This window comes from Pongo abelii, chromosome 21, assembly GCF_028885655.2.
Source record: "Pongo abelii isolate AG06213 chromosome 21, NHGRI_mPonAbe1-v2.0_pri, whole genome shotgun sequence".
In the NCBI taxonomy this organism is placed as follows: Eukaryota; Metazoa; Chordata; class Mammalia; order Primates; family Hominidae; genus Pongo; species Pongo abelii.
Genome location: NC_072006.2, coordinates 58,716,387 through 58,788,475, shown reverse-complemented (window position 1 = coordinate 58,788,475; position 72,089 = coordinate 58,716,387).

The window sequence follows — 72,089 nt, the reverse complement described above, 5'->3', positions numbered from 1 at the left end:
ATTTTTGTGACAGGTTCCAGGCACACAAACAGCTTTCGCTCCACTACCTTCTACTTTCTACCCATTGACAGCATATGCCACGAGAACCTTCTCCCTGCTCTGTTCAGTGACTCAGGAACACGCCAGGCTTGAGTCAGATTGCAGAGTCATTCCCACTTGTCTGTCCTCTTTTGTGCTCTTTATTTAAAGTTCACTGAAGTAGAGCTGTTTGCCAAATTAATTGGCAGGCTCTGTATCCATCTTCAACCAGGCTGCTGTAAACGACAGAATCCTTTTCATTGTTATCCCTGGATAACAACCTAGGAAGTCACCACTTGCTTTAGCGACGATGGTAAGCCGGATCATCCTGCTTCCTCAATGCCCTTGTCTAAACACCAGAGAGAAACTAGGGTAGAAGGAGGCCAACCCAAAAGCCAGCAACTTTTTTCCTACGTCACATTATGCTGTGGTCTGGCTGTTCGTTCATGTATTCATAGTCACATATTCATATATTCATATTCAAAATTCCTAAGTTGAAACCAAATCACTAATGGGATGGTAGAAGGAGATGCGGCCTTTAGGAGGTGAGTAGGTCGTGACGGTGGGAACCTCATGAGTTAGATGAATGTCTTTATGTAAGGGGCCCCAGAGACTCCCTCGCTCCTTCCATGAAGTGAAGACACAGCGAGAAGATTGTGCCTATGAACCGGGAAACGGGACTTCATCAGACGCGACGTCAGCCAGTGCCTTGATCTAAGACTTGTTAGTCTCCAGATCCGTGAGAAATAAGTTTGTTGTTTATAGCCGCCCAGTTTATGGTATATTTTTACAACAGCCTGTAAGAACTAAGACATAGAACCTCAATTTTATTCAACTGTCTGGCAGAGATTCCTCAGGAAAGAGAGAAGCAGACCCCAATCTAAGGGTGATCATGTGACCCAGGTGTGACAGAAGAGAAATAAAAGCAAAAATCTCAGTGGGGGCGCTGGGAGAATGAGTTTCCCACCAGATAAGAGGATGGAGTTGGAAAAGAAATACTCTGCACCACTCCTCCTTGCTTTCAAAATTTTTGGTTAAAGACACCGTGTTAAGAAGTGTCAGGACTATCTTGTAACTGTGAGTGGAGGATTTAGAGAATTACAGGAAGCTGACCTGGAGCCTAAGGTTGAACTACTGAACCATCACCAGCAAACCACCTTTCTCTAAAACTCTTTTTTATGTGAGAAAGTAAAATACTCCTTTTAAGAGCCCAGCAGGTGAATATGCTTACTTGTAGCCAAAATAATTCATACTCTTTTTTTTTTTTTTTTTTTTTTGAGATGGAGTCTCGCACTGTCACACAGGCTGGAGTGCACAGTGGTGTAATCTCGGCTCACTGCAACCTCTGCCTCCCAGGTTCAAGTGATTCTTCTGCCTCGGCCTCCTGAGTAGCTAGGACTACAGGCGTGCACCGCCACACCTGGCTAATTTTTGTATTTTTGGTAGAGACATGGTTTCACCATATTGGCCAGGCTGGTCTCGAATTCCTGACCTTGTGATCTGCCCACCTCGGCCTCCCAAAGTGCTGGGATTACAGGCATGAGCCACCGCACCCAGCTAGAATTCATACTCTTATACCAGTAGAGTTGACCCTTGAACAACACAGCTTGAACAGTGCAGGTCTACTTATTCGTGAAACGTCTTCTGCCTCTGGCACCCTTGAGACAGCAAAACCAACCCCTTTTCTTCCTCCTCCTACTCAGCCTACTCAGCATGAAGATGATGAGGATGAAGATCTTTATGATGATTTACTTCCCTGTGACGAATCGTCAATTTATTTTCCTTATAAATTTCTTAATAACATTTTTCTCCAGTTAGCTTTATTGTAAGAATACAGTATGTCATCCATATAACATACAAAATACATGTTCACAGACTGTGTATGTTATTAGTAAGGCTCCAGTCAACAGTAGGCTATCAATAGTTAAGCTTTCAGGGGATCAAAGTTATACCTGGATTTGCAGCTGCACAGGGGGTCAGCACTCCTTACCCCCTTGTTGTCCAAGGGTCAACTGTACTCTGATTTCCTGTTGCTTCCTGCCCTTTTCTAAAACGGTGTGAGATTCAATTTGCTGCAATTTCTGGTATCAATCCCGAGGAAGGGGCTCTTCCAAAGATGGCTCTTTTCTCTCTGAGGTGAACTGAAAGTCTGAGCAGGAAGGAGCAGTGGCCATGGGCTCTGAACACTCCTGCACCTTCCTGCCGGCCATGCCAAGAATGCAAGGCCCTGACTGCCCTTGACCCAGGCGGCTTTTGAGGGTTCTGTTTGCAGTCAGAAACTTGGAGGGATGAGGTAATCTTTCCTCCTAGACAACAAGTAGGCTTACTTACTGCTCACTATTGTAACAGCAGTGAATTCCTCAAGCTCAATATTTCTCAGTTGCAATGCAAACCTGCTTGGTCCCCTCTATACAGAGAACCCTGGTCCTCCCAACCATGAGACTTGGAGAGCAGTAGGAGCCAACACAAACATGAGGCTCATGATATTTGCGGGGCATAATACAGTCTTTTGTTTCTGACCCAAAAGCATCATGTCTTCTGCCAGCTGTATCAGACTTTGTCTACAAGTAGGATACAACCTCAAACCCTTTATAGTCTTGACAGGCCTGTGGAGCAAAATTTCTTCCTTAGATGAGAGTCAGATGCTTTCATACCCTGAGCCTGTGGTCTTCATTCCCATCATCCCGTCTGTGAAAATCTACAGTATCTGTTTCCTTGAAGTCATGGTAATGGGCCACTTAACAGCATATTCTTTGAAGGTTCACTGAGTTAGTGTAGGATCTGCCACTTACTAACTAGACGACTATGTGAAACTTTTTAAATATCTCTCAGCTCTAATTTCCTCATCTGAAACATGGGAATAATAATAGTACCTTTTCAAAATATCATTGTGAGTTTTAATATTCTTCATGCACGAGTGCAACATCTAATGAATTGTAGGCAATCTCTATGGCTTCCCTTAGGTCTAAACCACTGCAATCTCCTTTCTATCTGATGGCCACAGTCACCTGACCAGTCTCCCTGGTTCCCTCTTGCCCTATATTGATTCATTTTTCACACAGCAGCCAGAATAACATTTTAGAAATTAGATTGTGTCTTCTCGCCCCTCATCCCTCCAACAGAATAGAATCACATGGCAACTCCTAACTGTGGCCTTTGAAACCCTACATGTTTCCCCTGTGTATCTTTCCAGCCTGATCCAAAAATCTCCCCATTTTTATTCTGCTCCATGAACAGCTCAAATTCATTCTTGCCTCTGGGCACCTACAATTTTTTTTTTTTTTGAGACAGAGTCTCACTCCATCACCCAGGCTGGAGTGTAGTGGTGTGATCTCAGCTCACTGCAACCTCCATCTCCCGGGTTCAAACGATTCTACTGCCTCAGCCTCCTGAGCAGCTGGGAATACAGGTGTGCACCACCATGCCCAGCTAATTTTTTTTTTTTTTTTTTGTATTTTTACTAGAGATGAGGTTTTGCCATGTTGGCCAGGCTGGTCTTGAACTCCTGACCTCAAGTGATCTGCCCGCTTTGGCCTCCCAAAGTGCTGGGATTACAGGTGTGAGCCATTGTGCCTGGCCTTGCACCTACTATTACTGCTATACAGAAGGCTCTCTCTGTGGATCTTTGCATAATTCACTATTGTTCATAATTCCGGTCTATGATAAGATGCATTCCTTTGAAAAGACTTCATCTTATTGCTCTATCAAGATTTGTCCCTACCATTTATTTTATATCTTTGTTTTTTACAGAATTACCCAAAATTATTATGTTGTGTTTACTTAGAAATTTTTATTTTTGTTTTTCTCCTTCCAATTAGGATGTGAGTTCTTTTTCTTGTTAATTGCTATAACTTTTGCACTAAGAAGGGTGCCTGGAATAGCTATATTGCTAAATGAATAAATGAATGAATGAATGAGTTATGCTTATGTCATGAGGATATTAAAGAAGCAAATGTTTATACTCATTAAAGAAGCAACAGTTTATGATCATTAGACGTCTCAAGGCAGGACTTTGCTACAAAAACTGATAATCCCCAGGTCTTTCCCAGATCCACGTTTATTTGTAGAAATCCAGTGGTTTATGAACAATACTATATCTTAACTTTTTTTGCAATGTTTAAACTACATATATACAGTATTGGAGGAATTCTTACACCTTAAAAGATGACCCTTGTGAATTTAGCCAAAAATTCCCTGGAGATGGGATTGTTTTTAATCATACACATGCCTCTGACATCTGTGCCCACAAGGACTCAGGCTCTGTGGATTGCAGAACACTCTGATAGACTCAGAAAGCCCACAAAACATCTAGAGAAATAAACACGTTGTTGACCTAAATACAAATAGTTTTTTTTAGAATATGGGCTTTTCACAGGCATTTATGGCTCAAAATGACATTTCCTATGTATAGTAATGTATTTCACAGGAAATGCCTAGTTTTAGGACTGTCATCTAAAATGCACTTTCCTTGTCATTGGAAAATAGCTTAATGTGTAGGGGAGGGGTTTAAAAAGTCATGTCACCCTGCAAGATGCAGTTTTTAGTCTTGATTCTTATGAAATATTAAGTGCCCAAAATATATTGTTTTAATATCCTAGGGGAAATCTGGTTAGATATTTCCTATTACAACTTTTCTGCAATATCCAGGCTTTGGATGCTAATGTATTAATGTAATGAAACTACACACTGGTTTGTAAATGTTCAGTCTATAAGCAGCTTATTACCAGTTCATACGAAATCTGAAAGAATCATTGCATTCTTCACAATGTCTATCACAGTTATTGGCCAAGCGTGTGTGTTTCTTAACACAAATTTATTAATGTATTGGTTATAAGAATAAGAAAAATATTTTTGTTATGAAAAAGCAATATGTTAGCATTAACCTATCATATAGAAATGAAGGCGAATTTGTATAGTCTATTTTAGTAAGTGTATCATATTGAAAAGAATAAGAGAGGCAAGAAGAACTACGTAGGTTAAAAATAGGGGTTTATTTTTCTTTTTTCTTATTTCAATAGATTTTAGGGGAACAGGTGGTGTTTAGTTACATGGATAAGTTATTTAGAGGTGATTTCTCAGATTTTCGTGCACCCACCACCTGAACAGTACACCTGTACCCAGTGTGTAGTCTTTTAACCCTCACCCCCTCCCACCCTTCCCCCCAAGTCCCCAAAGTCCATTGCATCATTCTTATGCCTTTGCGTCCTCATAGCTTAGCTCCCACTTATAAGTGAGAACATACAATGTTTGGTCTTCCATCCCTGAGTTACCTCACTTAAAATAATGGTCTCCAACTCCATCCAGGTTGCTGCAAATGCCCTTATTTTGTTCCTTTTTATGGCTGAGTAGTATTCTATGGAGTGTGTATGTGTGAGTGTGTGCATGTGTGTGTGTGTGTATATATATATCTATAATCACATCATATTTTCTTTATCCACTCATTGATTGATGGGCATTTGGGCTGGTTCTATATTTTTGCAATTGCAAATTGTGCTGCTATAAACATGTATGTGCAAGTGTCTTTTTCATATAATGACTTATTTTCCTCTGGGTAGATACCCAGTAGTGGGATTGCTGGATCAAATGGTAGATCTACTTTTAGTTCTTTAAGAAATCTCTGACTGGGTGTGGTGGCTAATGCCTATAATCCCAGTACTTTGGGAGGCCGAGGCAGGCAGATCACCTGAGGTCGGGAGTTGGAGACCAGCCTGACCAACATGGAGAAACCCCATCTCTATGAAAAATACAAAATTAGCCAGGCGTGGTGGTGCATACCTGTAATCCCAGCTACTCGGGAGCCTGAGGCAGAAGAATCACTTGAACCCGGAAAGCAGAGATTGCGGTGAGCCGAGATCGTGCCATTGCACTCCAGCCTGGGCAATAAGAGCAGAACTCCGTCTCAAAAAAAAAAAAAAATCTCTATACTGTTTTCCATAGTGGTTGTACTAGTTTACATTTCAACCAGCAGTGTAAAAGTGTTCCCTTTTCTCCAAATCCATGCCAACCTCTATTCATCTATTTTTTAAAAATTTTAAATTATGGCCATTCTTGCAAGAGTAAAGTGGTATTTCATTGTGGTTTTGATTTGCATTTCCATGATAATTAGCGATATTTAGCATTTTTTCACGTGTTTGGCCATTTGTATGTCTTCTTTTGACAATTGTCTTTTCATACTCTTAGCCCGCTTTTTGATGGGATTATTTGACTTTTTAGTTGCTGATTTCTTTGAGTTCCTTGTAGATTCTGAACATTAGTCCTTTGTCGATGCATAGTTTGCTAATATTTTCTCCCACTTTGTGAGTTGTCTGTTTACTCTGCTGATTATTTCTTTTGCTATGCAGAAGCTTTTTAGTTAAATTAAGTCCCATCTATTTCCTTTGTTTTTGTTGCATTTGGTTTTGGGTTGTTGGCCATGAAGTCTTTGCCTAAGCCAATGTCTAAAAGGGTCTTAGATTGAAGTCTTTGATCCGTCTTGAGTTGATTTTTGTATAAGGTGAGAGATGTGAATCCAGTTTCATTCTTCTGCATGTGGCTTGTCAATCATCTCAGCACCATTGTTGAATAGTGTGTCCTTTCTCCACTTTAAGTTATTGTTTGCTTTGTCAAACATCAGTTGGCTGTGAGTATTTGTCTTTATTTCTGGGTTCTCTGGTTCTCTATTTTGTTCCATTGGCCTATGTGCCTATTTTTATACCAGTGCCATGCTGATTTGGTGACTGTAGCTTTATATTATAGTTTGAAGTCAGGTAATGTGATGCCTCCAGATTTGTTCTTTTTGCTTAGTCTTGCTTTGGCCATGTGGGCTCTTTTTGGTTCCAAAAACTATGGGCTTATTTCTCTTTTATTTAATGGAAGGCCTGAAGGTAGATAGTCTAGATAATGCAGATTATTCTTACATCTCAGTCTCCTATTTTTCAGTTTTTACTGTTTCTAATGTATGGCTTTGTTCTCAAGCTTGCATCATGATAACTACATGGCTGCTGCTGTTCCAGCCATTACATCTACATTCTAGCAAGGAAAAAGGAGAATGGACAAAAGAGTACCGAAAGTTAAGTTCTTTAGGTGTTTCTCAGGAAGTTCTACCAAGAGACTTCCATTCGTAGCTCACTGGGCCTGACCTTGCCATATGGCAAGCCCTATCTTCAAGGGATGATGGGAAACATACACTTTTAGTGGATATGTTGTTGTCCTCATCAAAACCATGGCTTGTCTTAGTAAGAAAGAAGAGTTGAAGAATTATTGAGCAGGCAACTTCTGCCCTAATAAGGTATAATAAGCCTCAATTTCCTTTAATATTGAAGACAGACATACAAGATTGTTTGGATCAGAAATGGAAGATAAGCATTTAATATGGTATAATTTATTACTTTAAATTCGTATAACACAATAGATTTATTCTCAAATACTTTGAAAAACCAAACACTTAAATTCAGGGTTTTTATCTAAAACATGGAAATGGAATAATGGAGCAAGTCAAATATCAATATTATCATTTTAGCTGTTTAATAATGATGGCTATTGAATGCTAAACATTTAATAGTAAAGGTAGTATGATATGGAAGATAATACTAAATTATTAGATATTGTGGCCCACCTGGTGAGCTTAAATATGATTTTTAAAATAAATCTAACAGTGAAAATTATTTAGAAGGGTTGATTTTGAAAGTGGACATTGTCACTCAGCACCATTGATTGGATGGTGATGATAATTGTGGTGGGGATGATGATGCTCATGGTGGCAGGTGTGATGATGAAGATGTGGTATTGGTTTCAGGTGTGGTGGAGATGGTAGCTAACATAAAATTGAAGCCTAATATGTGCCCATCCCTGTTGTAAGCACTTTACACATACCACCTCATTAAGACTCACATCCATCCTATGAAACAAATAAAATGTTTTACTCCATTTATAGATGAGTGAAGAGAATACATAATAACCCAAGGACATTTGCTTAGTTGAAAATTGAAGTCTGACTCCAGAGTCTGGCTCTTAATTTCCATATTATACTACCTCTCTGATGGGATGAGGAAGGAAAGAGAGAAGAGGCTGATGAAGATCTGAACCTTCATCACAATCTACCAGTCTAAATTGGTAGATTTTTATCCATCTTGCTCTGCCCTCACTTAAAGACTCCTCAAGACTTCTCTGCCTTTCCCTGGTACTGGAACAATAAGAAAACCCATAGATGAACCAGGTCAAGGGAGAAACTTTATTAGTGTGTATATGAAAACACCAAATGCATCAAGAAAGACAACATATGGAGAACCACATTCTGGGATTGAAATTGGTGAATATTAGGGCCCTTTTTGTGGTTTACAATAACCATTGAACACATTTGGTCCTTTCTGTGATCCCCTTCAGATACAAGCAGTCTTCAAAAAGGTTATGAAAAATACATATTATGAAAAAGCTATGTGTGGATTTCAAAATTTTATTTTGCACCAAAATAAAATTGTACTAATTTGTTATCAAATATCTGAATGGGATCTATTTTGAGGCACTAAGAATGGTAAGACATCAGTTTGAAAAAGAGCCCCATCAGAGAAACATGAATTCTGCTAAAATTGAAGCGAGAACAAACATTGATCATAAAGCGTCTGTGAAAGAATGGTGAAATCACTGATGCGTTGTGCAAAGTTTACGAGGACAATCCCCTAAAGAAATCAGCAGTTTACAAATGGACAAGTTGTTTTAAGAAAAGACAAGACAATATGGAAAATGGAGCCTGCAGTGACGGGCCATCCACATCAATTTGCAAGAAAAACATTCATCTCATTTGTGCCCTAATTGAAGAGGACTGACAGTTAACAGCACAAACAACAGCCAACACCATAGACATCTCAATTAGTTCAGCTTACACAATTCTAACTAAAAAATTAAAGTTGAGTAGACTTTCCACTCAATAAGTACCAAAACCATTGCACCCAGATTAGTTGCCGCAAGAGTAGAAGTTTCAATGAAAATTTTAAACAAGTGCGATCAAGATCTTGAAGGATTTTTTGAAAGAATTGTAACAGGAAGTGAAACATGACTTTAAAAGTACAATCCTGAAGACAAAGCACAATCAAAGCAATGGCTACAAAGAGGTGGAAGTGGTCCAATGAAAGCAAAAGGGGACCAGTCAAGAGCAAAGATCATGGCAACAGTTTTTCATGGGATGCTCAAGGCATTCTGCTTGTTGACTTTCTGGAGGGAAAAATAATGATAACATCTGCTTATTATGAGAGTGTTTTGAGAAAGCCAAAATTTTAGCAAAAAAAAAAAAAAAAAAAAGATACCCAAGAAAGCTTCATCAGAGAGTCCTTCCCCATCACACCAATGGTCCTGCTCATTCCCCTTATTTTAAAAAGGCAATTTTTAAAGACTTTCAATGGGGACTCAACAGGCATCCATCTAAGAGTTCTTTTTTTTTTTCTTTTTTTTCTTTTTTTGAGACTGTCACCAAGCTAGAGTCCAGTGGTGTGATCACAGCTCACTGAAGTCTCAACCACTTGGCCTCAAGCAATCCTTCCACCTCAGCCTCCCAAGTAGCTGGAATTATAGGCACATGCCACCATGCTCAGCTAATTTTTTAATTATTTGCAGACATAAGACTTCACTATGTTGTCCAGGCTGGTCTCAAACTCCTCGGCTTGAGCAATTCTCCTGCCTTAGCCTTCCAAAGTGCTGGGATTACAGGCATGAACCACTGTGCTCTGCCAACTTAGAGTTCTGATTTGGCTCTTCTGACTTTTACCTGTTGCCTAATATTTATAAAACCTGTAAAGGGTACCCATTTTTCTTCAGTTAATAATGTAAAAAAGATTGCATTGATATGGTCAAATTCCCAAGACCCTCAGTTCTTTAGGGATGGACTAAATGGCTGGTATAATTGCTTACAAAATTATCTTGAACTTGATGGAGGCTATGTTGAAAAATAACGTTTATATTTTTTATTTTTATAGTTTAATTCAATTTTTCCATAAACTTTTTGAAGTCCCCTCATATTTAGAACATCCAAAAGTCAACTTTGTTTCACAACTAGAACATTATTGTGATGGGCACTGGTTCTGAGGAGGGAGCAATATTTAAGCAAGGATTACTTTTTGAAGTAGTTTATTAATTGTTGCTTTTATATTATATAAAATTATTATATAACTTTTACTGTCTCTTCAACCACAGATTCCTGATAAAGAAAATCTGAGATATGACATGTGAAGATCCTCATATGTTAATGGAAAATAAGAAACTGTTGTTTTTAACTTGCATTGTTTGATTAATAATGTACCATAGATATGTTCCATTTTATTAAATATCATTGTACATAATTAATATTGTATATATTGTGAGCTAATGTATATATTGTGAGGATATACTATTATACATTTAACAATACATGCTGCTAGACTCATTGACTCTAAAAAATTAAATTCTTATTAATGATGCTGCATTACATAGATTTATAATTAAATCTTTGCCCAAATCTTTAATTATTTTAGATAATATGTTTCTGAAGCATGAAATTGTCATGTTAAAGGATTTGTGTGGGGTAGGAAAAATTCTAAATGAGTAGTTTTAAATTAGCATTTATTTAAAAACTGCCTTCACAGACTTCATAGCTGCACTGGAACTTGAATCTCAATTTATCATCATTGGCTCTTCTATCCCAGCTATGTATTGTTGCTACAGAAAATGGAAGCTCCTCAGGCCAGCCATCCTCCTGTAAACACTTTTTATCCAAGTACTGTTTTATGTTTCTCTACCTCCTTCTTCCCTCTTCCAAAACCTTGTGCTCCTGGGAAAACCAGTTAAATCATTACCATGCATCCCCCTACTTCCTCAATCTACCTCCTTATCATCTGTTCTATTTATTGGTATCAACTGGAGTTTTTGTATTTCCGTAGACCATTGAAGGAGAGTGATACTTTCTTCCACACCCCAGTTTCCACAGGCCAAGCCATGGCTCAGCACTGTCCTAGCTTCTCAGCACAGTCCTAGCCTCTCTCCAGCCATTACACCACATCCAGATGTAAAAGTATCCTTTCCTCTAGGAGTCATAGCATCTGCTATCTGTCCAATTGTCTCACCTTCCTTCCTTGTTAATAACCTTGCCTCACACAGAAGCCAAGGTCATGTCATTCTTTGTCTAAAAAACCGGACGGCCCCCATTATCCACAGAGTAAAATCTGAAATCCTTACCACAGCCGGTGAGGCCCTAAAATATTTATGCTCCATTCTCATTTATTGCTATTCTCCAAGTACACTCCAACCTCAGAGCTTGAAGGTCACACTTTCATCTGCTGGAACACACTTCTGACACATGGCTCACTCTCTTACCTCCTGAAAGCCTTGGTTTAAGCATCCTCTTATCATAGACATATCCTCTTTCTACCCTCACCTCCTTCTCTGCTTTTTTATCCCTACTTTATTCTTCTTCATAGTCCTTGTGCCCCCAGCCAACCCATGGCATGTATGAAATGGCACATATCCATGAAAGCAGAGGCATTTTTTTGTTTTATTCAATGGTGGATCTCCAGTGTCATCAGTCTCTGGCACAGAAAGGGTGCCAATCAATATCCGTTGTATAAATAAATGAAGAAATGTTTATCTACTTATCCTTTGGCCTCTCATCCACATTTATTTTACATTTTGACACTCTCTCCCTCTCTATGCTATAATTATCTTTATCTTCTTGTCTTGCAAAATAGACTATATACTTCCTAAAGGTAAGGAGTTTATTCTATTTTTCTCTCATCTAAACTTAGGAAGAACCTGACACATGAAAGATACTCAGGAAAATATTTGTTGAACTGAGCTACTCTCCTTTTCAGACCCTTTCTTGTCTTCCCTGTTCTACTATTCCAATTTTGCAGAGAAACTAAAGCCCAATGAAGTTCAGAGAATTTCCCAAGCTGCTGAATGGCTGAGCCATGACTTTAAACTCAAGTATTGCTCCAAGTCTAGTTCTTTTTTTTCTTTTAATCTTGTTTTTCCTACTAATGGCCTATCCTAATCTTGAATTGATATATATAGAAGCTTCTAGCATTATGCACATGCTGTGAATGTTTGAGACCTTGGGATCCTTAATTTGTCAAATGTTTGGAAGAAAAATATACTGCTCTAATTATAGAATGCAGATGGCTCTTTGAAAACTTACAAACTATGTCATTTAGCAAAGTAGAACATAAGAGAAACATGCTTTATAAAGTGGCCTTATTTTCTTAAAGGGACAATTTTTGTGAATCTTACTTCAAAAGACATAAACAGGATGCTTACACAATCTTGATTATAAGAATACCTTAAGTAATCCCATTAAACACTGGTTACAATAATTTTAACCCTCAATTATAAAAGTGGGTCTTTCTAATTATAGGCAACATTCAGCATTTGGGACCAAGTTATTGCTGGTTATATAAGTTGCAGATCCAACCAAAGCCAAATATACCCTAGCTGGATTTTACCCCACATTTTAAAATTTCCAATTATATTGTGATAGCATCAGCACTGCCCTCTGCAAAAATTTAAAACCTCCTGACTCAAATTAACCTACAGGGAAATTTCCAGAAGCAAGGGAAAAAAATGTGAATATGGAAGTGGTTCAGTATCAAAGCCAAATATCCTGAGGAAAAGCTCTTAAAAACACAAGTAGCCACGAACAATGGGATTCTTTATTTCTTTATGAATTTCCTAGAAGTGACCCAAAGTTTCCCAATTCTTCCATTTCCTCTACGGAATGTCCAATAACCATAACCATCATAGTGAAACATGTTATCACAATTCCCATTTCACCCACAAAGCATGGCACAAAGAAAGTGAAGAGAGTAAATAACTGAATCAATTAATTCCACAAATATTTATTGAGCAGTGAATAAGATCAAAGATCCTACCTTTGGGTTGGTGCCATGCACCTATAATCCCAGCTACTAGGGAGGCCAAGGCAAGGGGATTGCTTGAGCCCAAAAGTTCAAGACCAGCCTAGGCAACACAGCAAGACCCTTGTGATGGTTCATACTGAGTGTCAACTTGATTGGATTGAAGGATGCCAAGTATTGTTCCTGGGTATGTCTGTGAGGGTGTTGCCAAAGGATATTAACATTTGAGTCAGTGGCCTGGAAAAGGCAGATCCCCCCTTAATCTGGATGGGCACCATCTAATCAGCTGCCAGTGTGGCCAGGATATAAAGTGGGCAGAAAAACCTAAAAAGGCTAGAGTGGCTTAGCCTTCCAGCCTACATCTTTCTCCTGTGCTGGATGCTTCCTGCCCTTGAGCATCAGACTCCAAGTTCTTCAGCTTTGGGACTCGGACTGGCTCTCCTTGATCCTCAGCTTGCTGATGGCCTATTGTGGGACCCTGTGATCATGTAAGCTAATACTACCTAATAAGTTCCGCTTTATATATATACATCTGTCCTATTAGTTCTGTCCGTCTAGAGAAACCTGACGAATACCACCCTGTTTCAACAACAAAAAATAAAACCAAAGATCTCACCTTTGTAGAGTTTATATTCTAATTGTCATTAACTGATTATAAAATCCACTCAAGAGGATTTTAAAATTAAGCTTGTCAACTGTCTAACAGGGTGAAAAAAAGACTGATGCTTAAAGTATAAATTCACTAGTTTCCCAACATTTTGGATGTGAAGTGACTTCAGGTGTTGAACTTTTTAAAAAAAACTAATGCCTTTATTTTCATATGTATCTGAAAAATATTGTTTCTCCATTTAAGCCAGTGACTTATTATATTTGTATTAATTTATATATAATATATTCACATATATATTTACATATGAAAGGAAAAAAGAGGACTTTTCCATTTAAAGAAAAGCATTAAATAAGTAAGAATAGAAATAATATGATACATGGATATGGCAAAACTTGGGAAGATGACACATAAATGACCAAAGTTTTGCAAAGACTAATCTCTTCAGAAAGTGATTTTAATGTACAGAGTTCCAAATTCCAGGTATGCAAATGCTTGACATTAGAAAAAACTGCTTAACTCTAGAGGACTTATTTTATCAAACACAAGAATTCATATATATATATGAACATATACATATGCGTATATTTTGAAATAATTATGCAATATTGATTAGGGGATTATTACATTCCGGGCATTTCTCTAAGCATTTCACATATTTTATATCTTTAATGCACACAACAAAATTATAAAATAGATAAAATTATTGTTTTCATTTTGCAGTTTAAGAAACTGGCACAATAAGAAAAAGTAATTAGAAGCATAAGAATTAGAACAAAGGAGGCAAAACTATGCCTATTTTCAAATGACATTTTTTTTTCCCAGAGGTGAAAATACTTTTAATTTTTAATTTCTTAATTTTTTAATTTTATTTTTTATTTATTTAGAATTTTAACTTTTATTTTAGATTCTGGGGTACATGTGCAGGTTTGATACCTGGGCATATTGCATTACTCTGAGGTTAGGGGTACAATTAATCCTATCACCCAGGTACTGAGGGTGGTATCTGTTCATTAGTTTTTCAACCCTTAGTCCCCAGTGTCCATTGTTGCCATCTTTATGTTAGATGACATATTTATATATCTGGAAAACCTAAATACAACAGTGGAAAATTTCTATAGACAATAAAATAATATATTAAAGTAGCAGGTATAAAATCAACATACTAAAACCAATAGCTTTTACATGTACAGCAGGTCTTTGAATAATGTTGTTGCTTCCTTTAGTGCTGTTTCACTATGTTGATGAGAAAAAATAATCAGTTCCCAGCTGGGGCCACTGTCTGTATGGGGTTGGCACATTCTCCCTGTGTCTGCAAGGGTTATCTTTGGCTACTCAAGTTTCCTCCCACATCTCACAGCTGTGCTCATTAGGTGAATTGGCCTGACTATGGTCCCAGTATGAGTGGGTGTTGGGTGTATGTAAGTGCGTTCTGTGATGGGATGGTGTCTTGGGCAGATTGGGTCCCACCTGGTGCCCGGAGCTTTGGGGACAGGCTCCAGCCAACTGAGACCCTGAACTGGAATCACTGAACAAATAATTATCTTACTTGTTTTTATTAATCTTTCTTAAATGTATGTATAGCTCACATTTGTTTCAGTGCTTAATATTAGAAATGTTTTGATCTTTATTTTGAAGTTTGGCTATGTTTTTGTGACCAGAAATTTGCTGTAGGAACTTAGTTACCATTTATATCAACCAGCCTATGATCAAATTGGTTTCATTACATGTTGTTTCCGTTGAAGTTTCCAAGAACCTACTGATGCTATTGAGGACTTACTGTATATAAGTTGATAAACTGTAGAAGATATAATGAGACAGAAGGAAAATAAAGATAAATGAGTGAATAAAATAGGAGTAAACTTAACAAGAAACGTTCAAGAACTATTAAGAAAACTATAAAATACTCCTGAAGGACACGAAAATTAACTTGAACAAAAAAAAAAGAGACAGTGTCATTTGAAGAAATGGTATTATAAAAATGTCAATTCTCTGTAACTCGATTTATAAATTCAACAATCATTCCAGTAAAAATACAAAAACTTTTTTGGAGCTAGACAAGTTTATTATAAAGCTTATTTGGCCAATCAAAAAAGCAAAAACCATCAGGAAAACCCTTAAAAAAAGAATAATGGTGGAATGGGAAATAGCCAGTCCTACCAGATGTTAAAACATATATAAAGCCTTTCAAATAAAACAATGTGATATTGGTGCATGGGTGGATATAGAGAACAATGAATCAGAAGAGAAATCCAGAAATTAATCCAATTGGATAAACAAATTTAGTACACACAAAAAAAATCAGTATTATAACTCAATTGGGTAAAAAGGGATGTTTTCATAAGTGATATTCAAATAATTGGATTACTCTACGGAAAAATAAAAAGTTAGATATAATTCTCAAACTGTGTGCAATGATGATTTCCAAATGGTCAAAGATTTACATGTAATAAAAAAAGAAACAATACAAATATTAATATAAGGAAACATTGATGAATCTTTCTATAAATTATGAGAAAGGTTTCCTAATTATAATTCAAAGTCCGCATGCAAAAAAGGAAAGGACTCTGAATTTAATTACTTAAAAATAAACTTTTGCACTATAAGCAAAGTAAAAATGTAAATTACAAAACAGGAAAAAATATGTGCAATTTATATACCCTTAAGACAGAAAAAGACTAAAGAAAAGTTCAACAATTCTATGAGAAAAACAAGCAATGGATATGAACAGATGGTTCACAGTAAAAATACAAATATACTTTAACATAATATAAGGTGCTCAAACTGGACTCATAAATAAGACACTAGTTAAAAATCACTTGGAAAGGACAGAATCAATAGCAGATCTGTGACTCCCTGCCTCTCACTCTGGGAGGATTAACCTTAAACAGATCTCCTTTTAAACTTTCTAAAGCTTTTACCAAGATACACCAGGTTTGTCTACCATGTTTGTCATAAATGGCCCAGAATTTATTAACATATAGAGCAGAGCTAGCGGCAGAATGGAAGCTGGGTTGCATAGACTCTCTCTCTGCATGACTAACAAGAGAATAAAAACAAAGAAGCACCAAAGTGTTTAAAGCTTCCTCTGAGCTGATGTATATCACACGTATTGTTAGTATTTGTCTTACTTTGACATCAAAACATGTTCCAATGTGAGAAAGAGGACTATTTTTTTGGAAGCTGCATCTGATGGGTTGGGGTCCCTATAGAGAAGCGTGCTGTGTCTTTGTTGCTACTTGCTTTAGTTTTTGAATCATTAGTGTAGCCTAGTGGTAGGTAAGATCTACGACTTGCTTGAGTTGCTCTGACAATCTGACATTTTGTGGTAAAGGAGATATTACTGCCTGCCTATTAGGGTGACAAAAATAATCTCTTGGTTTTGCTGTGGGGAGAGAAGCATGTTTAAACGTTGCTGGTTAGAAAACAAAATGGTATGTGGAACGTAGCAAGGTAGGACACAATTATCTATGCAGCTACCCTTTGATCTAGTGCTCTGCTCCCTCTTTTGGGAATCTATCCAAAAAATATAGCTCTAAAAATATTTTTTAAAAAGACATATGTACAAGGCTATTAATTGAAGTCCTATCTAAAACAGCAGAAGATTGGGAACAACCCATATGTCCATTGGTATTGGTAGACAACCGATTTAATAAGCAGTGGAATGTGCACACCGTATAGGACTATGCAACTGCTTAAAAGAGGGGAATATCTTAATACTTTTCCATGGAATGATTTCCTGAATATATTTTTAAGTGAAAAAGCAAGGTATAGAACAGTATATAGTATCCACATATTATCTAAGGAATGGGCATTGTACAAAAGCATATACACATTTATTTATCTTATAATCAATGAAAGGACAAATTAGAACACTAAAAATAATAGGTTATCCATAGGGTAAAGGAAGAAACGGGTCAAGAGGCAGAGATGTAAGCTAAACTTCCCTGAGTATGTCTTGATTTGAGTTTTACAGTTTTAGAACAAAAATGAAACAAATACTTAAAAAAAGCAATCCCTAAAATAAAAAGTGAAATAAAACAAGTCAGCCTAATGGGTATTGACTGGTAGCTCAACCACTCAGAGAAAAAATATTTTAAGTGACTTTAAAACATGGTAATTTGATTGTATATCCTTAATAGGTTACATTATAAGGGCAAAATTATTTTAGTAATAACTGGTATTTTTTTCTCTCACACACATATATGTCTATATGATTAATCATACATATATACAAATTATTATAGTGGTATTATTCTGACACACATTCATATGCATGCACATATATGATTAATCACATGCACCTGGATACATAAACGTGATTAAAATTAAAGAATAAGTACTGGACACCTAATACATAACATGGTGACTATAGTTAATAATGACACATACTTCATTATGCTGAAAGTAGATTTCATGTGCCTTCACACACACACAGACACACGCGCACACACACACACACACAAAATAGACAACTATTTGAGATGATGGTTGTGTTAATTAGCTTGATTTTAGTAATCATTTCAAAATATAAATGTATATCAAAATATCAAGTTGTACACCCTAAATGTATGCAATTTTTGTCAATCATACCTCAACAAAGCTGAAGAATTAAAACAAGTAGGTAATTATATTAATATCATTAGGAACCAATTTTTATAGCACAAAAGTAAAACTACATGTTAAATCAAAGAATCAAGTAATAACCTTGAAGCCATAAATTTAATTTGCTAATAGCAGTAGAAACTCATAACGTATTTTTTTTCTTAGTAAGCAAGCATATTTCCTGTCTCTGCCCAATGAAAACACCGATAAGCAAAGACCAGCTCTGTATTACTAGGTAACTCCAGCACCTAGACTCTGCTCTTTGAATGTCGTTTTCCTCTGAGAAGAACCAGGGCTCTTGGGAGAAATGGGGGATCCTGGGTCTGGGGCAGTGAAACTGTAGGATGAATTAGAAGCATCCTGTAGGGTAGGAAACCCAGAAAGCTGTGAGACTCCTGAAATTATGTCAAAAAGACTCAGCAGCCAACATGATGGAGCTCCCCTTGGCCAAAGATAAAAAGAACTGAGTCTCAAAACAAAACAAAACAAAAAGAAGACTGAAAAACAAATGTGTTAAAAAATACACTCATAATACAGTAGTCCTCCCTTTTCTGAAGACTATATATGCTGTTTTATTCATCTGATGACCAAGAGGGCTTCTCAGTTACTCAAAGGGTCGGGGGACAGTGTGAAGATGCTGGAAAAAGGGATAATTCACAACCACCCAGGATGGAGCCGAAACAGAATGAGATTTCATCACACTCCTCATGGGGAGCGCCTTCATGTTGGCTCCTGAGTCTTTCTGACATAATTTCAGGAGTCTCACAGCTTTCTGGGTTTGCTACCCTACAGGATGCTTCTAATTTATCCTACATTTTCACTGCCCCAGACCCAGAACTCCTCCTTTCACTGCACTCCTCAGAACGGTGTGCAATTTAAAACTTATGAATGGTTTATATCTGGAAATTTTCATTTCCGGATCATATTTTCAGATCAAGGCTTAATATGGGTAACTGAAACTTGGAAAGTGAAACCACGGAAAAGGAGGATAACTATTTTAATACTAAAAAATAATGCTAAAACCAAACCAACAAACCAAAGAAACCTCATTTGTCAACTTTTTGGAATTCCTGTGAATAAAGACGGAAAAAAACATGCATTTTTCCTGCTATCCAGGCGTGGACTGTATCTCAGGGTAACCATACAATAGCTCAGGGAAGGTTTTCAGCACAGAAGAGTTCCAGGCACGTAATGCATGTAGGAGTTACCACCTTCCAACTCCTACTAAAATAGTAGATCAAGGGCTGCAAAAGCCATGAGGTGAAAAGCTAATGAGGAACTCTTACTAATAGATGGATTGGGCTGACAATACTTAAACCCACTCATCTGCCATGGCCTGGAAGAAGCAGAACACCAGGCATTCTGGGCCTCCTGGCAGGATACACATAGCACCACCTATGACCTAGGTAGCATTCTTGGGGTGGGAAGAGGACTTGACTTGATTTTCAAAAAAATCAAATGACAGAGTGATGTATTAAATGATACAGGGTGCAATCAACCAAATTCAGGATGGTGATTTTACAGAACAATCTAGTCATCCCAACAAATAAATTGCAAGAGTGAGGGTTGGAGAGAGGGATATGAACTTGTACATTAAGAGAGATTTAAGAGACTTATCAATCGAATGTGATGTGTGGACCTTGTTTGGATCCTGATTTGAAAGACAATATGTGTGATGTGATCAAGAAAATTGGAACACTGGCTAGTTTATAAAATTAAAGAATTATTATTTGTGTGTGATGATGGTGCTATGGTTATGATAAATTTTAGAGGTACCTAAGGAAGGGCTGACAGATGAAAATAGTATGAAATCCAGAATTAACTTTAAAATAACCCAATAGTTGAGGGGTAAAGGGGAAAGGGAGGTCCTTTAAACAAAAACCACATTTGACCATGAGTTGATAATTACTGAATCTGGTTGACAGATACATGGGGAATTCATTATTCTCTGCACTTTGATGTATGTTTAAAACTTTCCAAAATAAGCTAGTACACACATACACACATAGACAGAGAAAAAGGCACAAAGATGTTAACTAACTTGCCCAAGGTCAAACAGCTAGTAAGTTGTAGACCTGTTAACCACTATGAAAATTAAAATATATGTTAAAATTATTTAAAAATTTGAAGACAGTAACTAGGTCTTATCATTAAAAAAAAAAAAACTAGGTCTTAGAAGAGTATTTGGCACAAATTTACCCAATAAAGCTTTGTTGCATGGAACATTACCTGTACCCTGTCTTGTTCTGAATAGGACTTTCCATTTATTTAGGTCCTCTTTAATTTTTTTTAACAATGGTCACAGTTTTCAGAGAATAACGTTTATACTTTTTTTGTTAAATTTATTTCTAAGTATTTTATACTTTTTGATGCTATTGTAAATGGAATTGTTTTGTTCATTTTCCCTTTGGATTTTTAATATATAGAAATATAATGGACCACTCTGAAACCTTGATGAAAGTGTTTATCAGTTCCAATAGTTTCTTGGTGGATTCCTTAGGATGATAGCTCTACAAGATCATGCCATCTATGAATAGAGGTGGGTTTACTTCCTTTCTCATATAGATGTCTTTTATTTCATTTTCTTGCCTAATTGCCCTAGAACATCCAGTGCAATGTGGGGTAGAAGTGGTGAAAGTGAAACACCTTCTTCTTTTAAAGATTTTAGGGGAAAGCATTGTCTTTTACCATTATAAAATATATTAGGCACAGAAAGACAAATACCACATGACCTCATTTATATGCAGAATCTAAAAAAGAACTTATAGGAGAAAAGAGTAGAATAGGGGTTACTAGGGCCAGGGTTGGTGAGATAATGGCGAAAGCACACCAAATTTCAGTTAAATAAGATGAATAAATTAGGAGATCTAATGTACAACATGGTGACTTTGGTTAATAACAATGTATTCTATTCTTGAAAATTGCTAAAACAGTGCATTTTAAGTGTTCTCACCATAAAAAAAGAGATAAAATATGTGAGGCAATACATATATTAATTAGTTTGATTTAGCTATTCCACAGTGTGTAGATATTTCAAAACAACATGGTGTACACGATGAATATACATAATTTTTGTCAATCTAAATAAATAAATAAATGTTAAAAAAAAACTAAGATTTCCTTCATAATACACACACACGTTTTCTTAAGCTCATTCAATACCTAGTCATATTCAAATGTTCTCAAATGTTTCCAAGCCATCCTTTTTAGTTGATTTGTTAAAACCTGGATCAAATCAAGGTTCACGATTTGCATTTGATTATGTCTCTTTAAATCTCTAACAGGCACCCACCCCCTTCTCCCTTCTTAAAATAGCATGGAAGCAATTGGATCACGGGTAACTTTCCATTCTGTCATTAAGAATAAAATGCAAGGACCTTGTAATAATTTTCAATGGAAGTTATATTGAGTTGAGTGGTGTGAACCTATTCTAAAGTGAGGCATTCAATGGGAGAGGGTAAGGGAAGTTAAAGTATCTTAATAATGGTGTGTATTATGTTGTGCGTTTGCTTGTTTTACTAGTTTTTAAATCTTATTTCCCAGTTGCCATCTTCTGAACAGCACTAGCTCTGTCTTGTGTCCTGATGAAAACCCAGTGCCTGGCACATAGTTGTTCAATGAATACTTCTTAAATGAGCAGGTCAGTGAGAGACTGAATGAATGAGTGAATGAATGAGTTTCTCTGATGGGAGTATAGACAAAGTGCTATGAAAACACAGAAAAGTCCATTTTTATATAGGTCCCTTTTAAGACCAATAAATAAACTGAAGAACATAGATTATAGGGGCTATTTAAAAATCTACTTTGCTTTGAAGGAGACGTGTTTCGAAGCGAAATGCCTCATACAGAAAGGTCCTCACTGATAATAAGCCTATATCTGGATCCTTATTTAATTAGAAGATGAGCCATGGTATTACATTTTAGGATCACCTTCTTCTTTGATACTCATTTGGTCTTTTCATCCTTCTTGAACCTCTCCTACTTTGTATTCATCTTCCAAGAGAAAGAATTACAATTCCAGCACTGTGGCGTGGACACAAATCTTTTGGCTTTAAAATAAGCCCTTTTGTTTCTGAGGTTCACTGTATAATAAAGAGTCCATATAGGGGATAAAAAGGCAAGACTTCTTGCTGCAGTTTTCCTCCTGGAACTTAAGCTATCTCTCTCTTAAGTTAGACGTGACTAATGTAAAATGGTTTCTGTGGCATTTAGGAAAAATTCAAAGTCTGAATGCACTCACATTACTTTATAAGCTATCCAGCCATATACCTCCTGACAGAGCCCATTTCCCTAACATTAAAATTTAATATAACCATTACTCCTCTTCTCAATTTGGTGTTTAAAAATGTAAGCACTCTTATACTCAAGCTCTCATTAAAAAATCCTTTCCAGTTTCATATGCTGTATATGAATCCTGGAAGTTCTTTTTTTCGTTTAGAATATCGGGATCACTGGTACCTTTCAATTTTTTCATCAAGAATAAAATGCAAGGAACTGGTAATAATTTTCAATGTAAGTTATATTAAGCTGACTTTTGTGAACGTCTTCTAAAGTAAGGCTTTGAATGGGAGAGGGTAAGGGAAGTTAAAGTGGCTTAAAATATTCTTTCCTAAGGCTTGATACAGTGGTCACAGTTTGATTATTCCCCTAGAGACCCCGCCAGAGAAAACGCTGATGGATGTGAATAAATTTTGATGCCAGTAGCCTTCCCATCGCCATCCCCAGTGGACAGATGTATTTTGCTGGTTGGTTGGTTGATTTTTGCTGCATATCACTTGTTCTCTGTTTATAGTAAAGTCCATGTTTTGTCCTTTGGAAAGAAATGCTCCGTAATCTAGTCCATTTGGTTTATGTGAGATTGAATCAATTTATTTTAGGGTAGCTCCAAGGGTAGTCACCTGACTAAGGCATGAATGATCAGAGCATTTTTTTCCACCTGGATACCACCTTTGGTTCAGGAATGTACATAAGCATAACCAATAAGACACAACATAAAGATTTGGCTGAAATCATTATAAAAAAGAAATTCACTTTATATTGTGTTACTATTTCTAACAGGATGGATGTCTAGAAGTGCTGGAGGACATTTCGCTGCAATGAATAAAAAGGCCGACTAAAGCCAAAATAGAAGAAAGCAAGGACAAGAGATACAGATGGCTCTCTAATTACAGAGTCTAAGCACCTGGATTTAGCCATACCTGAAGATTATCCTGAACTTTTCTGTTACATTAGCCAATAAGTTATTTCTGACAGAAGACAGTTTAAGTTGGGTTTTTGTCTTTTGAAACTGCCAGCATACTGACACATGTATAACATGGTTGCCACTATCACTGGCCCAACTTTTGGAATTCGGGAAGAGGCCAGCAATTCTCACATTTACTGCCTGAAGAAAGGATTCTGATGGTGTTCATCCAAGAGCAATAGCATTTTTCAGGAAAATCCATTAAGACTTAGTCTTTTTAGAAAGATCTAGTTCTTAAGAGACATCTAACTAGACATTGTCTGTTTTCCTTGTGTTTGACCTACTTCGTGGACATTCAAAAGAAAAATGTAAGTCTAGAAGTAGTAGGTTTCAATGGAATCAGCTCATATTCAACTCTATTTTCTTTTCTTTTCCTTTTCCTTTTTTTTCTTTTTTTTTTTTTTTTTTTTTTTTTTGGTTGAATTTCTTTTGCAGGTTCAAGCCAATTTTGCCAAAAGACCAGATTGGAATATCGATTTAGCACTCAGATAGAAAAGCCAACCTTTTGCCAGCATGGCCAAAATACCATCTGTAGCAAATGAAATCTGATCGCTATGCACAAAGTCTTCTAGATCCCAGTTTTTGGACAAGGTCTGTGAGGGTGAAAATGCATCCAGAAGCCAGACTCTCCTTAAATCACCCTCATTCTTGAGACAATGAGGAAAAGGGAAGAAAAAGTCCACCTACAAATGACAAATGATCAACACAGCTTGCTTGCTAAGTGAAGCTGACTAATCTATTTCCTCTGAAATGATTTCAAGGTGTTACAGAATGAGCTTGCCTATATTTCACATTTGCGGGGACATAAGGCAATAAATTCTAAGCATGCTTCATTGCCCTGTAATAAGTTACTCACATCATCTTCACACTAGTTGATTACTGATCAAATCGTTAGGTGACCATGATTGAGACTGCAAGCATATTTTTGCAAAGGATATGCATCCCAAAATGTTTTCACAGTAGAAAGACTCGAGGAAATACACAGTTGGAAGTTTCTGAACTCTGATGTCGGTGGAATAACACTTGATTTATTCAATCACAGCACATTATTTGCAACCTGTGTAATTTGCATGTCATATATTTCTACAGAATCCAAGAACATTCATGTTTTACCTAATTTATCTCTATAATTTCCCTGGCTGGAGAAAAGAAAGTGCTGATTGGCAAACCTGACCCAAATCATCACGTTTTGCAAATAAGGACCTCACTGCACAAAAAGGTGGATTAGTTTGTCCCAGGACATTCGCACACAAAATCTAAATTATCAAGACTATATTGATTTTCTCCTTCACCGTTGCATCTTAAAGACCCTGAAGTAGAAAATGAAGGCACACCTATTCGTTGTGGGTGGTAATTGCCAAGTAATCCCTCTCCCTTCGTGCTGCATGTCAACGCTTTACTCAGAAATTTCTTAACAGTGCAGAGCAACACAACACACACAGTTTCTCATTATCCATGTGCCCCTATCTGTACTAGCACCTGGAGGTTAACAGATGAATGTGTCAAACTGCAGCTCTCCAGAGCCTCTTCTCATAATGGGAGGGATATAGTTAGACATATAAAAGATACAGCTAAATATGTAAAAATGTTGGCACTGTCTTATACACTATTTCTTCATTTATTTAACAAAAATAAAACAAAAACCGATGAATAAAAGTTAGCAGAACTAATCTCCTCTTTTCTAATTCTAAACACTCAAATTGATGTGGAAACTTCTTCTACCTTTTTCTGTGCTTGTGCAAACTTATACAAACCTGTGTTGACTTTTTACATTTTCTCAATGGAATCATACTATATAAAGTGCACTTAAAGTAGTTTTTTTGTTTGTTTGTTTGTTTGTTTTTGCTGTAGTAATATCATGGACATCCTTCTAAGCATATATGGAGAAAACTAACCTGTTATTTCAAAATTTCGTTTTATTCATTTTTTATTTCTTGGGGGGACAAGGTCTCACTCTGTTGCCTAGGCTGAAGTGCAGCAGCACAATCACTGCTCACTGAAACCTCGATCTCCTAGGCTCAAATGATCCTTCTACCTCTGCCTCCCAGGTAGCCAGGATGAGAAGCACATACACTATGCCCACATAATTTTTTATTTTTTGTAGAGATATGGGGAGGCGGGGGGGTCTCTCTATGTTGCTCAGGCTGGTCTCAAACTCCTGAATTCAAGTCATCCTCCGCACACAGCCTCCTAAAGTGCTAGGAATACTGGTGTGAGCCACTGTGCCTGGCTGAAAACTAACTTTGTAGATAGTTGCATACTATTGTATATTACAGATATGCTATGGTTAATTCAACGATCCCATAATTAGTAGACATTAAAGTTATTTTTTGTGTTTTTTTCCCCAGTGATTTATTTCTTCTCCTCTTCATCCTCCTCCTCCTCCTCCCTCTTCTTTTCTTTATACCTCCAAAGGTACAAGAAAACATTTGTACTTACATTTCCACTTAAGGATTTTCTCATTTCTGTTAAAAAGATTCACAAAAGTGAGATTACTGGGACAAGACATCTACTTTAAATCGTGATTTAAATATCTGTGTTATTTCACCTGAAGTCTTTTAATTTTTGGTAACATAGTCATATTGTGGTCAGCTTATTTGGCAATTTTTATATCTCTTCTTTCACTGAGTTTTCTTTTGATAAGAGACATCTATTGTAACAGTTCAGCAATTCTTTTACGATCTCTGTTATGTTAGCAAATGCATCAGTACTTAACTATGGCCCAGACAACTCTAAATGTACCCATCATCTCCTCTAACCCTATAACAACATGTGTGCTAGTAGTGTTTCCATTTTACAGAGAAGGAAAGTGAGAAAGAAACAGGCTATTTAATTTGCTGATGGTCATAGAGTTCATAAGTGAAAGCACCAGGATTTGTAACTGGGGGTATCTGGCTGAGCCCACATGGCTGCCTACTAGGCTACGCTACCTATCAATAAGCAAAGAAAGGTCCCATCAACTAGGAAGTAGAAAACCTTGGGTTCAGCTATTGACTCTGCTACTTACTAGTCACATGGCCTTCAGAAATTACTTATTATTTCTGAATACAGGTTGTCAAGCATTTCTAATCCAAAAATCTGAAATCCAAAATACTGCAAAATCTAAAACTTTTTGAGCACTCCTGCATCACCACCAGTGGAAAATTCTACCCCGACCTCACATGATGGGTTGCCGTCAAAATACAGGACACAAAACTCAATTTGTTCAGTCCGCCATTGCCTGTTGTCGCTGCTGTTTAACAGCTGATTCCGGTTTTTGCTGAGGCTGCTGTGCTGCTTGGTCACCCCTAACACATTATTTTTTCACTGTATTACTGCTATGTCATATTTTTTACCATTGCTCGTTCTCACGCTTCTATGAAGAAATAGCCCGAGACTGGATAATTTATAAAGAAAAGAGGTTTATTTGACTCACAGTTCTGCATAGCTGGGGAGGCCTCAGGAAATTTACAATCAAGTCGGAAGGCACCTCTTCACAGGGCAGCAGGAGAGAGAATGAGTGCCAGCAGGGGAAAGGCCCGATGCTTATAAAACCATCAGTTCTTGTGAGAACTCACTCACTATCACAAGAATAGCGTGGGGGAAACTGTCCCCATGATTCGACTACCTCCCACCGGGTCCCTCTCATGACACGTGAGGATTATGGGGTTTACAGTTCAAGATGAGATTTGGGTGGGGACACAAAGCCAAACCATATCAACCGTTAAGTACTTACTGTAAGTGTAAGAAAATAAATGCATATCAGTAGCATATAAATTCAGTCAGGAGTGATGGAAATGCTGAACAACCACAAATTGTCCACATGGGTGGCTGAGACAGGGACACCTTGCTTTCTGATGGTGCAATGTATGCAAACTTTGTTTTATGCATACAATTATTCAAAATAATATAAAATTATTTTTAGGCTTTATGTGTAAGGCATGTATAAAACATAAGTGAATTTGGAGGTAGACTTGGGTCTCTTCCCTAAGATATCTCATTACGTATGTGCAAATATTTCAAAATCTGAAAAAATATAAAATCCGAAACACTTCTGGTCCCAAACATTTTGAATAATGAATGCTCAACCTGTATCAGTTTTCTCATATTTAAGATAGACTCATAGCATCCTCCTTGAAAGGTTGTAACTGAATGAGGTCATGTTTGCAGAGTGTCTAGAACACAGTTCAGTAATTCTGTGTCTCTTGCCTCCCCCACACTCACCTTTTTCTGTCCTCCATTATTTCCCTTTATTCTTTCTTTGTATCCCTAACCCCTTGTTCAGTGTCTGGCATGCAATATTCAAAAACTTTTTTTTGTTTGTTTCTCTTTCTTTTCCTTGTTCACATCTCCATGTTTTCAGACTACTCCTCTGTCACTTGAAAGACATTCAGTAATTGAAGGCTGAATTTAGCAAACTTTGGTCTAGTATTCAGATCACTTGGAGAATTAAAAAATAAACATATCTATGTCCATACAGGTGTAGAAAGGCCCATGCCTCAACCCTTGAGAGTTGATTTAGTTGATTTAGTCTTGGTGTCAAGAACTTTAAAATTTCATCAGAAGATTCTCACCTGTGCCCAGAATTGAGAACTGCTGGTCTGATAAAATAGTCCATATTTCTTAGTCATTTTGATGGATCAGGGGCTCTTAAACTAGAAGCATGTCAGAACTACTCATCAGGAGGACTTACCAGAACACAGTGTGTTTGGCCTCATCCCTAGAGTTTCTGATTCAGTAGGTCTGGGGAGGGACCTGAGACCACATTGAAACCAACTTCTCAGGTGAGGGTAATGCTGCTGGTCAGGGTAACACTAAGAAAACCGTTGTGCTGTGTTTCTGGGAGGGAGGATGATGCTTCATCCTCCGGGAACTCTGTGTTGGAATCTTAAGTCAAATAAAGAGCCTGTTCTATGCTTCCAAAGCACTTCCTACTGCTTAGTTTATGCTTCCATCATTACATTACCAGATTTGTCTGTTTTCTCAACTAGAATAAATTCTTCTCTAGTATTGAAACCATAACTTTTTTCATTCCTATAATACCCCAAGGTTAACCTCATCACTGACAAATAGTAGGCAGTCCTAAGATGTCAAATGAATGGAAGATTTCCACCTTAAGGCAGGAACAGTGAAGGAAGTTCTTAATTCATCACCAGATATTATCTCATTTGAATGCCACTAAACTCACTGAACTTCCAGAGCTTAATTACAGAGGCACACATAGTGGATAGAATAAAAATACTTGATTCCACATTATGCTCAACCCAATTACTAGTTTTCCTGGAATGGTGGTATAGACAGCCTCTATTCGTATAATGAAAATTAATTTCACCTCTCCACAACAGCAATACTCAAAGACTGCATATTCCTTGTCTCCCTCACCATTTCATTTTAATTTAACAGATGTTTAATAGTATATAATTATATCTCAGCACTGTTTGGGATAGGAAAATTAGGAATCCAATTTGCATTTTAGGAATTTGGAAACCTAAAATCTAATTCTCTAATATCAGATTTGGCCACATAGAATATGCTGGTGATCATTTGACAATAAACTCTGGTATTTGTCTAGATAAATTCAAGAACTGGGCATACACTCATGTTTGAATTAATTGTTTTAGGTCACATTCTTAGTAGGGGGCACTTTATTTTTTGTCTGTACATTCCTATTCTCCAGTTTCCTTTTGGGAATCTGTTTGTTCCATTTGTATTCAGTCTTGGTACTAGGATAATCTTGAGTTGCCTTTCCCTAAGGATGCCAGTATGAAAAAAATACCTTCTCTCGTTGGCATGGGATAGACCTACTTGAACATAAACCTCCACCACTGGGCACTCCCTCGCAAGATTTTAATTTTAGCCACTGATAAACAGAGAGAAGAAAATGCTGCTGGTATTTGAACGAGGTCATTCCAGATAAAAAGTGGTTGCTAAGCTTCCTGCATCCTTGGACCTGAGACCTTCCCAAGCCTGGTGTGCCACTTTTCCTTTAATTCTGTGAGTCCTTCAACTCTGTGGACCCACAGTCCAGATAAATTTTCTGGGGCTTACATTTGTCATATCTTGTTTCTATTGCTTTCAACCATAAAATTCCTATGCAGATTGACTCAAGCACAAATAACTAATCTTATTTTTTCCTGCTTGCTAACCTCTCCAGACACACTCATTTTGGGCACTAACTAGGATTTTGTTTTTAGTTCTCAGATTTAAATTGTTTTTAAAAAGTATATATTTTTTCAGTGCTTCCATAGCTTTTTCTTTCAAGTGAAATCCCTCACCCAAATTTTAAGAAACTTGTTTTAATTAGCCACATTACTATGACATATAATAATTTACATACATGAATTAGTGCTATATTGAAATTTTGTGGCCCATGATATGTTTTAATAAGAATACCTTTGTCCTTCTAGCAATTGTTCTTTTCCTCAGATCAGTAAAGTATATCCTGTGATCTATGAGAAATACAATTTCTTTTTTCTAGAAAGCAAATATAAAAATATCTGTGTCACCAGAATTTAGCAGTGTCTCGTACATGCTCAAGACCTATATTTTGGGGTGACTCAATATGATTTCAAGCAAGGATATTTGAAGGGATGTTAAAGATTAACAAGATCCATCCTTTACCTACCCATTTAGAAAGTGAGGTTTATGGGAGGCTGAGACAGGTGGATCACTTGAGGTCAGGAGTTCGAGACCAGCCTGGCAAATATGGTGAAAACCCATCCCTACTAAAAATATAAAAATTAGTCTCGTGTGGTGGTGCATGCCCATACTTCCAGCTACTCAGGAAGGTTGAGGCAAGAGAATCACTTGAACCCAGGAGGCAGAGGTTGCAATGAGCCAAGATCATGCCACTGCACTCCAGCCTGAGCAACAGAGCAAGACTCCGTCTCAAAAAAAAAAAGAAAGAAAGAAAGAAAGATGAGGTTTAGAGTTGTTATTTTGCTTGTTCACTGGCACCTAAAACCACCTCCACAACCAACGTGGTCTTTAAGAGGATGAGCTTTGACTTCTAATAGAGTTGGACACTATGTACATCACCTGAAACCTCAGAGACTCAATTCCTCAAATTTATAATGGGGCATACAGTAATAATAGCCATCTCTTTTAAGGTACAAAGTGTTAGCAGTGAACCAATCACACAATGAGTGCTAAATAAATAGTACCATTTTCATTGCTGCAATTAAGATTTTGATCTTTCTAATATTTGCTGCCTCAGCTAAGTTGCCTGAATGCAACTGCTACATTTTTCCAAATGAGATTTAGGAACTGTTTTATTATTGATGCCTTAATTAAACAGTTCTTAGTGATGTTGGCAGTTCTTAGAAATATGGAAGGATTGCATGCCCAGGAAAAACAAACTTGGCAGTTTCAAAATAGCACAACTGGCTGAGTAGTTTAAAGGAAGATATTAAAAGACACAAAAATGGCACAGGGTACTGATCAAATTTAAAGACTAAAAAGATATCGAAGGCATGCAGCTTGTAGGTTGTAGGATAAAACAAAGCATCTTCTGCTTTATAGGAAATCACATAGATCAGGGATCAACAAAGCACGGCCAGTGGGCCAAATCTGGCCTCGCATCTGCTTTTGTAAATAAAGTTTTATTGTAGCACTGCTGAGTTCCTTCATTAACATATTGTCTCTGACTGCTTTTGTGCTATAACAGCAAAATAGAGTTGCTGAGACAGGAAATGTGTGGCTGCAAACCCTAAAATATTTGCTAACTGACCCTTTGCTTGAAAGGTTTACCTAACTCTGAGCTACATAATTTATCCCCTTATGGGCTTAATGACATTTTAGTAGCTGCAAATTTTGATTTCTGTGAAATACTTCAGCCTTGATTTAAAAATGATTGCTTTTTCTCTGTCTGCATTTCTCCCTTTACATAGCATGTACACACGTTCTCACGTATAACTAATTTGTCCTCTTACTTACATATGTATTTACAAGTCAATTTCTTTAGCTGCCTCTTGAAACATCCTATAAAGATGGCTAAAGAAAACAAGTAGATTTGCAAACAGAAATAAGTGGAGAATGTCACTGGATTTCAGCTACTTCCCAGTAGGAAATGTTGGCCAATGTCATTACACATATGCAGTACAAAATTCTGAGGGTGGTAAAAGTCAGGTTTCAAAAGAACTAAACAAGTCAGGAAAGCCAATCGTAAATTTGCTATCCACACAACGGGTAGGTTTGATTGTTTGGAGGGTGACCATCCAATGATCATAACCAAGGAGGATTTGACACAGGGATTTTATTACTTGCAACAAGTAAGGGGAACGCTGGGGATCGTTTCCAAAGCAGTGTCTCTCCCTGAAGAGCAGTGAAAACAGTACTGTTATCGGGCTGGTTAGCTGAGTCATTGCATGTAGAGGTGGAGTAAAGGCAGCCCAGACACAGTGCCCGACCATGTTTCTACATAAATGGCATTTATATGTTGCATATTCCTTGTTTCTACACAAATAGCATTTATAGAAAATAGTGAATGTTTCTACATAAATGACATTTATAGAAAATAGTGAATTTTCTATATAAATGGCATGTTTCTACATAAATGGCATTTATAGAAAATAGTGAATAAGCTACTATTCACTATTTTTCTATACATAGTGAATAGTTTCTACATAAATGGCATTTATAGAAAATAGTGAATAAGCTACTCTTTGGGTGCAGATTTTCATATGGTAAGAGGAGAGTTCGCCAAAGTTCATTTCCAACTCAGCCATCTTGGGATCCAACCATTCTCCCCCATCCCCACCCCACCGGGGTTGAACTTCTTTTACGTTTTTTTGGTTGTTGCTTGTTTGTTTGTTTTTGTTTTTGTTTTTGAGACAGAGTCTCACTCTGTCACCCAGGCTGGAGTGCAGTGGCATGATCTCGGCTCACTGTAAGCTCCGCCTCCCAGATTCACTCCATTCTCCTGCCTCAGCCTCTTGAGTAGCTGGGACTACAGGCGCCTGCCACCACACCCAGCTAATTTTTTGTATTTTTAGTAAAGATGGGGTTTCACCACATTAGCCAGGATGGTCTTGATCTCCTGACCTCATGATCCTCCTGCCTCAGCCTCCCAAAGTGCTGGGATTACAGGCGTGAGCCACTGCATCCGGCCAGTTGAACTTCTTTCTGGAATTTTTTTGAAACAAGAACTCAAGGTGCAACAGTTACAAGTGGTTACTTTTTCACAGTGTATACCCCAAAACCCGGGTACCCTGGGTTACAAACTCACCCCAGGCTGTACCTGTTTCAAGGGAAGGGGCTACGGCTATTTCACAATAGTTGTAACACAGGTCTACTGACTGAAAGGGATGATGAGTTGAGTATCCCTCACTCAAAATGCTTGGGCCTAGAAGTGTTTTGGATTTTGAACTTTTCAGATTTTGAAATACTTGCATATACATAATCAGATATAGTAGGAATAGAACCCAAGTCTAAACATGAAATTTATTTTTTATATACACCTTAAACACATAGCATGAAGCTAAATTTATACAATATTTTAAATAATGTTGTGCATGAAACAAAGTTTGTGTTCATTGGACCATCCAAAAGCAAAGGTGTTACTATTTCATGTCAGTGCTCAGAAAGTTTTGAATTTTGGAGCATTTTGGATTTTGGAATTAGGGATGCTTAACTTGTATTTGGATGCAATCATCAGAGTATTTCAGTTGAGAGTAACTCGTCCCTATTTCCCATAGAGCAATTACCAGAACAAAACAGAAATGACCTCAGCAGCTCAGTTGGTCCCTTTCCTCGTCATGTGGGGCAGCTGCCCTCCACCAGCAAGGGTAAGGGCCAGTGTGACCGCCTTTTCTGGGTACCCACACTTGGTGGATCCTGAGCTCTTGTCTGACATCTAAGAAGAATGAGATCACATGGACAGTTGAAGGGTGGTGAAGGTGGATAATTTTACTGAGTGATGAAAATGATTCTCAGCAGACAGAGGAGCTGGAGGGGGGAAAGGAAGGGCATGTTGTCTTCCCCAAAGTCAGGTTGTCTCTTCCCCGAAGTCAGGCCATTGCCTCTCCTACTGACTGAGTCTGGGGTCTTTATTGGCACAGGATGAGGAGTGCATGCTGATTGGTTTGTGAATATGCAAAAAAGGTTAAAAGGAAGATGCCACTCAAAGGTGGGCATGACAGTGTAGAAAATCAATTAGGAAAGGGTAGGTATATGTAAAATAAATGAAAGGTAGGGATCAATCAGAGGAAAGCATGCCAAATAGAAGACAAGTTCTCAATCCAGACTGAGATTAACTTGCAGCTTGGCTTTTGGGCTTTAAACTGTCTTGGGTTTGGAGGTGGGGCTTCATCAGATACCCACCCCATCTGCCTAGGCATTTGGCTGCCTCCTGTTGCTATCAGCTCTTTAAAAGAAGTTGTTGGCCGCATCCCTAATTTGCACTGTGGAGTACAATTAGGCATCAAAGCTTCAGTAGACAGTTTAGGACATTCAGGACTTTGTGAAATAAAATGTCAAGAATGATTAAAAACAAAGAAACCATCTTTTGTCTTTCTTAGACTAGCAAAACTTGTAACAGCTGCAGGTGCCTATTGTTTGAGTCATAGCTACAGTTGCCATTTTCTCACTTTAGGTTTAAAAATATCACTCACTTCTGTTCAAAAACACAACAAATGCAAGGCCGCCTCCTCATTCAGGGCTGCTGTGTGAGTAGATAACATGTTCACTTTCTCGATTATGGAAGCTCAGTCCAAGAGTGCAATTAGGAAAAAACCTTAATGAACAGACATGGTAATGAGGCTGACTCATTCTATAGCAACACAGAGGCAACAACAACAACAAACACAGCTGCTGAGTGTGATAGTGATATTTCTTATTTGTGAGCATAAAACAATATATGAAAAACATTGTCATAGATCAAAGTTGCAGTTTTTCCATTTTTTTTTCTTGTGTGTCCATGGAAAAATTGCTTGACATACAAAAAGTCTTAATGCATTAAGAAAGTTATCCATTTTAGAGAGACTTACAAAAAAGGTTAACATATTATATAAGTAATGTCCCTTCTAATGCTACTTCGGATCTTTTCCTCCATCATGACTATTAACAAACTTGCTAAGGTTATAGCTCAGTACTTGAGGACTTTGCTAAGTGAATGGCCACTGATATACTAAACAAATTGCAGCTCAAGTTTTAATGGATAGGAGCAGGTGGGTTATCTCTTTCAGATAATTATTATCTCATTTTAATTTGCATTTATTCAATAATCATGACTCTCCTTTATTTCTGTTTTATATTCCTCTGACAAGTTTTGGTTTTTAAAAAAATTTGGCCCAGCATCTTTCATAAATGTATTCCTAGGTATAACTTTTTTCACTTTTTTTGTTATTACTGTGAATAGGAATTTACATTGCATTATATTTTCTAACAATTTTTAGCACATATAAAAGCTATTGATTTTTGGAAATTTATTTTACTGGTCATTTTAAAGAACTTACTGATTATCAGTTCAGTTTTTTTCTTACTTGCATTTTCTAAAGAAAAACAAGGACTCTGAAAATAATTATAATTTTGTTTAATACTAATATTTATAAACTGTTTCTTTTTCCTTGTCTTATTATAAATATGAATATCCTAAAAATTGATAATCATTATGTGAAGCCTAAGTTTATGGAATTTGGTAGTAATTTGTGTTTTTTTAAATGCTAGATAGAAATAAAATTGATAAGTTCTGATCTGAAAGATTATTTTGGTGACATTATTTCTCTGCATCTCAAATTCTGCATTTGTAAAACGGAAGTAAGAATTTATGATATTTTATTTCTGACGTTTTAGCTCACTATTAGATAAGTAAAACAAAACAATAAATATAGCTTTGCTGAATAAAATTATCAAAACATTAATTCTATGGGAAGGATAGGACATTTGTGGAATACTGCATTAAAATGATGCTATTCTTCTGAAGCAAGGGTACCATGTTCTTTGAGATGTTATCCTGACAGTGTCAATGTTATTGTTAAGTTTGCAACAAACTCTTTCTCAAAAGTTCTGAAACAAATAGTATTTTTATTACCTTCTCACCAAACTATTCTTTCTTTTTTTCTTTTTTTTTTTTCTGAGACAGGTGCTTGCTCTGTTGCCCTGGCTGGAGTACAGTGGCACGATTATGGCTCACTGCAGCCTCCAACCCCCGGGGCCCAAGCCATCTTCGCACCTCAGCCCCTGAGTAGCTGGGACCACAGGCTCATGCCACCACACCCAGCAAATTTTTTGTATTTTTGGTAGAGATGGGGTTTCACTACATTGCCCAGGCTGGTCTCGAACTCCTAAACTCAAGTGATCCACCCACCTCGGCCTCCCAAAGTGCTGGGATTACAGGAATGAGCCACCACACCCAACCCAGATTATTCTTTCTTAAAAAGTTGTGACAAGTCATTTGCCTGATTCTATATATCCAGTGGCTTCCCCAGCACTCACTGGGTAAAGTCTCAATGGAAGGCATGTAAGTCATTTTATAAGCTCGTTGAAGCTATTTTTTCTCAAGGAATACTTTCTTTTATCATGACCATCCTGATTCCATCTCTCCACATGTACCATCTAGAAGTGCTGTTCACACTGGGCATCTTTTAGATAACCAAAGAAATCTAAAAGAAGTGCCAATCCTCTATCATCGTGCCCTTTTGTGGCTAGGTCTTTATTGACACACAATACAATGGAGCATAGTTATTTGTTCATATTTTTTTCTCTCCCTCTAGAGAGTGAGCTTGAGATCAGGGACAATACCATACACATCTTTGAATCTCCAGAACTTAACACAATTCCTAAAATATGATGTTCAATAACTTTTTTGAATAAAAAATATTTTTTATTGTCTCTAAAAACATGGAGAGACTTCAGGGACTGTCCATGAGTAGGTAGTAGGTATCACTTCTAATCATAAGCACCAGGTAAGATGCATGGAACATTGTATAAAATATATGTTAACAATAGCGCAAAGAACGTGAAGCAGATAAATGGGAGTATACTGCTATAAGGTTATTTTATTATATTTGATGTGGCACAACATTAATTCAGAGTAGACTTAATAAGTTTAGTATAATTATTATAATTCCTAGAGTAATCCTTTTAAAAATAAAATTTAAAAGTATTGTCAAAAAGCCAATAGAAAAGGTAAAATCAAATACAATTTAAAAAGTATGTGTTCAATCCAAAAGCAGGTAAAAATGGAAGAAAAGGGAACAAAAGAAAGTTGATAAAAATAGAAGATGAAGCAGGTTGGTAGATATAAAACTAACAATATCAATAAGTACATTAAATGAATGCAATGAAGTAAGCACACCACATAAAAGGCAAAGATTGTTAGATTAGATTTTCAAAAAGCAAGACAACTATATGTTCTTTATAAGAGACACATTTTAAATATAGACACCAGATAAACGAAAAGATTTAAAAATAAAATACAGTGCAAGCATTAATCCTAAGAATGCTAAAGTAGATACTATAATAATATTAGACAAAGTAGACTTCATGTTAAAGATTAACACCACAGAAAAAGAAGGAAATATTTTGTGATATGTGCCCATTCATAATGAAGATGCAGCAATCATAATACATGTGCACTTAATAACAGCAGCAATCATAGATGCAGCAATCATAATACATACACACTTAATAACAGAGCTTCAAATTATACGAAGCAAAAACTAATTGAAATAGACAGATAAATTCACAGAGTTGTAGGTTTGAATATTCATTTCTCAGTAATAGATAAAAGGAATATTCAGAAAATAAGCAAGTCTTGAACAATTCTATCAAGTGACATAACCTAGCTAGTAATTATAGGACACTCAAATGAACAACTGCAGAATAGACATTCTTTTAAATGCACATAAAACATTAAGATGTTCTATAGATTGAGCCATAAAACAGTCTTAGTACATATCAAAAGACTGAAAATATATAGAGCATGTTCTCTAGTCATAACAAAATTAAAGTGAAGGTCAATAACAAAATGTATCTGAAAAAATAAATATAAATTGAATGACAAACTTCAAAATAACCTATGAGTTATGGAAAAAAAGATCACAAGAAAAATGAGAAGCTATTCTGAACTCAGAATGAAAACATACCAAAATTTTTGGAATACATCTACTATAGTTCTTTGAGAAAAAAATTAAAGATGTAAATACTAATATTACAAAAGACAAAAATTTTAAATTATAATTGAATTTTCCAACTAAGTTATAAAAACAGCAAATTAGAATGGAAATAAGTAGAAAGAAGGAACTAATATGTAAGAATTGAAATCGATGAAATGGAAAATGGGAAGCAGTAGCAAGAATGAGCAAACTACGAAAACAGTTTTAATAAAAAAGAGGAAAGTTCCAAAATTAAGAATGAAGGGGGTACATTATGATAAAACTTACAGACATCTCTAGGCTAATAAGAAAATATTATAATCAACTTTATACCAATGAATATAACAACTTCTGTGAATTATCGAAATTACTTGAATGATATAATTTAGTAAAATGGATGTGAAAATAAACAGAAAAATCTGAATAGCCCTATATCTGTTAAGAAATTGAGTTGATAATGAAAACTTTCCCCAAAAGGAAACTCCTAGATCAAATGACTTCATTGGTGAATTCTTAACATTTAAAGAATAATACCAATTTAACACAAACACTTTCAGAAAACAGAGAAGAAAGAATATGCCCCAGCTGATTTTATCAGGCCAGCATATCCTTGAAAACAAAACCACATAACGACATTATATAAAATGAAAACTCAGCCAGTACTCCATGTGAAAATAGATGGAGAACATTTTAATAAAGCATGGCAAAATCAGATTCAGCAATGTAAAAAAGAATAATACATCATGACCAAATGGAGTTTATTTCAGGAATACAAGATTTCAAAATCTGATGCAATTTACCACATTAATACAATAAAGAAAAAATTATATTAATAGACGCAGAAACATATTTGACAAAATTCAAAACTCATTCATGAAAAAATTCTCAGGAAACTAGAAATAGAAGGAAGTTTTTGCAATCAAAAGTCATCTATAAGAAACTCACAGCAAACAGTATTTTTAATGGTGAAAAACTGAATGTTGGCTCATAAATAAGCAACAAATCAAGGATGTCTGTTCTTTTCACTTCAATTCAACATTGTACTAAAGATCCTGACCAGTGCAATAAGTGGGGAGAAAAATTTTCTCCCTACTTATTTAAAAGTTTATAAAGAAAGTAATACATCTTTATTTGCAAATGACAATTTCATGTATGCAAAAAAATCTTAATGAGTTTAAAAACAATAATTAGAACTAGTAAGTAAATTAGGCAAGGTCACAAGATACTATGCCAATCTACAAAAATTATATCTCCTTATTATAGCAAAGGAGAATTGGAAAATCAAATTTAGAGCAACAATAACATTTACAATAACATTAAAAAATACTTGAAGTTGGAGGTTGGGAGAGGGGTGAGGTCCATAAAACTATTAGATACTATGCTTATTACCTGAGTGACAAAATAATTCCTACTACAGCATTCTCCTACAACACACAATTTACCTGTGTAACAAACCTGAACATACACCCCGAACCTAAAAGTTAAAAAAAAAACCCACAAAATTCCCATGGATAAATTTAATGGCAGATACACAGAGTTGCATACCAAACAATGCTGAGAGAAATTAAAGGCCATCTGAATAAGGGAGAAGCATACCATGTTCATGGATAGAAATCAGCAATCTAGTTAAAATGAACTTCTTCAAAATGTATCTATGAATTCAATGCAATCCCAGTCAAAATCTCAGCAGAATTTTTTTGGTAAAACCTGACAATCTGATTAGAAAACCAAAACAGTTTTGAAAAGAATAAAGTTAAAAGATCAACACTTCTGTATTAAAGTTAGATTAAGTATGGTATTTACATAAGAATAGACAGATTATTAAAACAGAATAGAAACTCAGAAATAGACTCCATACATAATTTTCATTAAAATGTCAAAGCAATATATCAAGAAAAGAAATGTAATTTTAATAAATGGTGATAGGAACAAGCAGATAATGTGAAAACTAAAGCTATCAACCTTCTAGAAAAAAACCATTAAAACATTATTTGGAAGCAGGTGGTAGGCAAAGATTTCTTAGTTAGAACACTGAAAGCAACCTGGAGCAGGCAAAAATTTCTAAGGATATAAAAATTATGTTAGGCTTCACCAAAATGAAAGACTTCTGCTCACTAAAAACTATTATAAAGAAAATAAATAGTTTAGGCCCAGACTGAAAGAAAATAATTGTAAAGCTTATGTATAACAGTAGGCTTGTATCCAGTGTCCAGCTATATTCCTACAAGTCAATAAAAGGACAATCACTCCAACTAAAAAAATGAGGAAATACTTCAATATATCTTGAAAGAAAAGTATACAAATGGCCAATAAATGTGTGAAAAATTGCTCATTATCAATAGTCATCAGAGAAACACATAAGAGAAGCACAGTAAGATACTACCGCACACACACTATGGTGACTAAAACCAAGAAGACGGACAGCATCACATATTGGCAAGGATGTGAAGCATCTGGACCTATTATATTGGTGTTGAGAAAGAGAAAGTAGTTAAACCATTTTGGAAAATGATCTGCAAATTTCTCATAAACTTACATATGCATCTACCACATGAGACATTAATTCTACTACTATTTATTTACCCAGTAGAAGTGAAAACAGGCATTTGCAAAAAGTCTTGCACATCGATGTTTACAGAGAAGACTTATTTGTAATAAAGCTTAATTGGAAACAACCCAAATGTCCGTCAGTAGAAAAATAGATAAACCAATTCATATAATGGAATACTAATCAGCAGTGAAAAAGGAACAAACTACTGTTACATGCAATCACATGTTTTAATCTGAAAATAAAACAGACAACTTTTGGTGAGTGAAAAAAAAGACAGACACTAAAGAGTGCAAATTGTGTGACTCCACTGACAGAAAGTCCTAGAATAGGCAAAACTCATCGATGGTGGTGGAAGTCAAATAATGGTTACTTTTATCAAATAAAAGTGGGAGGGCAGTGATTGAGTGGGAAGAGGCATGATTTTGGGGGCCAATGGAAATAATCTATATCTTCATAAGTTGAAAGGTTTGAGGATTATATAAATATATACACTGAATTGTACGTTTAAGCTATGTGTATTTTATAATCTGTATAGTCTCCTACTAAAAATAACACATGGGGTTGTGTAACTATAATATATCCTTTCTATGTGTTGGCTGTTGCTGTTAATTACGGGATAGTTTCTTGCTAATTTATATATATGAATTATAAAGTATGAAGTAATTATCATTTGTATAATTACATATGAGTTATGAGTTATTTATTTGCTCACATATTAATGCTTTAAAATACATGGATTGTTAATACATGCTATTAACATTGCCTAAGTTCACCAACAGTCTGCTTAGTTGTGGGTCAGCTTTATACACTCTGAAAATAATACCTAAGACATCAATAGCATATAAAAATGCATTTCACTCAATGGCTTTTCATAAGATCAACAGAATCCTGTTTATCTAGCTGTTAACTGAATCTTCTCTTTACAAAAACTTATCTGTTTTGTAATGGCAAATAAATGTTATTCCATATTTTAGTATCAGCATCACCCAACCTTTAGTAGTTGTTGGGTGAAAGGCCAGGACTGAGATCTGGAGGAAGGAGTTCCATGATCAATTAAGAATGGCTGCAGTGTGCACCTGAGCAGAAGCAGGGGCAATGGCAGGGCTGAAAGTATGCTGGGAGATATCGTTTGCCATCCTGGACTTACGTTGTCAAAATGTACAAAGTAATTCAAATGCAAGAGCAAAACACTGAAAACACACCCAACAGAATTTAATCTTTCATTGATGATTCAAAGGAAACTTCAAGATATTATAAGATAACAGGCTCATCATGGACATGAATGGACAGACTAATGAAACACTGTGTTTGGTTGAGTTCTGGGTAAGCAAACATTTGCTGTGTATTAAATAGCTGTGTGTTTAAATAAAAGTGCCTTTAATTGAGAAAGTATATACAGAGGAAAACATTCCCACCATTTTCGACAGCATCTGGTGCTCCTTTATGAGATTTGAGGAACATGAGGCAAGGCTTCTATGAAATGATAGGCATTCTAACAGGCAGACTGACTCCCTGGACATCACTCTAAGCCTTAATGAGCATTACTTTATCTGCAGTGAACAGCAGGCGAATAGCTTTCTTACTCCTTACATTTCCAGCAGTTTGAATTCCAGATGTTGGGCACTGCTCAGCAGGGTTTTGGCAGCTCCGTGCATTTCTTAACAGATAGTTCTGCTTTCACTGCCTTGGAAAACAAATGAATTGGCAAATTTGCAATGCCATCTTTTCAAAGAAAATAAGAAGGAAAATGACTTGCATATTTACTAAACTGTTGGTTACAATTTCCATCATCTTTTCTCTGTTTCTAAGACTATGCATCACTAGGGAGAGAACAAAATAAAGGGACTAAATTCACAAAGATCCAACAAAAATCCAGCATTTGGTTTCCTGACTTCAAGCCATCAAATGTAAAACTACACTATTATACTGCTCCTCGGAGAGAAATCAGAGCTAGGTTGTTTATCTGGGGAGCCACATGTCTACTGTAATGATGCTTGGTTTACCAGAGTGCTATTTCACTTTTTTTTCAGAAATTTATCCCAATATGGAGGTGGGCATGATGCATTAATAGAATCTTATTTCCTCTCCCTCTCTCTTCCCAACCAGGCTTGCTATGTGGACCTGAAATTATAGGCAGCAAATCTCCCTTTTCTCCAAACACTGCTTTGTGGAGTACAAGAAGCTGCTAAAAAATGAGCAAATGTACATAAATCCCAGGACGTGAAAGATCATTGAATAAACCTTCTTAGTAGGGATATGATGGAGAAGCCACACAAACTTGAAAGACTAGCCAGCTGGTTATAGACTTGGTTCTGACGCTGACTTAATGAAACAAAGATGTAACATTGGTTGAGATTTGGGGCTTCAGAATCAGATACCCTGGGATAATAGCCCAACACTGCCCCATCAGCTGTATGAGCTAATTGGCAGTTGTTTCCTTTGTGAATTGGGAATCTGCTATGCCTACCTCGTAGGATTTCCAAAGGATTAAAACAGATCATGCCTGGGAAGTGTTTGCACATTGCCTGGAAGAGAATCAGTGATGAGTAAATGAGAGCCACGATTTCCAGAGTTAAGCAAGTTATTTCTCCTTTCAGGGTCGTGTGTGTGTGTGTGTGTGTGTGTGTGCACGCGCACGTGTGTGCACACACGCACGTATGTGCATGTACCCAGATGCCATTTCCACTCCCAAAATGTTCCTGAAGATCTCTAGAGGACCCTGTTGAGTCTCCTTAGTAAAACTACTAAGTACTAAGGTTTTGTTTTTGTTTGTTTTTTGGTTTTTGGTTTTTTTGGTTTTTTTGTTTTTTGTTTTTTGTTTTGAGATGGAGTTTCATTCTTGTTTCCCAGGCTGGAGTTAATAGCACAATCTTGGCTCGCCGCAACCTCCACTTCCTGAGTTCAAGCGATTCTCCTGCCTCAGCCTCCCGAGTAGCTGAGATGATAGACATGTGCCACCACGCCTAGCTAATTTTGGTATTTTTAATAGAGACAGGGTTTCTCCATGTTGGTCAGGCTGGTCTCGAACTCCCGACCTCAACTGATCCGCCCACCTCAGCCTCCCAAAGTGCTGGGATTACAGGCGTGAGCCACCATGCCTGGCCAAGCACTAAGTTTTTAGGAGACTCAACAGGGTCCCTTAGAGTGAGTGTTGAGGTTCCCAAGACCTTCAACCAATATGGTTCCTCTTTAATGTTTCCACTCAACAGGTTTCTGCTGAATACTTCTTCTGAAGAGTATTCTGCTGTTAAGAAAAAGGAGGGTGGGGAGTTTGAAAACCTGAGGTCTAGATTTTCTCCCAGCTTTATGATGTCTTTAAATGCTGATTGAAGCCCTACTGTGCACCACCCTCTTTGTCAGACATTAAGTTTCTGAAATGGTTGGTGCTTCCCTTGGTCTCAAAGCCTCAAAGCCATGTAAGGAAACCAAAAAACTGAGAGGTTGTATGTGACTACTGAGGCTGCTCACAGAAAGGAGGAGGTACTTCCGATAGAGAGAATCCAAGACAGATTCACAATAGAGATGACATTGCAATTTCCCATCATTAAAAATAATAACTAATTATCATCACTGAGGGATTAACTATGTGCCAGACATGAGCTTGATGTTGTACATGAATCAAGTTGTAGAATTCTCCAAAAACCGAATTGCTATTCTCATTTTAAGAGCTAAGAAAAGTGAAGCACCTCTGCTCCAAGAGCTGGAGCCAGTATTTAACTAGGTCACTGGTGCTGAGTAAGGATTCTTATACACTGAAGCACGCAGCTTCTCTAAGGCAGCCTGACTTTAAAGATTTTACTAATTCTAAATGCTGTTGTTTTTCACAATTTATATCTCGGAAATTGGGGTGCATCTTACATTCAGTAACATACTCTAGGTTTCTTGACATGATTTTTTTTTTCTTTCCCAGAAGCAAATAAAATAATAGCATGTCGTGGATGTCAAAGGCATCTTAATGAAGTATGATGACATTGTGGCAGGAAGCTAAGGAGGTAGGACATCCCAGACAGACAAACCCACATAAGCAACAGTACAGAGACTGAGATGGTATACTGTACTCAGGAAATAAATGGATTTAGGGGATTCATGGTCAAGGGCAAAAGTCGAGGCTACAAAGGCAGAACTGAACTGGAACAGAGCTTCTCAACAGGTGTTGGTCAAGAAGATTCTTCTTTGCTTCCTTGAAGAAGAGTTTGGAAATACATGGGGCATTTCTTCCTTATCATAGTAATGAGGGTTCTATAAGCGTTTAGTGGAGACAAGAGGGGGCAATCAAGATGCAAGTGTCTTGCAATGCATAAAACAGTCTGGCCCAAAAAAGAATTGTCTCACCTTTGGCCTAACATTCAAATGCCATTCACAGATGACAAACCTGTTTACAATTAATTGAGATTAGAACCTAAGTCCATTGACATAGGAACATAAGGTATCTTTGAGGATTCTAATATTCGATGACTTTCTCAAATATGAAACTACTGTGTAACTCAAAAGAAACCTGGACTCTATCTCGTTGGAACTTTATCAACTTTTCTTCTTTAGCACAGTCCTGTCACTGACAACCATGTGGATCACAGCGGTATTGAAATTGCCGTCCATCGTGCCTGGATCAGCCTGTGCTGGAAGCTGCCAAGTCCACCGCACTCCCATCTATGGGTGTGAGCGGCAAGAAATTTCTAGGGACTTCTAATGCAGCTAAGTATTCATATTTCGAGATACATAGTATGTTATTATAATTTACATTAGTTCTAATTTCCTTTATTACAGTTACAGGATTACGTCTATCTTATGTATATAGTTACATTGTATTATTTATGAATTTCATTTCATGAAAAATAAGAGGACTTTACAAATATTTATTACAAAAAGGTAGGGAGGGCCTGGGGTCTGAATGGGTTGTGATCCATTAAGCAAAATCAAGGTTTGAACATTTGACCAAGATTCAAATCTGAGAGGCAATGAGAAGGAATAAAAGGATTTTTGACAGATTTTACAAAGTTTGAAAAATATAGAAAAATATAGAAATAAAATAAGCACTGTTAATTTTTTGTCACTTTTTTCTATCCACATATATTTTTGTTTCTAAAAACATGTTGAAATTCTTTCATACATTATAATTCATGTAATCAAACAATTATTCCCTTAAAATACCTCTTTTAGTGGATGTATAACATTCCATCGAAAGTCACTTTATCTATTGATTTTAGGATACATTCAAAAGAGTTAGCTAACCTCCCAATATGTTTTGTAAAGAGTATATAATAACAGAATTTTAGTGGTGAAAGAGGCTTTCAAATTTTCCAAATTAATCTCCATATACTAAGATGAGGAAATAAAGGAGCAAAAGGGGGTAAGTCACAGGGTCATTTAACAGCACAGCAAAAATGAGAATCCTGGTCTCCTGCTCAGGCTGATGCTGCTCTGTATTATTTTGTAGCTGCCTTCCCCGATGCGCCCTCTTTAAAGAATTGACCCATGACTGGCATCTCCAGGGTGTATTTAATCACTTATTGTAACTATGGATTTGGCTCTCAACACAAACAAAAGCTGGACAGTCAATGGGGTGTGCAGCTAAAAGGCAATGCTTTCTGCTTTGGGAGCAAGACTTGTACAGATCAACAAGAAGCATTTCTTAGTCTCAGCACCCAGCAGGCCCAGCAGGAGTTCTTAATGATCAAGGCCAAATTGTTGTACTATTTCAAGAAAGTTTTTATTACCAGGAACATATGGGAGGGCTGATTTCATATCAGATTATTTTAAGCCATAAAAAAAGATGGTAACAGCTTGACTTCAGACGTGATATGTAAATACACGATTCTGCAAATTATAATTGGCTTACGTGTTAAATGTAACACATTCCATTGTTTACACGCACAGTGCACATTCATAACAAAGAGTATCTACGACACTGATATTCAACATAAGAGATGGACTTACAGTCCACGCTGCAGGTACAGAGTAAAAAACCTCTTCAGGAGATGGTCAAACTAGGCACTTAGTAAGAATAAATACACAGCCCAAGTGACATGTCGGTTGTTGAGTGGGAGGAAGAGGCTGGGAGTGAGGCCAAAGGAGAAGGACAATCAGTATTATCTCAGGTACAAGCCAGCATGGTGTCCGTGATAAGAGAAAACAGGGAGATCTGGAACACTCAAGGATTAAGGATAATCAAGGAAAACTCTGGAACAATGTTGTAGATCAAGGCTTCTACCACCAACATCTCTGCCTAAATGATTGCAGTAGCTTCTTACTAGTCTCCCACCTCCTGTCCTTGTCCTCCACAGCGGGGTATGGGATCCTGTTAAAACCTAAGACATGATCCTTGGACTTAGATTAAGGCAAAACTAGAAGCTATGTGGTCAGCTTTCAGACCAATGTAGCTCAGAGCCAGTGTGCTTCCTCCCTGCCTCTCTTTCTCTGCGTCTGGAAGCTTGGAGACTCCATGATCCAGATGCAAGAAGGCTGCCTGACTGACATTTGATCATAACATGAGTAACACATACTTTTATTGTGTTCAGTTACTGAGATTTGGGATGTGTTTGGGGGGGATGTATAGTATTTGTTACTGAAGTCTAACATAGCTTATCTTGATGAATACAGCTGTTATTATAATAAAGTCATGGAAAGCCTTGATGAAAAAATTACCCACCTTGTAACAGTGTCTCACGTTCCACAAGGAAAACTGCATTTCTTTTTCAACCGGTATTTTGCTCTGTAAGAAGTTAAATGTTTTATACACAATATGGGGAGGTGGATCCAATCACCACACCTCCCCAAGCACATTCTTCTTCCTGGAGATCTTGCAGAGATGCTCATGCAAAGTCCTTTTGAAATTCAGCTTTGAAGGATAAGTGACGTTTATTTCACTGTTTTAAGTACTTTCCTGCTCTCGACATTGAAAAGATAATCTAAAGATGCAAGTGTGTGAGATATTTCACTTAATTATTGATGGGTGCTGCTGAAGCCATGATCAAACAAGTCAGCTCAGCTCTGCTAAGGGAGGAAATATCTCACTGCAAAACAAAACAGAAACTTTTTTATACATCTTACGTGGGTTGGGTATGAACATCCTTGAGCTGACTTCAACAATGGTGAAAAATGTTCAGATGTGCTGATGGTTAGGGTACTGTTGGTACTATTGAGAGACTGAGAAATGGGTGTCAGACGAGGCATCTGCTAGGAAGGAGAAGTAGAAATGATAATGATGATAGTAGTGATGATGATAGCTTGTCATTGAAGAAGAGATGTAACAATCACATAATTACATTAATAAAAGTATGGCATTGGCCAGGCGCGGTGGCTCAAGCCTGTAATCCCAGCACTTTGGGAGGCTGAGGCGGGCAGATCACGAGGTCAAGAGATTGAGACCAGGCTGGTCAACATGGTTAAACCCCGTCTCTACTAAAAATACAAAAACTAGCTGGGCGTGGTGGAATGCACCTGTAGTCCCAGCTACTCGGGAGGCTGAGGAAGGAGAATCACTTGACCCCGGGAGGTGGAGGTTGCAGTGAGCCAAGATCACGCCACTGCACTCCAGCCTGGGCAACACAGCAAGATTCCATCTAAAAAAATAAAAAATAAATAAAAATAAAAATAAAAGTGTGGCATTGAAGTGAAAGAAATGTCATAAAGAAAAAGAGCACATTTTGTAAAAAAAATCAAACCTGACCCAGAACAGGAATGGAGGATATAGTGATATCAGAGAAGACTTCCTTCAGGAAGTGATGGTTAAGATGATCATTGAAACGTCAGAAAGGACAAGGGTATTTCAGACAGAAAGAAGAGTATGTGCAAAGGCCCTGTGGTAGAAGGGAGCATACAGCATTTGAAGGACTCAAAACAACTACGGAAATATTACTTACTTTGTTAGTCAGGGGGTTAGCAGCAAGGAGTGTAGTTAGACATTAGTGAGGCGGGCAGCACATGCAGGGCCCTGAGGTTGTGTTAAGAAATTTGGTCTTTGTTCTAAGAGCAACAGAAAATAATGTAAGTGCTTCAAAGGAGAAGAGGGAGAAGAGGCTGGCATGGTCAGATTTGCATTTTTAAAAGAACACTCTGGCTGCACCACTCAACCCTAGATGAATCTAATTCCAAAGCCCACGCTTTCATTCCAAATCACCTCTGGCCTAAGGTCTAGGCAAAGAGGGTGAGGAAGGAGGGTGTGGCTTTTAAATAGAAAGTTTTGGGAAGTCTTAATGAGAAGACAATATCTGAATAAAGACCTAGAGCAAATGAGGAGAAAAGCCTTGCAGAAACTAGAAGAAAAAAAAAGACATTTTGAGGAGGAAATGGAAGAAGAAAGGTCCTCAGATGTTACTTGTTGTAGGGGTGGATTCTGGAGCTGTTTGGTGGATCATGGAAAGGCTGAAAGAGAGAAAGTATACATTTGTATGGCTGTGCTGACAGTGGATCCAAGAAAGTAATTAGCAGGATTTTGTGGTTAAAGAGGGGACCACTTAGCAATGTGGCTTTGGAAAAGTTGGGATGCCCAGTGGTCACAAGCAAGGATTAGGAATCAGACAGTCTCAAAATGGAATTGTGGCTCTTTCACTCTTGTCCACCTTATATTTCTCGGAATATCAGTTTGGGTGTCTGTAAAATGGGGGCAGTAATGACTGATCTCATATAGTCATTGGGAAAATTAAGGAAGAGAATGATGGAAAGTGCCTGAGCAGATGTTGCCGATGCCCTACCATATCACCTGGGCTACTGCACAGAAACTGAAGGTGATTATCCACAGTACACAGCTACAGCTGATTTTCTTCTCTCTGCCTGACAGAGGTCTCTGGCCAGTACAAGTTCTTAGCCTGATCATTAGGCTGATCAGAAGGATCAAGACTGGAAAGCCATTTCCCAGGAATAACTTTCAAACATACCCCTGTTTCCTCATCTCTTGGGAGACAAACGCGGGTTGTGCTCTGATAGTCACCCAGAGGGTCCCAGCAGATTGAGCCCTGGTTGCCCGCAGTGGTAACTTGCCCTTTATTGCACACTTTATACGCTTTCCTGCCTTGCAGGTCTCACTTCTCCACTTTCATGAAGCGTAACCTGAGATCTTTTCCAAAAAAAAAAAACCTGCTTGTACTCAACTGTTTCCCTCAGGAGTAAGTAAATCTGTGACTGTGTAGAGTACCTGGCAAGAGAAAGCATTCAATCAAGGTGAGTTGTTACAATAATTGCTACAGGAGTGAACAGGATTTAAGGAACTGAACTCAGGATTATGAGGCAAGAGAAAGAGGAACCTCATTCAGGGCCGATTCCATGAACAGAATCAAGAGAAATTTCAGGTGCTTTTGTCAGTAAACTCTGCCTACACCAGGTTTGATCTGGCCTCAGACAGAAATGGTTTTACCAACAGGAGATTGAAGGTTGTACTCATCCTGTTAGCAGAATGGGAAAGCACTCAACAGGAAGAATCTAGAAAAACCACTGTGAAGACAAATTTAATATCAAAGACTTTGTCTTCTATTTAAAAAAAAAAAAAACAAAAAACTCCCTACCTAAAGATCTCTCTCTATATATAGTACATAGATGACACCATCACAAAATATGCATGTGTTTTCAATGCATATTCAGGCACTGATACAACAAATATTTATTGAGCATCTATTGTGGGCCAGAAACTGGTTTAGTCCTAAGAAGTTAGCAGTAAAAAAATAAAAGGTGAAAAAAAAAGGAACACAAAAAATTCCTGATCTCACAGAACTTAACATTCTAGATTGTGAAGACAAACAATAAGCAAAATAATTAAGTAAAAATTTGAGAACGTGAGAGAAAGAGAAGTTTTGGAGACAAATTAACCACAGAAAGGGAAAGAGGTGGGAAGGAGGTTGGCACTTTTAAATAGAATGGCTCAGAAGGTCTTATTGAGAAGGAAAGATCTGGATAAAGACATGAAGCAATGAAAAAGAAAACTATTCAGACATCTGCAAAAAATAACGAAAACAAAACGCAAAATTTAAGCCAAGGGAGAAGTAAAGCAAAGGGTCTGAGCACAGAGAACAGCACCAGGTTCAAAGAACAGCAATGAGGAGGGTGAGGTGGAAGCACTTGGCTGCAGGGCTGAATGGAAGAATGAGAGCCAACAGGGGCCACGGCAGACAGAGGGCAGCAGTTGGCACATTTATTTCTATAATGGATCAGATAGTAAATATTTTGGCTTTCTGGATTATGCAGTCTTTATTACCAAGACCCACCTCTGCCATTGTAGCACAAAAGCAGCCACAGAAAATGCATAAATGAATGGGCCTGGCTGTCTTTCAATAAAACTTTATTTATAGGAATTTAAATTTCATGTCATTTTCACATGCCACAAATATTATTCTTCTTTTGAGTTTTTTCAACCATTTAAAAATATATATTAAGTATACATTTCTTTTTATCTACTTATTTATTATATATTTTTATTTTTGTATTGAGACAGGGTCTCGCTGTGTTGCCCAGGCTGGTCTTGAAATCCTGGGATCAGGCGATCCTCCTGCCTGTCTTGGCCTCCCAAAGTGCTGAGATTATAGGCATGAGCCACTATGCACAGGCTAAGAAAACATTTCTTAGTTTAGCCACTGTACAAAAAGAAGAAATGGGCTAGATGTGGACCATGGGCTGTTAGTTTGCCAGCCCCTATCATAGGACCTCGTAGATTTCAAGAAGGCTTTGGCTTTTGCCCCGAGTAGGATGGAAAGGAATTGGAAGGCTTTGAGTGAAAGGGTGGCACAATCTGACTTAGATTTGAGCAGAGGAGCTCTGCCTTTTTTGTTGAGAGTAGGTTAAAGGGAGTCAAGGGCTAACGAGATCTTTAACAGGTTTGGCACACATCTTTTTACATATCTTTTTAATTACGGCTGTTTGCAGGAATTATCATTTGTGATTCCAAATGCATATTTACAATTTCCACTAACGGACAATGAGCCCTCATGATTTTGACCCATTATAAGAGTGTTCAAAATAAACATGGGCTATTAAGAAACATATCAATAGATCAGATAAGAGTTCAGGGCAAAAATCCCATTTATATTTTATTTCATAGGACTGAGACATAATTATCATTGACAAAGAGAACTTATCTCTTACTTTGCATGTGGTTTTTTTGAATGTCTGACTTCAAAGGCAATGCTCTTTGGTCACGTTTTTAATATCATCGTGTGTGCATTTAACTAAAAATCAAAGCTAACATGGAAGCACCTGATTCATTGAAAATGCATTGCCCAGCCACCTCCTCTCTCCCAAGCACCTTCATGATTCTGTATTTTGTGCAAAAACTGGGAGAGCTGCTACAAACATAGATGATATATAACTGAATGATTTCGGTCTGAAAACAGTATTTACCACAGAACTATAAAAATGGTGCTATTAGGGCAAGCTGTCAAGAAATGATTAATACTTCTAACTGGCTATCATTTTTTTTCAGTCTTCACGCTTGAGTAGTCCATTAATCTGAAATTGCTACCACAAGTGTCACTTGCTTTGTTTGTCCATAGGGACCAAGATACCAAGATATCTTCTTTAGAATGGGGAAATATTACCAGATTAAGGTTGGGGCTCAGGTTTATGCCTTAGAGTACAGGTAATATGTGTGTTTGCACGCATGTGTGTGTGTATGTGCGCACATGTGTGTGGGGGGGGTATGTAATGTTTCATGATGAACATGGGGCTGGTTCTTGGCAATTTAGTGATGTAACATTTTGTTCATGCCCTGATGTGGTATATGATTTCTGATTCCCTTCTATTGAATCAAGAATTGAAAAATGCTCATAAAAATTAAGCCTGGAGTCATGAACATTATTTTTCAATCCACTATGAGTAAAAAAGAAAAATCAGTTTATCTAAATATTTATGCTTGTTTCCAAGAAGAACTTTATTAATAAGGACTTATATTAAAGATACTACAAAGACGAAGTTTAGAAAAAGTAGACACTGTTTTGTCACCCTTCCTGTGCCTCTAATTTCTTTAAAAAAAAAATTCTGTGGTGCGTTTTGAGGAGTTAAGACCCAAGAACAATCATCATTTCACTATTACTACATGTCTCAAATGCATAATCCCCATAGCAAGTACCATGACAAAGAATGAATTGGCAGACATGTATGCAATAGAAGAAATGCCCAACTTGTAATATTTCTAATCTAAATGCAAGAAAATTCAGAAAAAAATAAATGCTAAGATAAACCAGTTTTCTTATTGAAAAATAATAAAAAATAATGAGAATAGTAATAAAATTCAGTTACATAATTGTTTCTACCATTGTGGACTTCGGCTTTCAAAAATATTGTGCATTTTAAGGGTTTCTCAGTGATGCAGATATGAGTGATTATATGATTCTGATCTAGGATATTTACTGAAAAGAATTACATCTCAGTCATCTCTGCCAATCAAGCTGTAAGAGTAATCTTATAAAAAGATAACAGAATATAATGACTTTTGTGAGAGTTAGATTTTGATTATGTTTCTTTTTGTAATAATGTTTTAGCTATTTAATATGTTTAATAAAATATTGAGGTAAGCATGCTTTTTTTAAAAAACTGTAATCTGGCTAGCTACCTGGAAAAAAGTGATAAGGAGTAGTATGGTTAAAATATTCCAGAAGGCCAGGCATGGTAGCTCATGCCTGTAATCCCAGCACTTTGGGAGGTCGAAGTGGATGGACCATGAGGTCAGGACTTTGAGACCAGCCTGGCCAACATGGTGAAATCCCGTCTCCACTAAAAATACAAAAATTATCTGGGTGTGGTGGTGGGCGCCTGTAATCCCAGCTACTCAGGAGGCTGAAGCAGGAGAATTGTTTGAACCCGGGAGGCGGAGTTTATGGTGAGCCGAGATCACGCCACTGCACTTCAGCCTGGGTGACAGAGCAAGACTCCGTCTCAGAAAAAATAAAAAATAAATAAATAAATAAATAAAATTACATATATATATATATTTCCAGGAGATTTTAGTGTAGAAAGTGTATTAGGTAAAATTTATGGCTCAAAATAGCATCTAACTCTGGTCACAGTGGAGTAAATGTCACTGAAATTGCCCTCTACACTACAAAACTGAACCAAATACATAAAACAACTGCTTTTGACACCAAAAAACAAGCACTGAAGGACTGCGATTCCTGTGAAAAGACATACAAAGAAAGTGAGCCCTGTCATTGTCTGAATCTTATCCTTATAGGCACTTTCTGGACTGAAATTCAAGAGGGAGAATGCAAAGAAGAGCATGATGATCTCAGTGCTTTGAGAAGATAGAGATTGGAGTTCAGAGGGGCTAAGGGGGCTGAAAGATATTGGTAGAGTTCCATAAAAAGGGGAGCTATGGAGAAAAAGAACTCCAGATATCTTCATAGGGGTTTAATTAGGCTTTGCTGAATAATGAGCTGTGCAAGTGTAGAGAAAAACTCTGCACAGCTGAACAAAAAATGACAAGGAATTATAAGATGAATGATGCTAAAAGCTGACTAAGACTGGGGCTCATGCAAATGCCTATCAGTCAGAATGGACAGTCATTGCTCATTACTTGAAATAGAGACCCCAGGAGACTCATACCTTCGAGATATGGCTAAACTTGCCCTACATCCATGCTGTTGGAGCTTTTAAAAAAAACGCTTGAATATATTAAACTGATCTGTCATTTTCTTAACTGCCTGCCATTACAAAGCTTAACAATCCATAAAAGAATACAACAGAATCCAAGGGTTTAACAAGATAAAAGTCACAATGTCATAATGTTCTGAATCTAATCAAATATTAGTAGGCATGCCAACAAGCAGAAAAATTTGACTCATAATCAGAAGAAAAATCAGTCAATATGGGCCAGGCACAGTGGCTCACACCTACAATCCCAGCACTTTGGGAGGCTGAGGCGGGCAGATCACTTGAGGTCAGGAGTTTGAGACCAGCCTGGCCAACATGGTGAAACCCCATCTCTACTAAAAATACAAAAGAAAATTAGCCAGGCATGGTGGCAGGTACCTGTAATCCCAGCTACTCGGGAAGCTAAAGCAGGAGAATCGCTTGAATCCAGGAGGCAGAGGTTACAGTGAGCCGAGCTCACGCCACTGCATTCCAGCCTGGGAGACAGAGCGAGACTCCATCTCCAAAAAAAAAAAAATTATACGGTGACAAGCTCAAGAACCTCAGAAAACACCAATAAAGATAAACACAAGGAAAAGCAAAGACATGATAATCAAATGTTTTAAAACAATGATAAAGAGATTATCATAAGAAGGCAGACGGGGAAAAGATACATTATCTATATAGCGGAAAAAATAAGAATTACCACAGATATTTTACCAGATATTTTCCAGGCCAGAAGACAAGAAATAACTTTAAAGTACTTCAGGAAACAAACAAACAACAAAAACCCTTGCCAACTAGGAATTATATATTCAACAAAAAAAAGAATCCCATAAAATAGAATAAAAGAGAGACTTTCTCAGATAAACAAAAGCTAAGAAAATTCTTTGCCCGCAGCCTGTACTATAAGAAATATTTAAGGTCGGGCACGGTGGCTCAAGCCTATAATCTCAGCACTTTGGTAGGCTGAGGCAGGCTGATCACCGGAGGTCAAGAGTTCAAGACCAGCCTGGCCAACATGGTGAAACCCTGTCTCTACTAAAAATACAAAAATTAGCCAGGTGTGGTGGCAGGCACCTGTAATCCCAGCTACTCAGGAGGCTGAGGCAAGAGAATGGCTTGAGCCCGGGAAGCAGAGGTTGCAGTGAGTCAAGATAATGCCACTGCACTCCAGCCTGGGCAACTGAGCAAGCCTCTGTCCCAAAAAATAAAAAAGAAATATTTAAGGGTAATGATAGAAGAAAATGGTAGTAGATGAAAACTTGACCTTGCAGAAAAGAATCACAAATGATGAAAATGTGATTTATTTACTTGGCAAATACAAAACTTTTTCTTATTCTAGTCTATGTAAAAGATAATAAACTGTTTAAAGCAAAAATAACAAAGTATTGTAATGTTTATAAAGATATATAATAATATATGTAATATTTATAAAAATATGTAAATATATTACATATTTATATGTAATATATGTAACATAAATATATACTTATGTTTATATGTAATATATTTACATTTATAAAAATTTACATATTTATCTTTATATGTAATATGAATACATATTTATGTTAGGTTGGTGCAAAAGTAATTGCAGTTTTGCCTATAATTTTTAATGGCCAAAACCACAATTACTTTTGCACCAACCTAATATTGCATATAAAGATATATAATGTTTAAAAATATATAAAATATAGAAGTAAAATATAGGACAACAATAACACAAAATATAGAAAGAAAAAATGGAACTATACTGTTATATGAAAATAGTATAATGCCAGAAGTGGTATAGTGTTATTTGGTGTTGGAATGTAAAAAGTTAAAAATGCAAATTTAAATTTAAGGGCAAATGCTAAAAACGTAAAACAAAGAGAATTAGCTAGTAAGCTCATAGTGAGATAAATTAGATTCTTTAAAAAATACTGAATGAGAAAAAAAAAAAAACAAAGAAAAGACCAGACAACTAGTAAACAAACACCAACATGTTAGATTTTGACCCCATTATATCAATGATCACATTAAATGTAAATTGCCTGAGTACTCCAAATAAAGGCACAGTGTATAAGACTGGATTAAATTTTTAAAAAATTTTTACATGTCACCTGGGGCCAAGGGATTGGCTCAACCTGCCTGCCACCACCAGTATCCACATGTACCATTTAGGGACCCGAGGACAGGCTCATCTTGCCTGCTGCAGGAGCCTGTGTACATTGTGTGGGGACTTAGAAATCAATTTACCTCACCCATCACAAGCACCATCCACATACCACCTGGGGGCCTGAGGATAGGCCCATCTGTCTACCACTGGCACCACTGGTGCCTGAGGACCAGCTTGCCTGGTGTCCTCACACAGACAGCAAAGCCTCACCACAGACTCCACTAACAATTGCAGTCTGGCACTGGGGAACTCACAGACACCACTGATGCTAATTACAGCCAAAGAGATCATGATGAGACTACACTACTGTGCCTACCCAGCATTAAAGCCAAAGCGCCTCACCTATTCAACACTGTAGATCCATCTATAGAAAAATGTTCATCCCTATGAAAGCCAACTCATAAAATTGGAAGAAGTGACTGTTATACCAGATGACAGATATCAATGTAAAGACTCAAGGAACATGAAAAAGAGAAAAAAAAAGACACCTTCAAAGAATCACAATAATTCTCTGATAATAGATCATTTAAAAAGGAAACGTATGAAATACCTGAAGAAGTATTCAAAATAGTGACATTAAGGCAACTCAGAAAGATATAAAAGAACATAGATAAATAATACAAAGAAATCAAGAAAACAATTTACAATCTGAATAAGAAATTTAACGAAGAATTATATACCATAAAAAAGGACCAAATAGAAATCCCGCACCTGAGAAATTCAATTAATGAAATAGAAATACCATCAAGAGCTTCAACAATAGAGTAAATAAAGCAGAAGAAAAAATTTCTGAACTTGAAGACAGGTCTTTTGAAACAACCTAGTCAAGCAAAAGAGAAAAAGAAGAAATAGAATAGAAAAGAAAAAAAAAGAATAAACCTATGTGACATATAGGGCACAACAAAGTGACCAAGTATTCTAATTATTGGTGTTCCAGGAAGACAAAAGATGAGCAAAGACATAGAAAACCTACATAACGAAATAATATTTTTAAATTTCTCAAATATTGCAAGCAATATAGCCATCCAGACACAGAAAGCTAAAAAATTTCCAAATAGAGTCAGCTCCAGAAGGTCTTCTTCAGGGCACATTATACTTAAACTGTCAAAAGTCAAAGACAAAGAGAGCATTCCAAAAATGGAAAGAGAAAAGTATCAAGCCAGGAATAAGGGAATTCTCATTAGACTAACAGGAGTTCTTGACAGAACCCTTACAGACCAGGAGAGAATGGGATGATATGTTCAAAATGCTAAACAAACAAACAACCAAAAAACCTGTCAGCTAAATAATACCATTCCCAACAAAGCCATCCTTCAAAAATGAAGAAGATATAAAGTCATTCCCAGACAAGCAAAAACTGCTAGACTAGCCCTACAAGAAATGCTAAGTAAGTCCTCCACATGGGAGCAAAAGGACAATATCTACCATCATGAAAATATAAAATTTACTTGTAGAGCAGATACAAAACTAAGAAAGAGAAAGGAATTAAATGTTTCACTACAAAAATCTCCAAATCATAAACATAAATAATAAAAGAGGAAGAAAGGAACAAAGGATATAAAAACAATCAGAAAACAATTAACAAAATGTCAAGAGTAAGTCCTCATCTATCAATAACAAACTTGAATGTAAACAGTTTAAATTCCTCAATTAAAGGTTATAAACTGGCTTAATAGAAAACAACAAAAAAAAAAACCCAAGACCCAACTGTATGCTGCCTGCAAGAACTCACTTCACCTGTAGACACATAGACAGAAAGTAAAAAGATGAAAAAAATATATTTCATTTAAATGGAAATTCAAAGCATGCAGGAGCAGTTACACTTATAATCAGAGGGCATAATTTCCAAGTAAAAAAATAAAAAGAGACAAAGAAGATCATTATGTAGTGATAAACGTATCAATTCAGCAACAGGATATAACCACTGTAAATAAATATGCACTTAACTGGAGTACCCAGAACTATAAAACAAATGTTATTAGAGCTACAGAGAAAGAAGACCAAACTTAAAATGAAACATCAGACATATCTGCCTGATGGATCAAATGAAACTAACAGACATTTAAAGAGCATTTTATCTATCAGCTGCAGAATACACACTCTTCTCATCAGCACATAGAACATTCTTCAGGATAAATCATATGTTAGGCAACAAAACTTGTACAACAAATTTTTAAAACTCGAAATCATATCAAGTATCTTCTCAGACCTTAGTGGAATAAAACTAGAGATCAATAAAGAGGAACTTTGGAAACTGTACAAATGTATGAAAATTAAGCAACACCTTCCAGAATGACCATTGGGTCAATGAAGAAATTAAGAAGAAAATTAAAGAATTTTTTGAAACAAAGGAAAATGGAAACACAATATACCAAAACCTTTGGGATACAGTAAAAACAGTGCTGAGAGAGATGTTTATAGCAACAAATATTGACACCAAAAAAGTAGAAAGATTTCAAATAAATAGCCTAGTGATACATCTGAAAGAACTAGAAAAGCAAGAAAAAAACCAAACCCAAAGTTAGTAGAAGGAAATAAATAATAAAGATCAGAGCAAAGCTAAACAAAATAGAGACTAAACAAAAGTAATACAAAGGATCAATGGGAAAAAAGTGTTTTTTTGCAAAGATAAAGAACAATGATAAACCACTAGCTAGGATAACCAAGAAAAAACAGAGAAGATCCAAATAAATAAAATCAGAAATGAAAAAGAATACATTACAACTGATACCAAAGAAATATAAAGAATCATTAGAGACTATTATGAATATATGCTAACAAATTGGAAAACATAGAACTGGATACATTCCTGGACACATACAGCCTACTAAAACTGAACTAGGAAGAAGTAGAAAACTAGAACAGACCAATAACAAGTAACGAGATTGAGTCAGTAATAAAGTCTCCCAACAAAGAGAGGGCCTGGACCAAATGGTTTACGCTGAATTCTACCAAACTTATACAGAAGAACTAACACCAATTTCTCTAGAATTATTTCAAAAAATATAAGATGAGGGAATTTTTCCTAATTCATTCTTTTAGGTCAATATTGCCCTGAAAATCAAATCAGTCTAGGACACAACAACAACAAAAAGAAAAGTATAGGTAATATCCCTATGGAATCAGTTGGCCAAAATAGCCAAAGCAATCCTGAGCAAAAAGAACAAAGCTGTATGCATCACAATATCTGACTTCAAAATATACTACAATGCTATAGTAACCAAAACTGCATGGTATAGGTATAAAAACAGACACACAGACCAATGAAACAGAATAGAGAAACCAGAAATAAATCCACATATTTATAGCCAACTGATTTTTGAAAAAGGCAACAAGAACATACATTGGAGAAGCAACATTCTCTTAAATAAGTGGTGCTGGGAAAACTGGATAGCCATGTGCAGAAGAATGAAACAACCCCTATCTCTCACCATATAGAAAAATTAACCAAAAATGGATTAAAGACTTAAATGTAAGAGCCAGAACTATAAAACTACTAGAAGAAAACATAGGGAAAACACTTTAAGACATTGGTCTCGGCAAATATTTTATGGCTAAAACATCAAAAGCACAGACAATGAAAACAAAAATAGACAAATGGAACTATGTTAAATTAAAAATCTTCTGCACAACGAAGGAAGCAATCAACAGATTGAAGATACAACCCATAGAATGGGAGGACATATCTACAAAATATTTATTTGATAAGGAACTAATATCCAGAATACACAAGGGGCTCAAACAACTCAACAGCAAGATAATGAATAATCCCACTAAAAAGTGGGCTAGGGCCAGGCGCAGTGGCTCACGCCTGTAATCCCAGCACTTTGGGAGGCCGAGGCAGGTGGATCACCTGAGGTTGGGAGTTCGAGACCAGCCTGACCAACATGGAGAAACCCCATCTCTACTAAAAATATAAAATTAGCTGGGCGTAGTGGTGCATGCCTGTAGTCCCAGCTACTCGGGAGGCTGAGGCAGGAGAATCGCTTGAACCCAGGAGGCGGAGGTTGCAGCGAGCCGAGATAGCACCATTGTACTCCAGCCTGGGCAACAAGAGTGAAACTCTGTCTCAAAAAAAAAAAAAAAAAGTGGGCTAGAATTCTGAATAGACATGTCTCAAAAGAAGACAAAAAAATGGCCAACAAATACATGAAAAGAAGAAAAACCTCAACACCGCTAGTCATCAGGGGAATGCAAATCAAAACCACAATAAAATATCATCTCACCCCAGGTTCAGTGGCTATTATTTAAAAGACAAAAAGTAACAAATGCTGATGAGGATGTGGAGAAAGGGGAATTCTTATACACTATTGGTGGAAATGTAAATTACTATGGCCATTATGGAAAACAGTATAGAAGTTTCTCAAAGAACTAAAAATAAAACTAATATGCAATGCAACAATCCCACTACTAGGTCTTATTGGATAAGAAAAGTATATCAGCCTATCAAAGAGATACCTACACCCCCATGTTTATTGCAGCACTATTCATAATAGACAAAATATGGAATCAATCTAAATGTCCAACAACGAATGAATGATTGATGAAAATGTGGCATATATGTGCAATGGAATATAAACTTATGACTTATTTTGGCCAATAGAATGCAGCAGATATGGTATGTGAGTTCTGAGACAAGAACTCAAGAGCCCTGTTCACTCCTGCTCTTTCTAGGAGCCCTGCCTCCATTATGTGTGCAAACCTGGAATAGACTGTTGAGCAAAAGAGCCATGTGGGACTGTTGTCATGGATAACAAATCACATGGAAGAGAGCCCAGTTGTTCTGGCCAAGGCCATTTTGGACCAACCTGCAACCAACAAACCCCTAATCATCCGAAAGAGCCCACCTGATCAAGCAGAACCATCCACTTGATCTGCGGTTGAAGAAGAAGTAAGCTTAACCGAGATCCATCCAATCCCACAGAGATCAGTAGAACCATGGAGCTGCCCATAGATTCATAGTAATATATGCTTATCTATTTGAGTTTGGAAGTGGGGAGTCATTAGACAGCAATAGCTAACTGATAGTTTATATTGATATTCGATATATATTACTGAAAATCTTGAATGAATTCTAATGAAATTATTTTTGACATATTTTCTTAAATCTAATGTTTTCTTAACTACTCAAAAGAAATTAGAGAAGATAAGCCTATTAGAATGTATATTTCCAATTATTTTCTTTTTAAGGATATTAATAACGTTAACAAATGGTGCTTGAAAATGATCTTGTGGGGTTTTTCTCCCCTCTACTGGCTATTTGCATAACATTATAAGCAATCTGCCCCGTGTCTTGGAATTAGTGTGACTGACATGGTATAAATGCTTCAAAATCTTTCAAGTCTAGGCCTGAAAACCTGGCATCTTGCATCACAAGCAACGCTTCCTAGACCAAGAGGTTTTTTTTCTGAATAGCAACTCTAGGAAACTCTTTCTTGCGTGGATCATGTTACCACGACAACAGTCCCACATGGCTTTTTAGCTCAAGTTCGTTCTTTTAATTAGAGGACTGAGATTCCTCTTCCTCTCCAACCACTTCCCCGAGGAAAATTTTCCAAACATTTCTGGCTCTTCTTTTACCTTTGGGTGTTTGCATGATGCCAGGAGGAATTTGCTAATTAGAACATCTTAGTGTTTGGTAACGGCTTTTGCAATTTTGAGAGAGCATTTGTAGAGCTGATTTTCTTAAGGTAGTTTTTTCCCCCAAAGTGGTAATTCCATGGTCTACGTCTATGCAACAACTTCCCTTTCTGCAAAAGGGATTTAGAAGTGGCCTCAAATAGGGAGCCAGGTATCCATATTGGCAAGGTGGAGTTAAGAGTGTAGAATCGTACTGAACTGTGATTCTTCCTTACCTCTGATGGCTACAATATAATCTTTATTAATTCATTCAACAAATGTTTTCTGACCACATTCTAGCTATATCACCAAATATGATGATAAACTGGAGACTATAACGAACAAGACCCTATCTTCATGGAGTTTAAACTACAAACTACAGAATGTGACAAGTGCAATATGCAGGAAAATCAACTTACCTATCTGGTTTGCATTTCCTGCCCTCTAAAATGGTTTTAATCTTACTACTGCCATCTGTGCATCATGTGAGGTTTCGGTGAATAAATTCTTGAAAACGTCCGTTGGGATTGTACTTAGCTATGAGGAACAGAAAACCTAAATAGAAGTTTATTGTTCTCAGGTAACAAAAAATCTAGAAGTAGATAATTGCTGATATTGTTTTAGTGGCTCCACATTGGGAAAGTCTCTTGACTTTTCCCTCAGAGTCAAAATATAGCTGCTTGTTCACAGCAAGATGAAGTGAACGACAGCCAGATTAATCTATCTCTCTTGTTAGTAAAAGCTGCTTTGGAACCTACCCCAATAACTTTGAATTAGATATTATGGTCCAGAATGCATCATAGGGTCACTGCTCGCTTTAGGGGAAGCTGTGAATATGGGTACTTAGCTTTCCCAGTCTCTAAAGGGTGGGAGGAGTGGGTTACAAATACGTGCTGGATCTGCCAAACTAATGTGCTGGCCACAAACATTTAACTCAAGCATGGAATACAACTGGCCTTCAGTGCCTGTTAGTTATCCATTTCTTTGTTTTCCTGAAGTTCTAGAGACAGAAGGATTTTCTAGATGCAGTAGGCTGATGCAGGGAGCCAGGAAATTGGATTTTCATTGACGCAATCAATTTAGGATCAGCCAGCAATTTTCTGGGACTGAGAATAACTGCTCAGAGAATTTTAAATAAAAAGGCAACTACATCCACATGATATGAGAAAATGTCATTTACAAGAGAAGGATCAATACTGTATATAGATTAATGGTTCATGAATTGCAGATTGTGGACTATTTGGAAGCCTCAAGAATGTGTTGGGATGCTGAAATTGTGCCCATGTGACCTTTTAATTTCGTGTTTTTAAATAATAGTACCACTTCCAAATTAACATAAGGATATGTTGGATTGTGTGGATGATCTCTGCATTAGTCAGATTAGATTAAGTTATTCTGCTACCACAAATAACTTGCAAATCTCAGTGGTTAACAAAGCCAAGGTTTATTGCTCACTGCAGGGTGAAGAGTTGGGTCAGTGACAGAGGCTGCCTCGTTTGTATGGAAATGTCTAGATATCTTCCCATTATGCACATTGGGTACTGCACACTGTTTCTTGCTTCTTCCATTCACATTTCATTTGCCAAAATGTGTCCAACGATACAGCCAGCTTCATGCAGGTGGGAAACCTGTGATCTTCCTGTGTGTTTCAGAATGGGGCCAAGAACTGAAGATGTAGTGGTAGTAATGTCTATCACAGTTATTATGCATCTAAGCACTGTTACTCGTTTTCAGTGCCATAGTATGGTACTGATTGATTTGAGATCAAGTAATGCTACCTTAATTTTTTAGGGAAAGAAGAAGTGGGCATAATGTGTAAATGATCCGGTCACACCAATACATGGTATAAAATATCATAGTACGCTGAGGAAACGAGCAGTTCAGATAGAAAAAACAAATTGGTGGGGAAATAGAGTCATGACCTGGCATGAACTACTAAAACTATGCTAAACTCAGAAAAAACTTTGCTTCTAGCTGTTATTCCATTCACTTGTGAGCAGAATTAGGAATTCAGCAATATAACATCATGTATTATATCATGTTAATGTTTTCAACTTTAGCTTTATTGGTTTTATGGTTTTATTTGACATTAACTTGTAAATTTCTTGTGCTTTCATAGTTGTATATAAGAAATAAAAATAAGAAAACTGTCATGTTTATTAAATAACACAATAAAAGCAATTTAAACTAACACAAGGGGATCTACATCTTTTCTATAAATGGTCCCTAAATTTTCTAAAAGTTGAAGGCATATTGCATAAATTGTTCAAAGATCACTCAAAATCACCAAACCAAGGTCTCCTGAATACACTGAAATCCCTGTTTTATCATGCAATACAAGGCGCAGGTTATGTAGTATGTAGAGCCCAAGTTCAAAGTTAAAAATGTGGTTTAAATGCAAGTATCAGCATTTGTTATATATGGAAACTTGAACAAGTGTTTTTTGCTCAAAAAAACTCTGAGCATGAATTTACACATGCCTAAAAGGGGAGTAGTGGCACTATGTGATTAACCAATCTCATAGGATATGGCAGAGATTGAATGAAATAACATATGTGCCAGGTACTACATGTCCCATATCAATAACTGCATATCCAGTATCAACAGTAGCAGCCATCATTATTGTTATTATTATTACAAGTCTCAGAGGGACTGAAAACCTCTCAATGAACTCGTCTTTGGATGAATTGGACCAGCAGCCTTCCGATGGATGAATTCCATGCCTTCCCTCACGTCTAGAAATATATCACCTAGATTTCCCCCAAATAGATCAATAAAGCCCAAACTGAAGTGGAAATATAGCAATTTTCAGAGGTACTTAATTAAAGGAATGGGTCAAGTCAGGTCATTAACATCCTGCATCCAGAAGAAATAATCACTGCAGGAGTGGAAAGTCTAGCCCTAGGAATTACACAGAAAGCATGACTGTTCTTTTCATGTTTCTGAAAAGTTGGTTTTCGAATTAGATCTTCATAACACTCTACACAATTTATTACTGAGCAAAACCGTGGTGGTTGGAAACTTTGATTTCACTGCTTCCTTAAAATTGCTTTGTCCATTTTACTCTTCCGGGGGTTTCACGGAATGGTGAAAAGAAAATGTTACAAAGCAAAAACCAGAATTTAAAGGACTTATTCAGAAGAACTTCGTGCTAGTGGAGTTTTTGTTGTTATTTCTCTTCCACTGAAAACATTCTTCTCTTCTATATAGCTGCCTTATGGAGCCACTATGAGACATAATTCCACTTAGGTATATAAATATTTATAACTTAATGTGCAGAACACTGCAATAATAAAATGTAGGAACATTTTTAAAAACATCAATGACTTTAATTTGGTGCTGGCAATTAGAATTTTCAAAACACAGAGGCTTTGAATATACGAGTACCTCAATTGATCTCCAATGAACCATCTTTCATAAGCATATGTATCTTTTACGCTTTGTAAACACCAAAGGTCTTGAAAAACAATTGCTCAACAAATATTTTTTTGATGACGCTTTCTCATTACGACAGACCCAAATCATAAGGTAATCATCAACTAATGAATCTCTTCCTCAGGTTAGAATTTTGGACGAAACTTTCCATGTCAAGAATTTTGTCCATAACATTGAAACTCAAATAATTTTATGTATAAGTACAGCTTTCAAAAAGCAATTGGTAATAAATGTAGCAAATGCCTCACATTATTCCCAACATAATTTTCAAATTTGATTTTCCAGTGTAAAACTCAAGGCAAAACAAAAACCAATCACCCAGCTAATTGCTGTGAAATACAAAGTCATCTTTCCACTGATTTATTTTGTAATATGGTTTGGTTTTACTTACCTGTGATGCACTCAAAACATTACAACTTGTTTATTCTTATGAAAATTAATAATAAATAGAGTCTTAATCTGGGGACTGGAGAATCAGACTCCTTCTGGCTTGTTTACAAAGTGATCTGTCTTCCTTTCCCGAGAAGCAAGTAAAATGCTTGCTCAAAGGCTGAAAGAAGGTTGGTTGGTAATCTCTAACATGAGGAAATCTGTGCTATTCAATTGAGCCAGATAGCTGTTTCAATCACAAGTTGAACTTTGTAAATGAAAAGAGTTAACTCTGCAAAATATTTGAAGAGATTTATTCTGAGCCAAATATGAGTGACCATGGCTTGTGACACAGCCCTCAGGAGACCCTCAGAACATGTCCACAAGGTGGTCAGGGCTCAGCCTAGTTTTATACATTTTAGGGAGACATGAGACATCAATCAAATACATGTAAGCTATGCATTGGATTGGTCCAGAAAGGTGGGGCAATTTGAAGCAGGAAGGGCCTGCAGGTTATCAGTAGATTTAAAAATCTTCTGATTGGCAATTGATTGAAAGAGTGATTATCAGTAAAAAGGAATATCTGGGTTATGATAAGGGGTTGTGGAGACCAAAGTTTTATCATGCAGACGAAACCTCCAGGTAACAGGCTTCAGAGAGAATAGACTGTAATGTTTCATATCAGACTTAAGGTCTGTGTCAATATTAAATGCTGGTCTGCTTTTTCTGAATTTCAAAAGGGAGGAGGGTATCGTAAGGCCTGCCTGACCCTTCCCTCCCATCATGGCCTGAGCCAGTTTTTCAGGTTAACTTTGGAGTGCCCTGGCCAAGAGGAGGGGCCCATTTAGATGACTGGGGAGGCTTAGAATTTTATTTTTGGTTTACAACTTTTAAAAAAAAAGTGTAAGATAGATTTGACTCAGTAGTTATATTTCTCCCTTGAAATTGATGACAGTTAACAAGATATTTTAATGTTATTGTGTCTAAAAATCTCCCTTTTCCTTGGTCACATATTACAATTCCAAATTCCTTCTTAAAAAATAATAATAATTTGGAAAGTTCTGTTGTTAACAAGAAAGCATTCAGAAGCGTATTTCTCCTGGGGTTCATAAATGTAAATGAGAAAAAAAATTCACCTATGTTTTCATAAAGTCATTATAAAATAGCAAATTCTTCTGCTTGCAAAAGTATATATTTAATTTAATATCATAATTATACAATTTAAAACTCACAAAGGCAGGATATTTTACACTCTTTTATTGTAAAATACACATTGAGAAAAGTGCATCAAATATGTATTTACATATAGTTCATTTGTTATAAAGTGAACCCCTATGCAACCACACAGTCAGTGCCCCAGAAGCCCCTGTGTATCTTTCTTTAAAATTTATCCCAGCCCCTCCTACCCACCATTAGCCTGACTTCCTGTAAAACAGCAAATTCCTAATGAGCTCTGTTGAGAGACTGCCATTCAAGTGACTCTTTAGCATTTCCCAGTTATCAGCACCATGTTCCTGTCCAGAGGCACATGCAATTTTAAAAGGTTATGAAACTACCAATCCAGGACATACTTCCATAAACTCATTCATTTCCATCCAAATGCGGGAAAACCATCCTTTAATCAGAATATATTGCACCGTGAGGTGACGGTGGATTTGTTATACTGATTATCACATTACATTAGAGAGTATGTGTATGTGGAGTAGAGTATGGTCTTCCTTAACAGGTTATGAACCCCACAGAGAAGGATCGTCCTTATTAATCTTGGTCCACCTGCCTTCTCATCCAGCACCTGGAATAGAATGTATATGCAAATGTTTTGCAAATGAAATGAGTCAAGAAATACTTATGGAGTGCCTGTTGTGTGCTAGGCATCATTCTAGGCATGGGGGATATAGTAATGAACAAAAGAAACAGGTTTCTTGCTGTCATTGAATCTACATTCTAGTGGAAATGACAGATAATAAATTCTTAAATGAAGAAGAAAAAATATCAAATAGTGATAAGTGTCCTACAGAGAATTAAAATAGGATCACATGCAAGAGCACTGGTTCTCAGAGAACGATCTCCATATCACCCACATCGGCATCACTCAGGAATTTGTTAGAAATGCTGATTGTCAGGCTTCACCCCAGATCTGCTGAATCTGGAACTCTGGAGGGGGAGCCCAGCAGACTGTGCTCTAACAAGCCCTCCAGTCATGGGAAGATCAGGAGGGAAGCATTCCAGGCAGAGGAACCAGGTAGTGCAAATCCCAAGACAGAAGCACACATAGTTAAGTTCAAGGAAAAGCAAAAAGGCCACTGTGGCTGGAGTAGGGCAAGTAAAACCTGGAGCGGAACACTGGATTTGACAGATAAGGAGAAAAACCTCTTTTCTGGCCTTATAGGCGTGGCAGTGTCTTTGGATTTGATTCTCACATAGATGAAATGCCTTGATTCTCACAGTTTTAAGTAGAATAACATGGGTTGGCTGCTGGACAAAAAACTTAATGCATACAAAATGCATATATATATGTGTGTGTGTGTGTGTGCATCGATGCAACATATATGTATATATGCAATACATACGTATATATATTGCATGTATAGTATATGCACATGTAAGTATATGTTATATATATAAGTTGTGTATACATTATGTATATATGTAAAGTGTATGTGTGTATATATGTATATATACATATATATGTATATATGTATATATACATATACATATATGCAATATGTGTATATGTTGCATGTATAGTGCATGCATATATATGTATACATATGTATACTTATATATACTTATATATATGTATATATGTAAGGTGTGTGCGTGTGTGTGTGTGTATAAAATTGCTAAGCTTCCTTTGCCCAAACAAGTGTTTTTTGTTTTTGTTTTTTCTTTTCCCCCAAAGCAAGTTGGTTTACTAGCTTGAGACAATCAGTTTGGAAAATAGTTTGATGCTACCACTTTCCATACGATGAGAGCTGAACTTGCTCTGGAGCAAGACCTTTGCGATGCAAGTTATTCCTGGTTAGCTATCCCGTAGCTCCTGCAGGGTTTCGTAAATACTGCCTGCCAAAGTACTCCTTATGAAACTGGCAGCAAAGATGTTGTGAATGGATAAAGAGGAAGGGGTGATGCCAAACTAAGGAAGAACAGAGATGAAAAATATTTTGATTTCATTCATATGACATCATTTGGTTGCCATAATGCCAGATCTTGAGCTTTCAAGGGAAAGAGGGGTAGTACAGAGTGCCATGTATGAAATTTTTTTTAAAGATTTTAATTAATAACTATCAAAACTACCAGCTTATTACCATCACACTAAGAAAACTTAAAATTTCAAGTAGATAGTTAATAAGCCTAGCCCCCTACTAATGCAAAAATAATCAAACATGCTTATTTACTAAGAGCAAATTTATAATAACACTCAATGCCCTATTTTCCTATGCCATTTGTAATCATCTTTCACTAATGTAGTTGCTATTCTTCCAAAATACAGCATCTCTCACACTATAGAAGGCAGAAGCATGGACAATTTACGAACCTAGAAATCCTAATTTTATTCTGATAGTTGCTCTAATGAATAATTTACATACTAATGTTAATTAGATGAATTAATAATTTTTCTCATGTGGCAAGATTGTTATTAAAATAGTTCATCCGAAGGACATTGGCCCATTTCTTTGCAGGTCTATCTGGTAGTGGATTTGAGATACCATCAGTTTGTACCTCTTGTCTCTTTTCTAGCTCTGCTATCCATTAAAAGTAAATTCCAGCACACATTTGCATGTAAATTAAAGCTTTCTTTTAGTAGTAGAAAATTTCTCTCTTTTTATTCTAATTTACTGGCCAGTTAATAGGTTCCTGCATATTTGTTTTCCAATTCACAGCTCCACTCATTAAAAATAAAACCTTTTGAATGTTATTTGGTTAGAGATAACTTGAAAGAAATTTGTAAAAATAGTGTAAGTTTTTAAAAGATCATTTACTTTGATTGGAAGAAACGCATGGAAGCATTTCAGAACTTTGTTTTTAAATAAAAAATTCAAAAGTGAAAGTAAAAACAACTTATTGGTAAGCAAATGGATTCTATTATTGCTATTACCTACTTTTTGCTTAGAACTTCATTAATTTTTCATTAATATTTTATACGGTCTCATAGGGTTATCCTAAAAAGAGGTCACTGCATTAAGGCCTATGCATCTATAATTTCTTGTTATATGATGAATAAATGATTTCTTGATTATCTGCTATGATAAAAAACAATAATAATCCCTGATGATGAGTTATTTACAAGCAAATTAGGAAGATGAGATAATTTCTAAAAGATAATGAATACCATGAGGGGGGATGTTACTATGCAATTTGATTTACAAATTTAATTTACAAATTTAATTACTGTCACTGGTCACCAGGCCCATAACCATAGCACTCCGCCCCCCAAAAAAAACATGCACTCCTCTCAGTTAAAACATTTTGTGCATGTTTCAATACATGTATAATCATTTATTTTATATATATAACACTATTATATTGTACTATGCACATGTTTGACTAAATTTAAAATAGGACTTTTAAAATGATTTGATAAAGATTGAAGTAACAAAATCTTAGTTATAATTTTATTTTATATATTCATGATAAAACATTCTTTTCCAACTAACACATATTATTAGTATTTTATGGGGAACAACATGATTGAATATGCCTTAATATTTTTTAAAATGCAAGTTGAACCATGATTTTAAAGGTCTGATTCTAAGTTAAATGTTGGCTTTTTGTGGCAGTCAAGAGTTACAAAGACATCTCAAAAAGATAACATGGATCCAAATAGAAGAGGGACATCAGTGGACACGTATCCTAAATGTTGATATTTATTTTCAGACCCAACTGCCAATTTTGCAGCATTGTTTAAAACTGGTAAATTTGCATCTTCCTCAATGTCAGTTCATGTTTTGTAAATTAAATGACAAATGCCTTCTGGTTTTTAAACAAAAGGGTTCATAAACCTACTAAAACTCTTCTTCAGAAAGATTTCTTTTTTTTTTTTCTTTTATTATTATTATTATACTTTAGGTTTTATGGTACATGTGCCCAATGTGCAGGTAAGTTACATATGTATACATGTGCCATGCTGGTGCGCTGCACCCACCAACTCATCATCTAGCATTAGGTATATCTCCCAGTGCTATCCCTCCCCCCTCCCCCCAACACACAACAGTCCCCGAAGTGTGATGTTCCCCTTCCTGTGTCCATGTGTTCTCACTGTTCAATTCCCACCTATGAGTGAGAATATGCGGTGTTTGGTTTTTTTGTTCTTGCGATAGTTTACTGAGAATGATGATTTCCAATTTCATCCATGTCCCTACAAAGGACATGAACTCATCATTTTTTATGGCTGCATAGTATTCCATTTCTTTTCCTGAGCTAGAAGTTCTGTTTCCTTTGGGTATATATCCAGTAATGGGATTGCTGGGTTGAATGGTATTTCTGTCTTTAAGTCGTTGGGGAATCACCACACTGTCTTCCACAATGGCTGAACGAATCTGCACTCCTACCAAGAGTGTATGAGAACACATGGACACATAAAGGGGAACAATAAACACTGGGGCCTTTTGGAGGGTGGAAGTAGGGAAAGGATCAGGAAAAATAACTAATGGGTAGTAGGCTTAATAGTGATGAGGCCAGACACGGTGGCTCATACCTGTAATCCCAGCATTTTGGGAGGCTGAGGCGGGCAGATCACGAGGTCAGGAGATCGAGACCATCCTGGCCAACACGGTGAAACCCCATCTCTACTGAAAATACAAAAAAAATTAGCCGGGCGCGGTGGCGGGCACCTGTAGTCCCAGCTACTCGGGAGGCTGAGGCAGGAGAATGGCGTGAACCCAGGAGGCGGAGCTTGCAGTGAGCCGAGATCACGCCACTGCACTCCAGCTTGGGCGACAGAGCCAGATTCCGTCTCAAAAAAAAAAAAAAAAAGTGATGATTAATAGGTGATTACATAATCTGTACAACAAACCCTCATGACGTGTTTACCGATGTAACAAACCTGCCATGTACCCCTGAACTTAAAACAAAAGTTAAAAAAAAAAAAGAAATTGTTTCCATTTTTTATTTTTAAGGATATAGATGGGTTCCCTCCATCCACCCACCCACACATCCATTTTTAAAGGCTCCTCTCAACAAAACATGTTTCTTTTGAAGAGCATGTTGCTTTTCACTGTTAAAATATCACCTTTACCTTGCATGGCCATTCTAAGCTTCCCCACATGCCCCCAAATCTTAGTTTCAGGCCGAATATTCTGCCCGATTTCTTTTAACCTTGAAACATGGGTGAGGAATAGTTGACAGTAGGACTAGGAGCTGCATTGTGCTGGCGCTGGTTTGCTGCGTGCCTGGGCTTACATTATCATTGCTATTTTCAATCTGCAATTTCTTTTCAGGAATCTTAAAGTCTTTTGTAATTTTATGAGGGTATGTCTAATTAAAACGAGGTTGCATTGTCCACACATCCACTTCACAGTAAAAATGTAATCTGCAATGCGTTGCGTTGGGCAGCAGTGAATCAAAGAGCCCAGATGCGGCTAGGGACCACTCTGCACCAAGCAATTTCATCTCTTCTTTCCTTTGCCTTGCACAGGGTGCCAGAGGAATGATCTCCTAGGCTCAGAGCTGGGTGAAAACACCATGTTGACTTGTATAATAGTTATTGGCAAAGGCCAGTTACCTTCCTGTTTTATACAAATGTAAGTGTAAATAAAACTGCGCCATTTTGCTCTACTGGCTCTCCTGAGTCTTCGTTAGGATGCTGTGTGTACTCCACTGAGGAGCTGTCATAGCAGAAGGCAGAGAAAATGGGCTTCTTTTCCCGGCTTTTGAATTTCAAACACCTAGTTCTTGAGGGAAGAGAAAAGACTCTCTTTTCACTCTGAGTATGAACCACAACTTGGGGAAACAGATGATGAATAAAAGCACAGCTTCCCCTCCCCTCAGTTCAAAACACTTCTTTAAGCAGTG